Raw genomic sequence first — 72,089 nt, forward strand, 5'->3', positions numbered from 1 at the left:
TTAGCCATGGCGGAGGGAGGTATGTCCGCGGTCGTGGAGGTAGCTGAGACCAACGTCGCGGGAATATTATACTTGGAGGAAAAACTACGTGATTGTGAGATGAAGTCGGCGGACCTGGAGGACCGTGGCAGAAGATGTAATGTTAGGATATACGGGTTACCGGATGAAGCGGAGGAGGACGAACCGATAAAATACCTCGAGGAGATGATACCAAAATGGTTTCCGAAACTGGCTCGCCCCGAGATCGAAAGAGCCCATAGGATCTTCAGACCCGCTACCCAGTTGAAGGGCGAGCGTGCAAACCCTCGCACATTCATATTCTGCTGCCTGAGATTCCAGACGAGACAGCATATATTGAGAGGCCAGACTGAAACCTCCGGTGGTGAACGGCCGTACCTTGAGATTCGCCGCTGACTTTAGCGATTACACAGCTAAACGTCGCAGAGCATTCGCCGGTGCCATGGATCTAGCACGAGAGAGGGCGGTAGAGGTATATCTACTATTCCCAGCAACGCTGAAGGTGAAGACGGGACGGGGAGAGGTATCGTGCAACCGTCTGTTCAAGTCACCATCCAAGGCGGAGGACTTCATTCGAAAAGGCAACACAGTCACTCCGACTGAGAGGAACAGACCGGCCACGGTGGAGCATACACCGAGCGACGGGCAATGAGGGGCCGGCGCGGGTACCTGAGGCTGGCTTCACGCGTGGCCTGCTAACATGCTAGCTGTCCAAGCTAGCGGCACTGTAGGAGTGGAGCTGGTTCCACACGTGGGCTGCTAGCATACAAGCTAACCAAGCTAACGACTCCACTGCACGTGAGCTATTAGCACACCGGCTAGCTATCCAGGCCAGCACTATGGTAAACACGTTCGACCGTGGCTTTCTCAATCCTCAGGACGGTAATACTTGACATCTCTATATACGGTACTGTCTCAATCACGAACATGATTACTGACTATTTGAATGTAATTCAGACGTCCTGTACTCTTATCAGTTTTTCTTTATTCTTTATCTCTTGCCTTTTTTATCATCTAACACTCAAGCTATCCATTGAACGGCGCGAGGTTTGTTACGTATGTTTGTTGTCTTTATTCGGCTCTAACCGAGCGGGATGAAGATCACAATTTTCACTCAAACAGACTGAATGTGCTTATGATCCGTATATGGCACTTATATCTGTTCTACTCAAGAAAGATAAGGACCCCACCGAATGTGGCAGCTATAGACCCTTAAGTCTCCTCGGAGCCGATCTCAAGCTATATGCTAAGGTGCTGGCCATCCGACTTCAAAGGCATATGACATTTCTGGTTAACCCCGATCAGACCGGCTTTATAAGAGGCCGACTGGTCACGGATAATATCAGACGGTTACTGCACGTGATTGATGCCAGTAAGGATGTTGCAGCCCCTACGGCTGTCATGTCCTTAGACGCGATGAAGGCCTTTGACAGATTGGAGTGGTCGTATTTATGGGCAGTACTAGGAAGGATGGGATTGGGCGAGGGTTTCATTCACATGATCAAAGTCCTCTACACAGATCCCTCTGCCATGATCTTGACAGAGAAGCTTTGCTCACCACTATTCGCTGTTTCACGCTCTTCTAGACAGGGTTGTCCTCTTAGCCCAGGACTCTTTGCTCTTTCACTCGAACCTCTAGCTCAGTACATAAGACAATCCCGGGTTATATCCCCTGTGTCAATTAAGGCCACACATCACCATATCAGCTTATACGCGGATGATATACTCCTATTTATGCAGAACACAGCCGTCTCTATGCCCTATCTTCTCCAAGTAATAGATTACTTTTTGGCAGTCTATCTGGATTTAAGATCAACTGTCCAAAATCAGCTTTCCTTCCACTCAACGAGACTGCAAAGGCAACCATCCTTCCAGCAAACATACTCATGGTAGAGCACTTTAAATGCCTTGGGATTGAAATATTCCCAACTGTTAACCAGAGAGTAAAGTATAACTACTCCAGCTTGGGTGACAGGATTACGAAGGATTTTGACAGGTGGTCCAAATTAAAGAACTCACTACAGGCCCGCGCCTCAATAATTAAGATTAATGTTTTACCCAGAATACATTTTATCAGCTCCATGCTACCGTTGTCTCCCCCTGTTGGTTACTGGCAAAGACTGCACTCTGCTGCATATAAATTTGTCTGGAATAACAAATGCCCACGCTTAAAGAGATCCACTGCACAGAGGAGTAAACTAGACAGGGGTTTAGCATTTCCAGACAAGCGGCTGTGTCCTGGCGTCCATTGGAGGAGGAGATGGTGTCCCCACATAGACTTCAAGATGTCGTGTATACCAGTGGCGGCTCGCCACCGGGGGCGCTAGGGCGCCGACCCACCTGTTAAATCAGAGAAGAAGAAAAAAAAACTTTTTTGTTTTTTGTTTTATAGCCCTATAAATAATATAAACATGTTTAAAATGAATAATATTTACTCATTTTAAGTATGTTTGTGTTTCTAATGCACAATATAACGTTATTATATGTTATTATTCTTGAACAGGAAGTGACTAAACACTTTTTTTTTCTTTTATTATTTTTTTGTATTTCTCGGCCCGGGCTAGACGCGATAGCGCTCTGAGTGCGCGTCACGGTTTGATCGCTGTATCCGTCGCAGCCAATCAGTGCGTAACGCGCTGTGCGTTGAAATATGACTATTATGTTGGAATCCGGGCGCGATTTGAAGCGGTCTAGCCAGTAGCGTCAAGAATTTCTGTAGCCGCATTTCGCGGAGACGCTCTCTGATTGGCCGACGCCAGTATTTTTTTCCGTAGCAGAATTTCACAGAGACGATCTCTGATTGGCCGAATCCAATTTCTAATGTTCCAATTCTAGCTTATTCCTAGGTTGGTCCGTTGGTGGTAGAGATAGTTGTGTTGTTGTGAGATGCAGCTGTTTGTCTTAGAGCGTGCCGTGACTGCAAGTTCTTTAGACTGTTAAGCTTAGGCACTCTTTCAAAGTTGGTTAAGGTTAGAGTTTGTCTTAGAGCATGGCGATAGAACGCCAGGTAGTTTGCAGTCTGTTCGACGCGGAAATGGACAAAGGAATGAAGTACTTGTGTTGTGTGGTGCTAACTGCTAACAAACTAACACTTGGCTAACAAGCTATATGGCGGATGCAGTCTGGACACAGTGGACAGTGGGTCTGGAATACATCAACAGTGGATTATACACTTTATCAAGGCAAGCCCTCCTGCCCTGGACGTGTCAACTGAACAGTGAGTCTCTCTCTCTCTCTCTCTCTCTCTCTCTCTCTCTCTCTCTCTCTCTCTCTCTCTTTCTTTTGGATTGAAAATACGTGGATTATGGCTTGTTCAATATCGTCTATGTTTGAATGAATGAATGAATGAAAACTTTATTAACAGATTGCAGAATGGGTACAATACAGTACGGCTCAATACACACAATTGTTAATGCCAGTTGATAACCTGGGAGAAAATACAATATCTGCTATTTGAAGCAACAGCAGAAGCAAATACCAGTGTTGATCATTTGGACAAACCAAGTCTCCAAAGATAAGTGGTAGATTGCGAAGTAAACACCAAGATTGGATTGCATTTAACCCCAAGTCATTTGAGGTCTCTACTAACTTCAATGCAGGTGGCTTGTTGTTTTGTTCCAGGTAACCATAGTTAAAGCTCTTAATTCTCAAGTCTATTTCCTTTGATGTTGTGTAGTTTTTAATCAAGTGTAGTATTAGCAGTTTAATTTCATATTGTGCCACGCCCTCCAAGATATCATGCATAATATTGACAGAGAAATTGTCACATGTATTGAAGTACTGCAAGGAATTTAGAATGCAAGAACGTTTAACTCCCATCACATAGGGAAGACCAATAGTCGTCTCCATTTTTTGGCAGTGTTCTGCATGAAGTGCTCGAGTTCGCATAACTATCTTGGGTGAATCTTCTTTGAATTCTGTCTGAAAGTCCTCTTTCTCAGCAAGACAAAAGCGGCAACAATATCTGGCACTGAATGATTCTACGAAACCAAACAAACCGTGAATACCAAGGTTGTCACCTGTAACTTGGACAATAGTTCCATACACTGGCTGATCATACAATGGGACCTTAATTCCATCCTTCTCCAGTATTTTAATATCTTCCACAAGTGGAGCAAGTATTTTAGAAAAGCGATGTGTTTTAATGTCTTGGGCATGGAATAAAGCGACCAAATGAATATTAAGCAGAATTGAGTTGTACTTTGGAGAAAAATTACGCAAGGTGAAATAGATTGCTCCTAATTTATGTATTCCCTTTTTACTCCCCAACGGATTCGCGCATTCAAAATCATCATAGAAAAGCTGCACCTGAATTGCATGCTTCTGTTTTGAAAATAGAGGATGACTCTTGAAAAACTCTCCATCACACAAGTCATTAAGAAGATCTTCTCTTAAACTGGAATCACTCTGCATCATCTCTTCTATATTAGGGTGTTTGTAAATAAAGTCTAATGTTTTCAAAATTGGGATAAAAACACATTTATCAGTAACAACAGCCTGATCATAAGTTCCAGTAGTCCGATTGCGCAGGGTATCAAATCTTGTACCAAGGACATATTCAACTGGGTCTACCCTTCCCCACTTCTCTGTAAAATATTGCCTTCTCTTAGTTTCAGAATTTAAGATACAAAAAGGATTTTCAATTTCTTCAAAACACTGATCAATTTTACACTCAACCTCACTTTTGATGGTTCCTGTAAAGATAGACACTGCTTCACATATTGTTTTGCTTGATTATGGATATCATCAACAATCACTTCCATTGAAGTTACCAAAGAGTTGATTATTGTTTCACCTACACCTGCCACTTTAAGTTCAGCTACTGTTGCAGCACAGCTGTCTACAAGACTATTATTAAGAAGGACTGGAAGGACTGGGTCAGAAGGGGCACTGCCTGATGGAAAGTCATCAACATAACTTTCAGCTAAATGTTCAGCTGTAGAGCGGCCTTCACCAGGATCATCACATGGTTGATGACGTGCTTTAAGATGCTTTCGAAACCCAGAAAAAGTGCAAAAGACATGTAAACAACCAGGCTGACCACATTTAAGACGAAGTGTCCTTCCTGAACAAAGTCCGTGGATCATCCTCAAGTGCCTCATCAGTGAATTGGCATTTGCCTGAGAGTTTTTGCAAATGAAACACAACATCTTATCAAAAAACACTGGAGCATCAGAGGCCTCAAGATAAAATATCTTCTCAGTATCAAAAGTCTGTGCAGCATCAGAGGCCTCAAGATAAAATATCTTCTCAGTATCAAAAGTCTGTGCAGCATCAGAGGCCTCAAGATAAAATATTTTCTCAGTATCAAAAGTCTGTGCAGCATCAGAGGCCCCAAGATAAAATATCCTCTCAGTATAAAAAAGAAATCAGTGCAGCATCCGAGCCCTCATCTCTTTAACCCTGGGGTTGACATTAGTGGTAGCAGCATCGATCTTGTAAACGGCGGTTTGCAAGAAGTTGTACATATTGGCCAGATCCCGGTTGTATGAGGTACCAAAGACAAAATGAGCTTTGAAAAGCTCATCAAAAGAGGCAAGAGAGTCTGGTGACTTACAAGGGATTGCATGTTTGTCAATCACAATGAAGTACTTGTGAATCACACTCCTCTGGGTCCCCACAGCAAGCAGATAGGGTTGAAGGCTCTCCGTGATGCTGTCCAGATGCCCCTGGATACTGGTCCCAGTCTGTGACAAGAGAACTTCATTAGTCTTGCTATTAAAATTAGTCACGGTTTGCAAACAGTGGTCTTTGCATGATTTCAATCATGCAGGTCAATATTAGGGACAGAACTAGGGATGCACGATAATTATCAGGCCGATATCAGCAATTATGACGTCATCCCGACAAAAGTATTGATAGCTCTGATAATAAAAAAAAAATATATTTTTTTTTACTTTTTTCTTTTCATGTCAACGTTCACACGCACAATATATGCTTATTTAGGATTTGACTTGATTCAACAACAAAGCAGTCGGGGCAATGGCAAGCCAAAAACGGTCGAAAATGTGGTTATTTGAAGTTTGGATTTTTTTCTTCTCACAACTGAGGTAGGTAGATAACATTTTTAGAGACTAAAGTACCGAAAAAGGTACCGTTGGGTACCGGTATCGATTCACAGGTACCGGTACCGTATCGGTTCAAATGTGAACAGCATCCCTACTGACAAAGCACAATACCTGTTGGTTTTTAGTTGTTCAGGGAAACACATTGTTAATGACATTGACGGATTGTGAATTTTGTGATCGACTCAAATTATATTTATTTGGAAAAATATAGTCACTTTATTTGAAGAGTCAAAACTGTTCTCTTGGCTTTGTTTTGTTCATATAGTAACGCTCATGTCATGATAAATCTGGTTAGGTCAAAACTACAGGAATATACATAAAAAAAATAAATAATTATAATACAATAAATATATATATCGTTTATCGGTATCGACCTTGAGGAGCAGAAAGTTATCGGTATCGATATCGGGGTCAACAAATCAATATCGTGCACCCCTAGACAGAACAGTGATCCTTCTTATACTTTAATTTAACTGTAACTAGGGATGCTCGATATTGTTTTTTTTTTACCGATATACCGATATTGTCCAACTCTTAATTTCCAATACCGATATCAACCGATACCGATATATGCAGGGGTTTACCCCCCAAAAAACTGAATAATTTCAGGTAATTAACATTACATATGTCTTGTTGTGGAATTAACATAACATTATGCATACTTTTGACAATAAATAAAATCAGAATTTGTTCTTACTTGCCTGGGTAAATAAAGGTTGGTTATAAAAATGTAAAAGAAATAATAATTTTTTTTTACCGATATGCCAATATCGGCCGATAATATAGGCAACTGTAACCTTACCTTTATGAACTTCACAAGGTAGTCAATGGCTTGTCTGGCTGAGAGCTTTCCCGGTCTCTTGTTGCGGCCCTGAGGTGATGGTGGCATGAGGTGGACAAGCAGCAAGAGGGAGGACATCTCACTGTCCCATCCTGAAAATACAAAAAATTTAATAAAAAAAATCAGAAATACATTTGACTAAAAGCTGTGTTTCCATTTGTTTAAAAAACAATTCACCCTTCCATTATTATATTCCTTTAATTCAAGCATACCATTGTTCAGTTCTATTGTGTCTGTTGTGGATTCAGCATTCTGAAGCAGGTCTTGAAGGTCGCCGGTCTGGGTGAGGCCACGGCTTTGTTCAAGGACTTTCTGCCTGCAGAAAGTAGGCCACTTCTCCAGGAACTTTGCAGAGATGTCATCACCAAACATCAGACTGAAATCCTGCTCAATCTGCAGACAAGATGGAATAAAACATGGTTGAATTTTTTTTGTCATACATTGTTAAATAGTAGGGCTGACCCCTATTAATCGATTAGTCGACTAATCTGTCGAAAGGGGCCGTAGTCGACTGGCCAACCTCTTAGTCGAATATAATATTATAAAAAAAAAAAAAAAAAAAAAAAAATTATAATTTTTTTCAAAAGAAAAGAGGCATAGAAGCGTGGCTAACGCTAATGGCAGGCATACCAGAGGCTAACTGCCTACGAAAACAGGCACAGAGGCACTGAAAGAGGATTTCACCCGTCTAATGAACACACTATACTAGACAAATATCAAGATGTATCCATCAGTGGACCAATTGCATGCTTAAGCAGAGGACAAGAAGCCTTCAGTCGACTCCTTCAGACATTAAGCACCCCCCACAGCCCAAATGGAATGATAAAAAAAATATATATATACGTTTTTTTTTTTTCTTTTTTTTTTTGGCAATCCTAGTCGACCATCCAAATCCTTAGTCAGGGACAGCCCTATTAAATAGGTTCACCCTATGACCAGGGATGTGATCTAAATTGTTTAAAAAGGTCATTTTTAATTTCAGTTAGACTTTAATGCAAGCCACATACCATTCCTGTGATGTCTAGGAATCGTGGAAAGGTGGTGAATATTTCAGAGGACTTAATTGGGTCATGCACCATTTCTTGGCGATGGGTGAAGGTCTGTTTCATCTTCTCCTTGATGATTGCTTCATCAGTTGTATGCTTCATCAGTGCACTGGCCTCACGACACTGGGTGTCTGTGGTTAGCTGGTTTTCCTCACAGAAGGGGGCTCTGTTGCCAGAATTTGGACCACCTGTAACAGTGTAGAAACCACACATACTGCTGCAATACTTTCCAGTGATATGCATTTACTATAATGATCCATCTTCACAGTTGCTAGATAAACAGTGGACTGGGACAATCAAAATTACATACCGATCAGTGGCTGAACATTACGGCTCTTCTTTTGTCCCTCTGATGCTACTTTTTGAAGTGATTTCACCCTCCATGCCAGAAACCCACTCCCATCTACTGGATTGTAATACTGCTCCTAAAACACAAGAAGTAAAGAGAAAAAAAAAGTGTTATTTGGTTTAAATGGGCATGTGTAAATGTGTTTATTTCTCTCCTTAAAACTTAACACATGCCCTTCTCTGAAGAATTGCTAAAATCAAGGTCAACAGGTAGGACATCTGTGGTTCTGAAATTGTTGAGGTTAGGAGAAATGGTCAGCATACAGAAATGTTAACAAATATTTAGTTGAAATCGTACTCCGCACAGCCCTATTTTAAGCAATTCCAGAGAAGTGAGGAGTAAAGGGGTTGGTGTTTTATGTACCATGCATGTTATTGGATAATGTTATGCATAATGTTGTGTTAATTCCACGACAAGAGATATGTAGCCTAATGTTAATTACCTGAAATTATTCCTTTGGGGGGGGGGGGGGGGGGGGGGGGGAGAAACCCTGCATATATCGGTATCGGTTGATATCGGTATTGGAAATTAAAGAGTTGGACAATATCGGTATATCGGATATCGGTAAAAAAAAGCCAATATCGAACATCCCTAGAAACTATATAACAAGAATGAACTATAAACATAATAATTGTTAGACTAGAAGTCTTTATTTGTCAGGCAGTTTTAACACACACACGCAAGATGGGCGACCCACAGGAACACACACACACATGCACTGAGTCGCCGATGAAATGTCTCTCTGCACTTTTCCCTGATGTACTTACATATCCCAAATTGCCCTGGGGATCGGCCAGGTATGGGAATAAGGCAGTGATGCCCTTTGCGTAGTCTTCTTTAACACGCCTTGAAGGACTCGTCCTACAGTGCACACACACACAAGTATGAGATCCAAACAAAAGTATTGCTGTGCCAATGCCTTCTGCACAATCTATGTAAAGCGCTTTGGATAACCATTTATCATTTACCAATTCTGCAAAAAGGAGGATCTTAGTAAAAACCAAAAATTTGTATTGGGTGCGTAATGTTTAGATGACAACATACCCATGCTCTTTTGCCATGTGTGCAACCAATATCTTCACCATGTCGCGTCTTCTGGTATCCATTAGGGTTTTTGTCCGAGCATAATCGGCAATGATCCTCTCTCCTCCAGGTGTGTCCCTCAGAATCTTTTCAGTCATCTAAGCGGGAGTAAAAAGGGGGGGGACACACACACACATGGATAGACAGTCATATTTTTAAGCATTGTTCCCACAGGCCCCTAAATTTGGTGGCCAAGTATATTTAACCCTTTCACTGCCACACTACAGAAGGTTAACCCTTTACTATCACACTACTGACGGTTACCGTCGGTAGTGTGATAGTAAAGGGTTAACTTCTGTAGTGCGGCAGTGAAAGGGTTAACCTGCTGTTGTGCGGCAGTGAAAGGGTTAAGGTGACAAATGTAAACCATGACCCCCCACCCCCATTTTCTCCCCAATTGTACTTGGCCATCCCCATGCTACCCCTTTATCAGAGTCACCATCTCCATTTCAAACAGTCATATGCAAAGCTTACCAGAGTGAGACGAGTCAGGTCAGCACCGTTTCTTGGAGCAGGACTAAACTGCAAAATGATGGTGTCATCAGACTCCCCCTCATTGTCTGCACCAGAGCTGAGAACGGAGCTTTGGCTGGAGTTGCTTGCAGAGGTCCTCACTGAATCTAACAATCATGTAGACATATAAGTGTGATTAGCAAGAGAGGAATGTTTGTGACAAGTGTAATGTAAAAAGGCCACATTAGATTAGGAAGGATCCACACGTTACATTGGGCATATATACAAAGATCATTTCAAAGTACAAAAATATACAGTACCTGTGTGACATTTTAGGTTAGCCAGGACACGTGTAGCCTTTTTACAACGCATCCGCGTTTCCGGCGCTCTGATTGGCCAGGTCATGTGACATGTGCGCCCAATAGCGTGTTTGCCCATTTCCGCGTCGAACAGCCTGCAAACTACCTGGCGTTCTATCGCCATGCTCTAAGACAAACTCTAACCTTAACCAACTTCGAAGAGTGCCCTTAACCAGTGTAGAAACTTGCCGTCCCACGATTGCCGCTCATGTCACATGACCTGGCCAATTAGAGCGAAAAAACGGGAACCCGGAAACGCGGATGCGTTGTAAAAAGGCTTCAAGCATGTTAGCAACTCACCTTCAGGATTTGGGTCTTGGGGTGAACAAATCTCCAACACACCCAGGTCTGGTTTCTTTAGAAGAAACTGAAACGCCTCGTCGTCGACTTCAGTGTTTGAGTCATCATAGACCTTTAAGTCCAAGGTACTAGGAATTTCAAATTTCTTGGCAACTATAGACAAAACAAGATTGCACAAGCTTATTGATAAATCTGTTGTGCAATTTATTTAATTTGTATTAATTAAAATGTCATAAAAATGGGATATTAAAATAGCCACTGAAAATTTGATCATATGAGGAAGATTGACAGCCTTAATTGACATACTTAACACCGGTTCCTGACAGGCAGCGAGCGTGCGAACTGAAGACGAAATCGTGCGCGACACTGTCCTGATATGAGGCGGCGCGTGTCCGGGTGTGTCTGTGTGTGTGTTACCTGGAAGCACACGGGGCAAAGCAGCCTGCGATTCTTGACCAATAAAAAGTGTTTAGGGGCGGGACTCGGCCGCGTAATCGCTCAACTAGAGACACAGCGAGCGAATATTTGAGGGGGGAACGACATCGCCGCTCAGTTCGCTGTCGCTCGCGGCAGGTCAGGATAGTCTGATTGAAACGAATACATTTTAATCATTTTCGCAATCACGCTCGCTCGCGTCGCTGCCTGTCAGGAAGGGGTGTAAGACATTGATTGGTTCACTCTATCCTAAATAAAATGGATTGTGCTTTGTACTGTAGGCCTACAGCTTAAATTAACATGCAGGGAAAGCCTAAACTGATACCCAGTATGTTGTTGCATAGGGCAGTGGTTCTCAAACATTTCATGTCAAGGACCCCCCAAATTGACAATTAGCCCACAGACCCCCATTTGAAAAGATGTGCCATGGACCCCCATAAGACAATATTTGTACGGCTCTAGCAGTGATTCTCAACCATTTTAATTCCAAGGGCACCCATTTAATGGCATTTCTATCTTTGGGACCCCAATTTATATTGTAAAATCAATGTTAATTTAACTCTTGACGGTGTACAATGGACGTTGGGGTCCATTTGTACACCGTCAGAGTTACAGACCAATAAGGGTCCATTTGGTTCCTAACTATCAAGGCGGACGCCATTTTGAGAACCAACGGCACGCTGTGCAAAATGTTTCACTCACCACACTCCAAAAAAGTTGTGAAGGTCAATTGGCCCTCAAAACAGATGAATTTCTGCCGGTCAATGTGTTTAACACGTACAGCCTGCATCTGATGGCAAATAAATAATAACAGTTACTAAGATGATATAGGGCACAACAACTCATGCATTATGAGGAGTGTTACAATTAGAAAATATTACAAAAGCACCATCTACAGTAAATTTCGCTGAGTAAATTTTACTCAAACTGAGTACATTTTACTCAAACTGAGTAAAACTTTACTCACTTGGGCTCAAATTGACTCAGTTTGAGTAAAATGTACTATGTTATATTATACATGGAGGCAGAACACACATAACATTACGGTGATGGAGCGTCTTTCACAAATCTAGCATGTGCACCCGTTAACGAGCGACAGTGAAAACATGTTGATTAATGTGCACTGTCCCTGATAGCAATACTGTTGATAATTGAATACTCGTGTTGCACCGACGTACCTGTTCTTAAGTTATTGTCCATAAAACTGTAAAACGTTTATTTAATAGCGTGCCTGCTAACGTAGCAGCTAACATGCTAACATCATCCTGCATGATAGATGGCTCTGTGGCTATATAGCTGTAATGTTGCAAATTAGTTACACACATTGCTGTTTAATAAATTAACAAATAATAATAATAATCTTACCTGGTATTTGGCATCCAACTTGATCCAAGAGAAGGAAAATATCGCTGTATTGCGCTCTTGCTGCTACACCTGAGCTTGAAGCGACGACTTGCCGAGAGAGAAAGATGGCGTCGTCACCTTTGGAAATTATATTGATAGTAGGCGTGACCAATGCTGTATTACTCCAATAGAAACTCTTCTGGAACTTTACTCTCACTCTATTGGCCACAGGCAATGATTATGCCCCAAATGGAGTAAATATGACTACTTGAGAGGAAAATAATAACTCCGTAATAATTACTCTGGGAAAATGACTCCCCAGTTTTTCCTGTGTACCTTTATATTTGGTATACCTCCCAGCCCCTAATTCAAGTATTAATTTAACACACAACAGACACAAGACATACTGGAGACAAAACTCCCCCCACAAAAATTTGTTTGTTTTTAATGATTTTTAATACCTTGACTGCTGGCTGTAAAACAAATTACTATACTAAATACTAAAGACAGAAAGGATAGTAAAGAAAGAAGAAAACGTTCTCTGTATATTTATACTGTGTACCCATCTGTGTGAAATAGAAGAATGTGATAAATGATGTGCTAATGAAAACAGTTTTTATCATTAATGATAATGATTATGGAAACTCGCCAACTACCGCTTCTGTTTCTGTGGATGGTATCCAGAGGTCTGAACCAACCCACACAGCCAGAAGAAAGACTATGGAGGAGGGTTCTTTTTGGAGAGGGGTGGGCATCACTTATGCCTCCTCTGGGTGTTCAGGCAAATGTGTCGTTTTGATTCAACACAACTTTTAGCATCCCCAGACAACTTTCCCATACGTGCTCATTTTGGGAAGTGAGGCAGATTGGGGAGTGTGTGTGTGTGTGTGTTTTGGGGGGGGGGGGGTTCTAAGACAAAGACAGAAAGCTATCTATTTGAATGAATGGTTTTTACAGTAAAGAGACACAAAATGTCTTTGGTGTTTTCTCTTTTTCATGTGTGTGGTTTAGTGGTTGAACTCTTCAAACTGTGCTTACGCTGAGCAATTTCTTATAAGCACCTCAATAATTTGAGTTTAAATTCCCAGAAAATACAAAACCAGTATAAAAGAATTTAAACATGCATAAACTCACAGCTCTTCCAAAACAGATTCTGAAAGCTGAAAGTGGGCAGACGCAAGCGATGATGTGGAGTGAATGGTGCTAACCTCCAGCGGCAGCCTCTCGCTCTGTCACCCATCCACAGCTTTGAACCTGGGGTTCTGCGAGGGCAGTTCAGGCCAGACACGCTGGCGGGCAGGAAGTGGGAACAGGACCCATTGAATGGATGCGAGCTGGCATGCAGAGGGACACCGGTGTCCCTCTGGTGATCATCGACCGCTGCTTCACGGCTGTCGGTTGTAATCACAGAAGTTGAATGGATACATTGGGCCTGTCCTGTCTGGTTTATGGTGGTGCTCTATTTCAGTACTCTCCATGGCTGCAGTGGAATTTTGTTTATGTTGTACTGGAAATGAGCATGTCATAGAAATGACATGTGCAGGAAACTCAAAATGTTAGGGTTTATTTATGCTTGGTCGTTCTACTTAACAGACATGACAGAAGGAGTTGCTTGTCAGTGTCACTTCTCTTCAACTAGATGTATGGGGCGTCCCATGTTTTTTGTGCACTGCTGTCTTTTCTCTGTGTGTCTCCCTCTTGCTAGCACGTTCCCATATTCATTGTTGAAGAGATCTGTGTGGCTGGTGGGGAAAATGTGTCACTGATGATAGTATAAAAACTGAGTTATTTGGATTGATATGATGAGCTAGTGTAACGGGGAAGCCTGTGAGTCTATCCACAGTCACAGAAACAGGGGTGTTGACAAGTGACTGTGGCATTACGGGCTGGTAAGTTAAACTCACTTCCTCATAACAGGGTTAACAGACGCATCATAGGTACGGTAGTTAGGAGTGAATTTACTTCTTAGTGCAGCGGCCTGTGTCGTCGCCGCGGCGCGGGAGCCCCCTGTTCGACTCCCCCTCGGGACATTAACATTTAACATCAACACAACGCAGACCAATATGATCCGTCACACCAGCTGGACAGAGATTTCAGGAAACAAATGTGAAGTCAATTGATGGTATTTATTGCCAGGAACAAACGGAGAACGAGGAACAGTCCTGGAGACCACAGCTGTCCATGGGGGCTGCAAGGCTCTAGAATGACAAACACATCAAGGCTTAAATACTATGTGGGTTCCAAATTTAGCGAGCCACTGGTAATAATGATGATCAGACAGGCCTGGTCATATATGGTAGTCTAGTTTGCTCCTCTCACTGGCCTGTGGCCGGAGGCCGATATAGCCATGCATGCGCATTAGGTCCCACAGGTCATCAGGTCAAAGTATTCTGGGTGCCTGGCTGGCTTGGTCACTGATGCACAGTGGGGGAGATTATGCTCTCACCAGATGAGCTGGATCTAAGGATCTGTAATCCTTTTGTAGAAGGGTGGATTATCCCTGCTTGTGGGAGTAGTAGTACACAGACACTGGGTAGTAGGATACTATAGAATTGGACCTATATGTACCCCCGTCTTTGGCCCGGAACGTCGTTCTGGAGGGCTTGCAGCAGGAGTGGATGGGGCCCAGGATTTACTAACCTGGGGACTGGTACTCTGGTCTCCCTCGCCTTCCAAGGCGGTCAGCAGTAGCTCCCCACACACTCTCACTTCCCCCAGTACCTCCGACAGCCCTCCCACCCCCAGTGACTGTCAGTTCAATAGTATTATTGGGCTTCCCTTTAAGCAGTACCCTTCCTTGACCACCCGTATAGACCCTTCAAATGCTATTCTGTGAATGGGGTGTAAGGGTTAAATAATTATGCAGTCACAATATTTACCCAGGGGTTAGATTAGCAAATGGAAGAAACAGACACACACACAGTGCTCCCAATAAGGTCTACTTTGTATTGAAGCCTGGGCAGGTTATCAGTTACAGATAATACTTCAGATTTATTCATACATGGCACCGGGTGCTCTCACTGATAATGTAGGGGAAACTATTCCCACCATAGGCACCGCGTGCTCAATACATTAATAACACCCCGCTTGTACTAGGGGAGACCCAGGCATAAAGTAGAGAAACATTGGGAATTCAAATAACAAGAATAATATAATACCAAAAGAAGGTACCGTTTGTACTTAGCCAAGATGGCGGACCCACTCTTATCACCTCTCGTCCAGGTGACAAGATGGCGTCGGCAATCCCGCGAGCACAGCCAGCGGGCTGGGCGAACAGCATGGGCAGTGGTTAGCTGGAGGAGCGTGCTGTGATGGCGACCTCTGCTGGTGGGAAGAGGCGTCCTCTGTAACGTCTGGGGAACGTCCACTGCTGGCTGTTGCTTGCTGCTGTCGCGCGAACTGCTAATACTGTTGCTACCCTAAACACAGCTAAATTTCGGGTCTAGATGCACCCTCCTGCTATATCGGTTGTACTACTAAAGCAACGTGGCTGACTATACCACCGGTCTTCAGCGCCGCGCGCCCGGTAGTCTACTGGAGTCAGACGGAGCCGTTAGCAGCATGCTAATACACCGCACACTTACTACTATAACCCATTAACTATAGACGTTAGTCCCGTTAACTCTAGACGTTAGTCCTTCGTTCTGTATCGCTTACTCACACACTATCGCTGGTACTTCTAGGATAACCCGTCAACTAGCAAGTACTTCTTATCACCCGTTGCTCGTTCCAACGGGGCTCTCCTCATAACTTCTGCAACGGGGCTCTTCCAGAGCACACGCCCGCTGTGACTGCGACTGTTCACGGTCAAGTCCACTGCCGAAGAGAGCTTCCTGGTCCTCTCGCCCCCAGGTAACTTCCTCTTCCTCGTTGCTTTCCTCTCTCCTCCGCTCCACCTGCCACCACTGCCACTTCGCCCCCTGCTGGCAACCGCCACTGATCCCACTCTAGGACCACTCCAGAAAGGGAAAAGGTGCTTCAATGTTATTGTTAGTGATCCATACTGAAGCCGGAGAAGAGTAGCACCTCACCTCGTTATTAGACTGGGCGAGCTATCCAAAGGAACACTGTTTATCACACGTTATACACACACAGGGAAAGTAACAGTTAGTTAGCACTTCTGAATACTTAGTAGAATATTCAGGCTGCTACACTTTAGTGAAATATTAATGAATATACATTACACTGATTTGTGGACAAGGAGATGTGTGGATAGCTAGGCAACCTTGTAGTGATATTAGGCAAAGATATTGACAGACTTTCTAGTTGACTGAAAGGCTTGCTACATTAACATTTTGTCTTTTAGCTAACGCTTTTATCCAAAGTGACTTACAAGTTCTGTACGACAAGTCAGCAGGAAGAGTACAATCATTTTGAAGTGCTTTGAATGGCTAGTCATGCAACACACCACCCTCCGTCCCTCCCTGGACCACTTGCAGTTTGCATATCGGGCCAACCGGTCCACCGATGATGCAATATCCACTGCCCTCCACTCAGCTCTCACCCATCTGGACACTAAGGACTCATACACCAGGACGCTAGATTTTAGTTCAGCATTCAACACTATCATCCCCCAACAGGTGATAGTGAAATTGGACCTGCTGGGGCTGAGCACCAACTGAACCAACTGACCACGTGGTGCGGGAACAACAACCATCACAAATTAGGAACAGTAACAGTCCTAGTATACTTCCTTGTGGAACACCACAGCACACTGGGAGGGGGGAGGGGGATAGAGTACCGTTTACCTCCACCATCTGTTCTCTCCCCTCCAGGTAGGATTGCATCCAACTCACTGATAGACCATCAAAACCAATTGCTTTTAGCTTGTCAATCAGAATGGAGTGATTGACAGTGTTGAAGGCCTTTTGTAGGTCCAGCATGACCATGCCGCAGTATTTGCCCGCGTCCACCTCTTGTTTGATGTGGTTGTTCAAATAGAGAAGGCATGTGTCAGTGGAGTGGGATGTTCTGAAACCAGATTGGAATTCGTAGATTAGATTTTTTTCCGCAAGGTAGTTTTCGACCTGTTCGTATACTATTTTTTCCATGACTTTCGAGATGGAGGTACGAATAGAAACAGGGCGGTAGTTGCCTGGGTCCAATTTGCTTCGCTTTTTGTGCAGGGGGGTTACTCTCGCAATTTTGAAGTCTTTGGGTACGTGTCCCTGTTTTATGGAGAGGTCTATTATGTGTGTGATGACTGGGGTGATGGCGGCTGATGAGTCTCTGAGGAATTTGGAGGGGATATTGTCATGGCCAGTGGCCTTGTTAGGTTGGAGGGTGCTCAGTTTTTTGTGTACCTCAGCTGTTGTTACCGGAGCTCGGATACGAGTGGGTCTGAGATGACCAGAAGATGCAGAGCATAGCTTCAATGCATTTTGTGCATATGTCAGGTATGTTTTGGTTATATCTGTTTAAATCCACCGGTGTCACATTTGTCTGCATTACCCATTTATACTGAATTAGTTTGAGATGTACATTTAGAGTTAGTGTGTGCTTCTGCACATGCCACTTCCCATTCCTCTTCCGATAATTCAAGTTGTAAGTCTTCCCTTAATTAGAGCTTAATTAGAGCTTTCTGATGAGTGATCTACCAGTAGATTGTAGAATTCCGATATGATACCCTTTCTCACGCTATTCCTTAACATCCTTTTTTCCATCTGTGAGCGTTTTGGTCTATCTAGTTTGCCCTTTTGGCTGACTCTTACAAAGTTTCTAATTTGGAGGTATTTAAAGAAATGCTTACCGTCAAGGTCAAAGTTTGTTCTCAGCTCCTCAAAAGACATCATGGTATCAGAGTCTGGCAAATACATATTTTGGATTACTTTAAATCCCTTAGAGGCCCATAATTTAAATGATGCATCAGCTCTGCCTGGAGCAAAAAACTCATTACCCCACAGCGGACTAAACTGTGGCAGCGGATGTGGTTCTTCTAAATGTTTCTTTACATCATATCATATCTTTATCATATGTTTTACTATTGGGTTTCTAGTTTCTTTTATGGAGTTTTCTTACTGTATCTGAATACATATATTGGGGAACAGGTCATTTCAGACCTTGAGATTCCATCTCAGTCCATCCAATGAGGAACATTATCTGGTGAAAAATAAAACATAATAGACCTCAGTTGCGCAGCCCAGTAGTACCACATTAGGTTTGGCCATTTCACCGCCTCGATCATATGGTAAGTACAACAAAGTCAGATGAAGTATTGACCTCCTGTTATTCCATATAAATAAATAAAATGCTTTCCTTAATCTTGTGAACATGTCTATAGGTGGAGGCAGAGGAATGTTTTGGAATAGGTAGAGTAGCTGCGGCAGTATATTCATCTTTAGTATATTTATTCTCCCAACTATGGATATTGGCAGTGACATCCATCTCTCAATTGACTCATTAATTTGAAGCATCAGGGGTTCATAGTTAGCATCAGCCACATGCTCTAGCCTAGGCATGATCTGCACCCCTAGGTACGTAAATTGTTCCACAACTTTGAATTGGACTACCTCAGGGATAGGGTTCCTTCGCTCATATGCATTAAGTAGTAATATAGAAGATTTCGTTGTTCACTTTATAGCCTGAGGTATCGCAGAATACTTTTATTAACTGTAACAGGGCCGGGATTGATCTATTTAAATTTGACATGTATAAAATTATATCATCTGCATATAGGGAAATTCTATGTTCTGTCTGACCTACCACCACCCCACAATATTCCGGGTGTGTGCATATTTTTATTGCTAGAGGCTCTATCGCTAACGTAAACAATAAGGGAGATAACAGACATCCTTGTCTACAACCTTTACTGATCTTTATTGACCTTGAGATATTCCTATTTGTTAATATCTCTGCAGTAGAGGTCTTATATATTACTTGGACCCATTTTATAAAGTTGTTCCCACACCCGAAGCTTTCTAGGACTTTGAACCCATAGGGCCATTGGACCCTGTCGAAGGCCTTTCTGCATCTAGTGATAAAAGTGCAGTGTTTGGTGCTTCTTTATTAAAATGGATGACGTTCAGTACCCTTCTTACATTGTGAAAGCCTTGCCTATCCATTATAAATCCATTTTGATCTCGGTTGATAATATTTGGTAGTACTGTTTGTAGACGTCTTGCCAGTAATTTACATAATAATCTTTAAATCACAATTTAACAAACTTATGGGCCTCAATTTCTCACACTTATCGGGGGGCTTACCTGGTTTTGGTAGTAGAATAATTAAGGCACTATTCATAGAGGGCGGTAGATTGTAATTTTTAAACATTCTAAAAACATTTCCAAAATTGGTGTTAGCAATTTATCTTAAATTGCTTTTTTTAAGTCTATTGGAATGCCGTCTGGGCCTGCTCTTTTCCCTGATTGCATGTTGTCGATTGCATCGCCTATCTCTTCCATATTAATTTCCTGCTCTAGTTCCTCCTTATTTTTTTTGGGGATAGTTGGTAGAAGTTACATGCTTTTAACGTATTACTTTCATTTTTGGCATTGTATAGTTCTTCATAAAATCCTCTAAAGGCTTCATTAATATCCATGGGGTCTATAACAACCTGTCCTTTATAAGTAATGGTTGTGATTGACGTTTTAGATTCTAATTGCTTAAACTGCCATGCCAGCAATCTACCTGACTTATCACCTTGTTCATAGAGTGTTTATTTTAGTCTTAGTAGGCTACTGGAAGCCCTGATAACTTTTCTTATTCAGCTCTCGATATTAATAGCTCGCTTTCCAGTTGGGGGTTACTATTCTCGTTTATTTTTCTTGAAGAATCTTTATTTTATGTTCCAATTCTAATCTTTCTGCCCTTGCTTTTTTTTTTTTTTTAACCTGTATAACTAATGATATGTCCTCTGGGGAAAGCTTTGAATGCTTCCCACTTTGTACCTGCATTGTTTGTGTAGTATTAATTTCAAAGTAGTCATCTATCTGTTTCCCTATATATTCTACAAATTCTTTATCTTGTAACCATTTGTGTTGGAAATGCCATCTAAATGGGTCTTTTGTTAATTTATCGTCTTTATATACCAAACCGCATGGTGCATGATCCGAGATTGTAATGATACCATAGAAGCTGTTGTGGATTTTGGAACGCAACAAAAAGTAATACATTCTTGAAAATGTCTGGAACACCGTGGAGTAGCAGGAATAGGCTCTAGCATGTGGCTTCTGTTCTCTCCATATAACTAATAATCTCAATTCCTTAATGAAACGGAAGATAACTGTTCTACATTTATTATGCGTTTGATCCGCACCTGTGGATCTATCCACACTGGGGTCCAATGTGCAATTAAAATCCCCTGTTATAATGTATTGTCCTGCGAGTGTTGAGAGAAGGATGAATAAATCAGTGTAGAACTTTGAGTCATCTATGTTCGGGCCATATACATTTACAAGGTTTATATTTATAGTTAGCAGAGACCCCTGGACTATTAGATATCCATACCCATTCACCTGAAAGGGGACTGATTTGTGTATGAGAGTCATAACTCCTCTGGCCTGGGATGAACAAGATGCCGTGAATATACTACCTTGCCATCTCCTCCTTATTTTTTTATTGTCCTCTTCTAACTGGTGGGTTTCTTGTAGAAACACCATCTTTGCCTCCTCATCTGTATGACCATACGGTTATCCTATAACCATAGTTATATGAGTAATAGCGGCGCTCTGCGCTGCCTACTGGAACATATCCTATATCAGTCTAACTACTGAATACATTTCACCACATGTACATGTACACACCCATCTGCCTGGCCACACCCCATCCGCTCCTCTACATAAGCAGGGGTGTGGCCATACTAACAGCTCCTTCCCAAGTCTTTCACCACCGAAAGCGAAGACCACAGGGTCCTCAGGGAGTCCAGCGCAGAGCGCCGCTATTACTCATATAACTATGGTTATAGGATAACCGTATGTTATATATCGTATAGCTTACGCTCTGCGCTGCCTACTGGAACACAGGAGCTGAGCAGAGCGGAAGCTTGATAAATGTACCCGCTGAGGCATCCCACAACCATCAGAACCGGGGAGGACCCGAGCCACCGGACCCCCCTAGTGGAGGACGGGAGGGAATCGGATCCGACTGTGCGAAGAGGGTTTAGCAACTCAACGCACAGGGCAAGCAGACCGTGGGACTTACCTTCCCACAGAAGAACCCACGACTACACAGGCACGCAACCCACATGCCACTAGGGAACGAACGGGAAGAGAAAAAACCTGTTACAACCCCTAATATCACAGGGTCAAGGTAAAAAAAAAAAAAAAAAAAAAAAACCCGTGGCAAGGCCGTAGCAGCGGAGCGCGAAGGAGGACCCAGCCCCAGGAAGGGACTGGACCCCCCGGAAAAAGGGGGCCTGGCGAGGCCAACAACGCCGCAGCATCGAGACCCCACCAGGCGGTCACTAGTGACACCACCCCCCACATCGCCAGCGTATCGGACAGGGCCCATCCAAGAGCAGGCCCTTCCCCCCTACAGTACGCCGCCCTGAAGCACTCAAGAGGCTACACCCCCACAGCGGGACCAGGCAGCGCACCAGGGAGAGAACCCGCAAAGAGGTTGATCCCTCAATCCAGGTAACAGGTCAAAAGGACTCAACCTGAGCCTGGAGCACCGCGGACTAGACAGGCGCCAAAGGGGTCTGCTGAAAACAGCACCCCGGCGGAAGGGGCGTACGGTATGCTGTGCACCATGTCGCACTTTGTCGCAGCCTCCACAAAAAAAATCCACCCTCTAGAGGGGCTGAGGCAGAGAAGGCTGACACGATTGGCAGACATCATGAAAGGTGCGGGGGCACACTCGCAGGCAGACGGGGTCAAGCCCGGCCTAACCCGAGAGTCGACTCTGCTACCAACACACCTGGAAACCAACCACCACCTAACAGGAGGCGGTTGTTCCTATAACCCCCCTAAGAAAAAACTCCAAAACACAACTGCGGGTATACACCGGCTATACAGCAGTACAAGTGTTTCAGTTTTCAAGAAGGGGTTAACCCAGGCCAACAGGTCGACGAGAACAAGTCCGGACCTGGGCCCGGCAGACCGGGACGTACACAGGGATGCCAGAGGGGTACAAGAACCACCTCGATAGCCCCCTCCCAGCCCCGCCAAGCAGGAGAAGAGAGGGGCGAAAAAAATAATGGGGAAGGACCATTCTCCTTTAGCACAGCACAAGGTACAACACAATATGGACCAAGCAATAGTGAAGGATAACACGCAGTGACATAACCACGAACACCTCCATAACATCAAACCCTGCAACGCCCGGGCCAACCCAGAGTCCTTCCGGGTACCAGAACAGCAGATCTGCGCCCCGGCGGACAACGGGTTAACTGACCTGGTCCGGCGCGACCCCAAAAGCGTGAGACCCCTCTGCCAATGCTTTGATCTATTCCGTCATCTCCCCCAGAGATGAAACGAGAATTCATCGAGACTAACCTAGTACACTGGCGCTCGGAAGAGACAAAACTCCATCCTAGTTGCCCCATAAAAACGCTGTTTCAATGATGAGCAACCAAGGCGCGCAAGCCCATGCGTGGTTCCACACAGAAGCACCCAGGGCCAGCACTATGTACACGTCGAGACCCAAAACATATCAATGGTAATTCTAACAAGAACCCAGATAACGTTCCCTCCAAGCTACCTGGGAGAGCGGCAGGAAGCTGGCCAAGACACAGATATGGGTCCCATATGACGCGTCCGAGGGAAAACACCCCTGTCAACCCTGCCCTGTATAAAAGAGGAGACAGGGAACCCCCAGAGAGACTTCCCATGTGAGTAATAATCGGAAAGATATATGTAACATTGAGCTACGTGACCAAGCTCAAGACATATGCAACAGAGCGCAGAGCAGAACTTCTTTTTAAGTTCTCACGCACCGCATGACTCATCTTGACAATAACAGAGGTCCACAACATGGAGCCTGAAAAGAACTCACGGAAGTCTCACAACCAATAGAAACGCACCCAGTGACGTACTCTATGGCGGGGGGAATTCCGTGACCCACCTGCCCAAATATGGCGTGGGACCAGGGAACTCCCTCCCCCCCCCCCCCCTCCCCCTCCCTACCCTGTGACGTGCTGACCCTGCAGTGTGACAGGAAGCCCGAAGGACAGGAGGTCCAACCACCTGACCAATCAGAAAAAAGGGGAAGGGAGGGTTTATCAGTTCACCCCCTCATGACCCCTCACCCCTGATACGATGCAATGACAAAGCAGAGCCATGACACCAGTCATAGCGTGCTACATGAAGCGCATGCATACCTGTCAAGGTAACAGCTTCACATAGGCTCATGTGCGAACCTGTCACCTGAATTTTTACACCTTTACCCTAAAGGAAGAAGAAAACACAGACCAAGAGAGGGGCCAAGGGCCCTGGTACAAGAGCTTACACATGTAACTTCTGTAGGCCAACACCTAACCCAGTTGTGGATCTCAAACGTGATAATGAGACACACAACCCTCCATCACAACAAAAAAGGGCAAAAGTACACTCTCACTACTGTAAGAGGAACGCCGTTTTTCATGACGAGAGAAGACACACGTCCTTGATTAAGTACTGGTCACAGGCCTTGCTAAGTCCACATGACAGCGACCAAACAATTTTCAGAAAAAAATTGCCTCTCTAAGCAAGAGCACAACCCCAGCAGAAGCTGAGGGGTTACACCGTATCCCCAAAAACATAGTGAAACAACACACATCTTGTAAACAAAATCATGTTTGAGGGGAGGGGGGGGGGGGGCCCAGGGGACCACCTTACCCCTGATACGACGCCAATGTGTAGAGTAAGCTTTACATCATGCACGCCAGCACAGCCGAAGACCTTGTTTGAACAGGCACAACCCTGCTCATGTGTGAAAAAAACTTGCCACTTGTTATTGTCATCACAAGAGAGGGACTCATCCCTCGATCACATGCCACTATGCACAGCATTGTAGGGTAACCCAGCCAGTTGTGGGCTCAGCCACGTTGTCTAACGTTACATGAACACACACAACTTTTCATCATACAACAAAAACCCAGTTCATTTTTACTCACGTAAAAAACAATGCTGTTTCTAGGTAGAGAGAAAAGCACAAGCTTTGGCCAACGCTACCCAAGCTATACAAGCGACCAAGACAATTCAGGAAAAAAAAGGAAGGAAGGAAGAGTGGGGTAATGTCCAATGGACATCTTACCTGCACCAAGGAACGCAGGGCGAAAGGCCGCAACACAGGCTGGTCTCCACGTTGACGAAAGGCCTCTCGCTGGTGGGGCAAAAAGAAGCTATGGCCGGAGCCTCGCTCCGGCGAGACGCCCCCCTCCTGCAGCCGGTCATGGTGCAGGCCCGACTACATCTTCTGTCAAAGATGATGTCGTAGTCAGAGTGCCAGGGCCTGCTATTCTCACGGCTACGCCAATGGTTGTAGCACAAGCTAACAGCTAACTCTAGGCTAACTGATAGCATCAAGCTAACGTTCCCAGCCGAGCGAAAACGGGCAGCTAACGTCGTAGCTAAACAGCTAACCGGCTAACAGTTAGCACAACCCGGCTAAGAAGCAAGCTAAGCGGCTACCACTGAAAAACTGTACAACGTGAGAGAAGCAATACAGGCCAACACTTCAGACAGCCGCTGTCTTTCCCTCTTCTCATCCGAAGAGAAAAGGGAAAAAGAAGGCAATACACGTCCCACTACAGAACGGTGTTTACCATAGCGGTGCCGGCAACAAGTCCCTCACGGATTATAGCCGACTTGAGCATGGAGATATTCTCATAATGAAACACCAAGCTCACCTCACTCGCACCGGGGCTTTTAATTGTTTTGAAAAAACGGGGCCAGCGCGGCGACAGTGGGTATCCGTTTGTCCAGAGACCCGGGGAATTGAACCGCAGATTCGGAATCACGGTCCCAGGAAAACAAAGCTCTCGATGAGGAGCTCATGTTAACATAGGCATCAAACCAGAACCCCCTCTACGCCGCCAAGTGGCAGCGAAAAAGGATACCAGCCTGGAGCCGGACCTTCGTAAGCTGTGTAGCCGTTCCCCCCACAACCAACACACCTGGCGCCCGCGTTGCAAAAACCATCACCCGCCCCAGAGAGGCTGCCAGCCCTCACACGGCAGAGCGCCTCCCAAGCAAAGTGTCCAACTGCAGAGTCGGAGGTAATGTCGGCAGGGATTGCTCAGCGACGCGAGTGCCTAATACGAAGCTCCGGTGGAAGTCAGAATGATCATCATCTTCTAGACATTATCGTTGTATTTCCTCGAAAAATTGTGAGAGAGAAAACAAAGATATAATGTCAACGCAGCTCCTTCTCTTCAACTATTTTGGCACTAACTCAAGTGGTGTATACAGACACTTGACGGTGGTGAAAATAAGGAAGGAGCTGTTAGTATGGCCACACCCCTGCTTATGTAGAGGAGCGGATGGGGGTGTGGCCAGGCGGATGGGTGTGTACATGTACACGTGGTGAAATTTATTCAGTAGTTAGACTGATAATAGGATATGTTCCAGTAGGCAGCACAGAGCGTAAGCTATACAATATATAACTGCTTAACCTTTCTAAGCTGCTGTAGACATCTGCAGTTCCAAGACACAAGATTAAGTTGTACTCTTTGAGACATTCATGTCAACCGAAATTAGATTACCCTGTAAACATAAATTGAACTTTTCGAGAGGCATAACAAAAGTGGGTGTCTGAACACACAACCAGCACATCAAACATAAGCACATCAAACATAAACCCTTCCCCTTTTCTGGGAACCCCCCTCCCCCAACAAGCTTAGACCACCTCTTGCAGGAGTTTGTAGTAGCCAGCAGCAGAGCGATGTCACACACGTCTTCCTATGTGGCCGCCATAACCGGAACAAGAAAATTCACTTTTAGTGCTAATGAAATAGAGTAACATAGGTCTGAACTTGAGTTGTAGAAAAACTTGGTACTCACGTTTTTTTGTAGTAGTTAGTAGTCCAGAAGTAGGTTTTCCAAAATAATTTGTATGGCTGAAGAGACACCCTGGGTCCATAGCTGAAGTCTTTTGTCTTTTGTAATTTCATAAAAATCCGTTCATAAATGAGTGATTAGAAGCGGTTTTGGTAAAAGGTGAGAGAGCTCAGAAAACTATTTTATCATAGACTTCAATGCATTTGACAGAGAATTCTCTTCCTGTTTTGGCTCGTGACTTTTCACCTAGATCCCTGATTCGCTCATTCCCACGTGGGGTACCATTGGAAAGCCCTACTCATTGGTTACAACCAGTGGTGCAGTGGCAAATTGACAGTAGGTCAAACGCTCCACGCATGTGCACGCGCGTGCGCGCGCATGCACAGTTTTTTTTGGCACAGATTTTAAATTTTTTTTTCCTTGAAATAGAGAAGCTGAAAAAGGTAGCAGCGTATGAAACTTTTGTATCACAAACAGTACTGTATTTGCAAATCTGGTATATGTCATAAATGTATAGATGTAGCAGTACTGTCTATCTGTATGTCGTGTATGTCATATATGTTATGATGAATTGAAAATGGGGGACCCTGATGTAAACAAGACGAAAGTCTTTCTCTGGTCTGCATCCCCTTAACAATTGTATGTATTTAGCTGTACTGTACCCATTGTGCAATCTGTTAATAAAGTTTTCAATCAATCAATCAATCAATCAATCAATTCAGCCATTGGGTGGGACGGTCATGTGACCCAAATCAGCCAATGGAAGCGAGGGTCCTTAAAGTGTGGGTCCTTAAAGTGTTGCGGTCCTGAGAGTGTTGGGGCTCTCGTCCTGCAGCTGGATACTATTGCCTCACAGCGCGGCCGTCAGCGCGCGGCCCAGAGAGCGCCGCTGGCTCTGCGGCTCTGCAGCTGCATGCTTCTCCGGGAGTCCGGTTGGATAATGCCATGTAAAAAGTCGCATGCCTGACATATCGGCATGTAACTCGAGAACCGAGACACGGATTTTGGCGATCCAGATGGCATTCGAACGGCAACGAATAGCGCTTTATTCAGTAATTTATATGTTCGGCGAAAAATGCAGCCCCGAGCCTTCAGATGCTCGCAAAGGGCCGTGAAACTGAAACTGAAACTGAAAAACAGTGAAACCCCGGACATTTCGATGAATTATTAAACCCCCCCCCCGGAAGCCCCGGACAGGGCGTGAAAAGAGGACATGTCCGGGCAAAAGAGGACGTTTGGTCAGCCTACTCTACCTGTGCTTTTGTTATGTAAAAACGGTGGCCGCGGGCCGAGCCGATACTTAGTTACAACGAATGGGAACAGCGGATTTTTGTGTGCGTGACTGCGCATACACGCGGGAACATATCCGTGCGCGATTGCGCGTAATTCAGCCTCAGTGACCGAGGTAAAACGCCGTTATACCCAGTGGCGTCGCGTGGGTAAAATAACAGGGGAAGCCAAAAAAAAATTATTAAAAAAAAAATTATTAAATATTTTTATTAACATTTTTTTTTTTTTTTTTTTTTTTTTTATGTCAAGCAGTCAGCATGTACACTACAGTATGGCTCGGCGGCCAGTCAAACTTTCTTTTTATTTATTTAACAGATTGCAGAATGGGTACAATACAGTACGGCTCAATACACACAATTGTATAAGGGGATGCAGACCAGAGAAAGACGTTTGTCTTGTTTACATCAGGGTCATTAATACTGCTGGAGCATTGGTTCATTTTTGGTCCGATTTTTCCTTGCACGATTTTGCGCGCCACGTGGGAGCAAATTCGAGACACATATTCGGTTGCAAAAAGGTGTCCCACGGTCTCCTCTATGGCCGTGAATATTTTCACGCGAATCGGAATCACGGCGCGCCCGTGGGACACTTTTCCGTTTCGGCGAGTTTATTCCACGCTTTCTGTTTTCCTTTTCTAAGCATTTTCGGGGCTACATGTGAATGAGTAAAAGTTGCGGGACGCCCAGATGTTTCCACGATAGAAAGCTCGCGTGGATCCCATAATAGGCTCACTTAATACAGCGTTTTTAAAATCACGCAACATTTTTAGGGTCGCGAGCCGACCTTTTCCCCTCGTTTTCGATGATGGAAGTGATTTAGGAAAAGCTTCGGCACGCCGAGAGGTCCATGTGGATTTAATCTCGCGAGGATCGGGGCAATATTCGGCCCGTGGGAACAGTTACGGGTTAATACAATGTTCAGAGTGCAGAGGGGAAAATATGCTGAGTGTCTTCCTCCCAGCCCCGTTTTAAACTTTTAGGGTGTGGCAGTCAGCTCGAATCTGATTGGCTAGGATCGGATTTGGACTCTATAATGCTGGAAGCCTGGAGAAAGAGACCTACCCCCTGCCTCTCTCCTATACTAGCTGCAGTGAGCACAGTGAGTCTGACAGTGTGTTAGAGGGAGTGAGAAGGAGAAGAGGGAGACATTTAAAAAAAAAATATATATATATAACACAGATGCACAGATGAAAAAGAATGTAAACTATATTAAAAAAAAATTATATATATATATATATTTTTTTTTCATATTTCATATTTGATATTAATTCATATTTTAATATTAGGGAGGCATGGCTTCCGTTGGCTTCCATAAGGATTCGCCACTGGTTATACCGCGTTATACCAGCACTGCAACACTGGTTACAACCCTGTCCAAGAGTCATGAGTGGTATTTGAAAAAATTTAAAGTCTGCCGTGTACTTCGGCGCACGCCTCACATATCGGCATGTAACTCGAGCACCGCTGAACGGATTCTGTCACCTGAAATGGCTATCGACAGGCACCAGATAGGGCTTTAATTTTATATATATATTGTATTAAAAAATATGCACACCTGAGCCGCTAGAGGTCGCCAGTGGGCAAATCGTTCTCAAGAGGGCCCACATGTGGGCCGTTGCAGACTAAAGACACAGGGTGAAATTCCGTCTGGGCCAGTATTTGTATTTTATTTGTATATAATCAGGGTTGTCTTATATTCGGACCAATATGGTAGTCAAATTCTCTGCACAAACATCTCTGATGTGGTCTACAATATGATGATTGTTGTGGTGCCAGTAAACAAGCCGCATGAAGTGTACAGTACTCTCAGTGGTGATAACGTGTTTTGGCTTGGTCTTCAGGATATAGCCTGCTTTAGTATATGTCTTGCCTTTAACCCACATGGGGATGGTACAGTGGATGATTGATAGTGGTGGTGAGGCAAATACTTCCATGCACGTGCACACACATACGTCTTATCGTTCCCATGAATGATAGTGCTGGCCTAGCAGTTCAGCAGGTAGGTCTCCATCATATTGGACTGTAATAAGATTGACATTCAGACCATGACCCTTTTCAAGTGCTGCTTTATTGATCCCCTTGGGGAAGTTCAGGTGTCATAGCAGCGTGGGGGAGGGGAGGTACAGGCAGGAAAAAGACAATAATAGAAATAATCATAATAATAGAATAGAGCATCATCTTTGGATTTAATTTCTTTCCCAACCCTCCCCTCCATATTGCTCCCTTGATCTGTTTTGTGCATTGCATCTCAAAGTTAGATCATTATCATCCGTCGTCATTCCTATTCTAATCCCGTTCCCAACAAAGAACAACATTGTTTTGATACAGAACTTGACGACCCCCTGCAAAGCTTACATCAACACCCTGCTGAGCACAACAGAATTACTGTGTGACACTCCCTGCACACACAATCTGGTCTCGTTCAACTCCCTGTTGTGCACAGCGCGCGTGTGTGGGTTTTTATGTTTATATCTGTGTGTGTGTTTTTGTTTGTGTGTGTGTGTGTGTGTGTGTGTGTGTGTGTGTGTGTGTGTGTGTGTGTGTGTGTGTGTGTGTGTGTGTGTGTGTGTGTGTGTGTGTGTGTGTGTGTGTGTGTGTGTGCACCTCCCGGTTGCCGTTTCACACCTTTCACTTTCTCATGTAACTTTCCACAAGAATGCCCATTGTTCGTCTAACTGCAACAACAGCATTTGTTTTCCTACTTGCCTTTTCCTGTCAGACATCCACTGAATATCACACAGACTTCCATGTGTCAAGGGGGACCCCGTATGTTAGGGTTTGAACCGACCTCAAACGCAACGGCACAGACAGGAAGTTCAGAGTTAGCCAAATACTAGGGCGTATTTATTTACAGAGTCACAAAAGGGGTAAAGTAACACTTATGAAACAACAAGGGAGACTGCCATCGGCAGAGTTCTCTGCGGCTCTGCAGATCCTCCTGGTGATAGCGGTGGGGAATCGGTATTTGACGTTGTAGCGGCTCTGCAGATACTCCCAGCTTTAACTCGAGGTGGAAAACGGAGAGAGAGAGAGATATCAATAACAGTCCAACGAAACACAGAGGCAGTGTGGTTCCCTCCTCCCTTAGCTGTGTCCAGAACCAATGAACAGTAACAATCTTCAGTGTTCTCCACAACACACAAGTTAGCTGAGTTTAGTGCAAACAGAAATGATATCTTCAGTGTCTCTTCAAAACACACACTTCAACTGAGTCCAGTGCAAGCAAAAATGATAATCTTCGGTGTTCGTCACACACACAGACAGAATAATCCAGAGGGGTTTGGTTCCAACTCACCCAAGCGCAAACGCGTAAAGCGGGTAAACGAGGCGCAGCTCCAAACGGGGAACAAGGTTCTCATCAGCGGATCTCCACAGAAAGTCCTGGAGGGAAAGAAGACGAGGCACAGCAACGGGGAAAAAGCAGGCAAAAGCACTTGTATTCCAAAACGACCCGACATCGATTGAAGGGAAGTCCCAGTATAAAAAGCCTCTGGGGCGCTAATCAAAAACTATGACAGGTGCACGCTGGAATTGATACTTGCTCCAAAAGCGTGTGGCGGGGAATGCACCAATCAACACAGCACCTTAAAGGAGCGGAGCGTGTAGCGGGGAATGCATCAATCAACACAGTACCTTAAAGGAGCGGAGCGTGTGGCGGGGAATGAACCAATCCTCACAGTACCCCCCCCTCCACGGGAGCCACCCGGCGACCCACTCGGCCCCGGCCTGCCCGGATGGGACCGAAGGAAGCCGGCGATCAGGGGCACTGGAGAGGGGGACAGAGACAGAGGCCCGGAGAGGGGGACCGGAGACGGGGACAGAGGATTGGTGAGGGAGGCTGGAGACGGAGACAGAGGCCCGGAGAGGGGGCTAGAGACAGGAACACAAGGGGAACCCCGGGGTGAAGGACTGGACGCCGCCTGAAGAAACTGGGCATGACAGGAGGGGCTCCACCCCCTGATGGTGCCGGAGGACCAGGCGATGTGGGGCTCATGCAGCGTGAGCCAGGGCCGACCCAGGACTACCGGGACAAGAGGGGATCTGGTGATGAAAAACTGGAGTCTCTCAACGTGGTTACCAGCCACGGTGAGGAGGACAGGACAGGTGCGTTGAGTGATGTCAGCCAGGCGGCAATGATCCAGCGCGAAGACCTCCAAGGGCCTCTCGAGGTCCTCAAGTGGAATGTTGGCCCGGGTGGCAAACTCAACATCCAGGAAACTCCCATCAGCACCAGAGTCAATGAGTGCACCCACCGTCGCCCATTGGTCCGCCCAGGCTAGGGTGACGTTCGTCAGACGGTTAGATGGTGCACGGGTGGGGGAACAGGAAAAACGGCTCACCAGGATCTCCCGGGGTCCCGGCGAGCCTGGTCTTCTTGGCCAGGTAGGGCAATTGGAGACACAGTGTCCATCCCGGCTGCAGTAGAGGCAAAGGCCGGACCTGAGCCTGGACTCCCATTCGGCCGGGCTAAGGCGGGTGCGTCCCAGCTGCATGAGTTCCTCCTTAGTCACAGCTCGGGAGGGAAAAAACCCACCAGTCACGGAGGGGGCAGGACGGTCAGCACTGTAGAGGCGGCTGCCGGGAAGGGGAGCCCCTGAGCGGAGGTCGATGGCACAGTCGTAAGGCCGGTGAGGCGGAAGGGCCTGAGCCCGGGACTTACTGAAAACCTCCTCGAGGTCGTGGTACTCGGGGGGTCCCAGTCGTGTTCGCTCACGCCTTCTCTCCCGGAGGCGTCCGTCGATGCGGATAGCGAGGCTGATCAGGCCCTCGAGAGAATCGGGCTCCTCTTGGGTCGCGAGCTGGTCCTTTACTGCGTCGTTGAGCCCCCTCAGGAAGGTGAGACGAAGTGCTTGATCGTTCCAACCGCTCTCCGTTGCGGCCAGTCTGAACTACAGCGCGTAGTCTCTGACACTGCCACTGTCCTGCCGGAAGGTGCCCAACCGAGCTCCTGGGTCCTGGCCACGAGCTGGGTGGTGGAAAACCCTTCGGAGCTCTGCCACGAAGTCTTGCATGATGAATGTGGCACAATCCTCGAAGTTACCATTGAACAACCATGGTTCGGAGAGACGGGGCTCCCGAGGTGCGGGATCGGGAGGCGCGGGGCCTGCCACGGCTGCGGGTGATGCTCCGGCCGAGGCTCCCTGGGCTGTCTGCAGGCTAGCCAGAGAGCCAAGGGACTCCTGAATAGGCAGGACCTGGTCTCGGAGCTCCTGTACAGCAGCCGCAGCCACACCTAGCTGTAGGCTGTGGTCGTTGGTTAATTCAATCTGGACCGCCAACGCTGTTCTGACCCTGTCTGTGTCGGCTGAGGTCGTCATGGTCGGGTCGTAATGTTAGGGTTTGAACCGACCTCAAACGCAACGGCACAGACAGGAAGTTCAGAGTTAGCCAAATACTAGGGCGTATTTATTTACAGAGTCACAAAAGGGGTAAAGTAACACTTATGAAACAACAAGGAAGACTGCCATCGGCAGAGTTCTCTGCGGCTCTGCAGATCCTCCTGGTGATAGCGGTGGGGAATCGGTATTTGACATTGTAGCGGCTCTGCAGATACTCCCAGCTTTAACTCGAGGTGGAAAACGGAGAGAGAGAGAGATATCAATAACAGTCCAACGAAACACAGAGGCAGTGTGGTTCCCTCCTCCCTTAGCTGTGTCCAGAACCAATGAACAGTAACAATCTTCAGTGTTCTCCACAACACACAAGTTAGCTGAGTTTAGTGCAAACAGAAATGATATCTTCAGTGTCTCTTCAAAACACACACTTCAACTGAGTCCAGTGCAAGCAAAAATGATAATCTTCTGTGTTTGTCACACACACAGACAGAATAATCCAGAGGGGTTTGGTTCCAACTCACCCAAGCGCAAACGCGTAAAGCGGGTAAACGAGGCGCAGCTCCAAACGGGGAACAAGGTTCTCATCAGCGGATCTCCACAGAAAGTCCTGGAGGGAAAGATGACGAGGCACAGCAACGGGGAAAAAGCAGGCAAAAGCACTTGTATTCCAAAACGACCCGACATCGATTGAAGGGAAGTCCCAGTATAAAAAGCCTCTGGGGCGCTAATCAAAAACTATGACAGGTGCGCACTGGAATTGATACTTGCTCCAAAAGCGTGTGGCGGGGAATGCACCAATCAACACAGCACCTTAAAGGAGCGGAGCGTGTGGCGGGGAATGCATCAATCAACACAGTACCTTAAAGGAGCGGAGCGCGTGGCGGGGAATGAACCAATCCTCACACCGTAGGGCCTACTGCCTGACACTGTGCTGCCTCACAAGACCTACTGCCTGACACCGTGCTGCCTCACAGGGGCGTTGCTTTATACGTCGGGTTGTGGTGATGGAATATAAGATTTCCACCCTTCGCATTCACAACTCTTTTCACAAGGAGATATAACAGTGTAGCCCCTTAATTCCTATTTAGGACTCTGCAGTCAAGTGCATGTCATCTCTGAAACTACTAATACTATGCTCCTCTGCGTTGTTGTTCTGATATCACAGAAAAGGTGTGATGTGTAAACAATTTGAGTCCACCAAGAGCGAGCGTTATACTGACAAGGAGATTTATTGGCTGACCACAAAATGGAACCCAATTCACTCTCAAACAGTTCTATACTCTATAAATGTAGGCAGATCCAGTCTTCACGTGTGCACTGGTGTCCATCTTCCTTAAATTGTTGGTTACAAAGATTCTTTCACAAGCAAAGTCCAAATCCTATATTCTAACGTTCCTTTGTAATGCAGTAGAATGTCTCTATTTCGCCTTCATCATTGAGTCTTGTAGGAGGTTGTCTCGTCTTCTCGACGTTGATTCTTCTTCGTTTCTTCTTCTGACCTGTGTCCCGAGGCCCTCCCTATTTATAACAGGGCCCTGGTCCCGGTATGACCTCACAGGAAGTGACATCACAACAGGGTTTCCCCCAATCCCCAGCCTGCTATTTTGAATTTGAAATAGGGGCATGGCTAACGCCCAATTGTTCCCCAGCGTAAAGGAAAACTCCAACATTTTGGGAAATTAGCTTATTTGTCATCTACCCTGGAGTTAGACAAGAAGATACATACTTTTTTCTTCTCTGTGCGTGCATTAGGCTTAGGGAACAGCCGCTCCGTTAGCGTAGCTTAGCTTCATCACTGGAATTGGGTCAGACTTGTACCCTGACATTCCCTACAGTGCCCTACAGTCACGAAATACACTCCAAATACAACTACAAAACGTTTCTGTAAACATGTTGTGACCTGTGTATTTACCACGTGGAGAAATAAAAAATAATTGAATTCGACAATTACGTTTTCTAAGCAAATATACTCTGAACTATTTATTGCCGAACCACTCCTCTCGGGGCGCAGTCAGTGAACTTCAACTTCTGGTATGCTTTTATTTTTATATCCAGGTTGTTTTGAACTTTGGGATCCAATAGTAGAAGCCAAGGTCGGTTGAATATGCATATACAATATATGATAACAGGTTGGGTCGGGTATGGCTTGCACTTTATGGCTATATGGTTATATGGCTTGCACTTTAGCCATAACCCTCTTTTCCTTTTTTTTTCTTATTGTCGCTGTTTTTATGTCATCTGTATGCGCGATTTAAATGTGATCCGATTCTACCTTGGACTAACTGCTGATATGCCTTAATTTTGTTTTGAATTTTCCGTGATCCATTTGTGCTATAATGTTGCAACATTAATATGCAGACTCCAAGGTAGATGGTTACAGGGTTGATGTTGAGTAATTATATAATAATGGCTAATTTTTCCATTATAGCTGTCATGTTAGGGCCAAGGCTCACGTTGGCTCTCGACCGAATATACATAAAATATGTGATAACAGGCTGGCTTAGGTTTAGCTCTGCTTGCACTTTAGCCATAACCCTCTTTTTCCTTTTCCTATTATTGTCGCTGTTTTAATGGCATTTGAATGAGCAATTTAACTGTGATTCGATCCTACCTTAGACTAACTGCAGATATGCTTTGATTTTGTTTTGAATTTTCCCTTATCCATTTATACTATAACGTTGCAACATTAATATGCAGACTACGAGGTAGATGGTCACAGGGTTGATGTTGAGTAATTATATAATAATGGCTAATTTTTCCATTATAGCTGTCATGTTAGGGCCAAGGTTCACGTTGGCTCTTGAACGAATATACATAAATATGTGATAACAGGCTGGGTCAGGTTTAACTTTGCTTGCACTTTAGCCATAACTCCTCAGCCGATGATAAGACGAAAGGAGTAGTCATAGTTACAAGACGTAACCTTGATATCAAAGTCTTGGATGTATGGTCGGACACGGAGGGAAGGATTACTATAGCAAAAGTTGAATTCTTGCATAGGAAGATGGCTATAATAGCATTGTATGCTCCTAACACATTTGATTCAGCGTTCTATAATACAATCACAAAGAATATGTTGGAACTTAATGGATACGCTCTCATTGTGGGTGGCGATTTTAATGCGTGCTGGGATGCGGAGATGGATAGGTCCGGGCCCTCTGAAACGAGCGACCAAAAACGGGCCTCTAAGGCCCTTAGGATGTGGGCCAAGGACACGGGGCTCACAGACCTTTGGCGCTTATCCAACCCCACCCTCAAAGATTACTCTCACCTGTCAGCCAGACACAAAAGCTTCTCTCGAATTGACTATGCATTCGCGTCCCCTAATATGTTTGATAGTTTCGATGTCTCATTGGTTCCCTTGGCTCTCTCAGACCACAAGGGGATTTTCCTTACGGCAACCTTTGGCAGGCTCTCCGCAAGAGCTCCCAGGTGGCGTTTTAATTCGACCTTGCTAAAGAACGATGACTTCTGTTCTGAGTTCAGGAGTAAACTAGCTGAATTTTTGCAGATCAACGTTGGCACAGTAGAAGACCCTAGGGTCCTGTGGAACGCATTGAAAGGATTTGTCAGGGGTCATGTCACACTATTTGCCTCCAATTTGCAAAAATCCCGGTCAAAAAAGGACTGGAATCATTATATGCGGACCTATACGCATCCTTGCAAACTAACTATAATGAACGACTAAACACACAACGTAAGATAGTCAAAAAAGAAATAAACTCCATACTTAAACAACAGTCTGAGTTCTTGATACATAGGACAAGACAAAATTACTATTTTCACGGCTCCAGACCTAGCCATCTATTGGCAATGAAAATACGCTCAAATGATCATTTCTCGGATATCCCCTCGATTAGGACGAGCCAGGGTGCAGTCACTACTGATTCGAAAAAGATCAATGACACTTTTAAAGAGTTTTACTCACAGTTATATAGCTCAGAGGGTAATCTTGATGACTCTAAATTTGAATCGTTCATTGGCGGGCTTGAGATACCCCACATTTCTGAGGAAGAGGCCAAGGAACTGGGGAGACCGATTACTCTCGTGGAATTGAGGGAGACGATTGTTGAAATGCAGAGGGGTAAGTCACCAGGCTGGGATGGTATTCCACCCGAAGTGTATTTAGCTTTCTGGGACCAACTGGGTCCATTGATGCTCGATATGATCAATTACGCTATCGAACAAGGGGAGTTCTCAAGAGATGTCAATATGGCGTTGATTTCTTTACTTCTCAAGAAGGACAAAGATCCCAATGATTGTGGTAGCTATAGACCCTTGAGTCTTCTCGGGGCCGATTTAAAAGTGTTTGCCAAAGGTGCTGGCCCGTCGCCTGCAGAGATTTATGTCGGTATTGGAACACTGCGATCAAACTGGTTTTATCCCGGGGCGTCTGGCTGCAGATAATCTTAGGAGGCTGTTGCATGTAATCGATAACAGTAAGGACAATACAACTCCATCCACAATTCTGTCTTTGGATGCCATGAAGGCGTTTGACAGACTTGAGTGGTCATACCTGTGGAAGGTACTTGAGGTCATGGGTCTTGGGAAGAGTTTTATTCATATGATTAAAGTCCTGTATGCCTCGCGGTCTGCGATGATACTGACAGGCAAAAACTGTTCCACACTCTTTCCAGTCTCCAGATCTTCTAGACAGGGTTGTCCTCTGAGCCCAGGACTGTTCGCGCTTTCCCTCGAACCTTTGGCCCAATTTATTAGGCAATCGGAGGACATCGTCCCCATAATGGTCAATAATACTCCACACAAAATTGCTCTCTATGCGGATGACCTACTGATTTTCATGGACGACCCCTCCCGGTCGGCCACAAAATTATTGAGGATAATCGACGACTTTGGTAAATTGTCAGGCTTTAAGATTAACTGGAACAAATCAGCCTGCCTACCTCTTAATGAACTGGCCAAGGCGGTATGACTACCAGCTGATATCCCCATAGTAGAACATTTTAAATACTTGGGCATAGAGATATTCCCCACGCTGAACCAAACTACTAAGTACAACTTCACGGGTACTTATGATAAAATACGCCAGGATCTAGACAGGTGGTCGTCCCTTCCTAACTCCTTACAAGCCCGGGCTTCCATAATCAAAATGAACATCCTGCCTAGGATAAATTTTATTAGCTCAATGCTCCCCCTGCCCCCTCCAATAGACCACTGGCGCAAGGTACAATCGATGGTGTCTAAGTTTATCTGGAATAACAAACGCCCGAGAATCAAAAGGGCTACTACTCAACGTAGAAAACAAGATGGGGGCCTCGCAATCCCTGATTTTAAGCTTTATTTCTGGTCCTTTTCACTGAGACCTCTGATGTGCTGGCTAGACCCTGTAGAGGCTGTATCGTGGCGCTCCTTAGAAGCGGCGGCGGTGTCTCCGCTAAGATTGCAGGATGTAGTGTACTCCACTGTCTCTATTTCGAAATGCCGGCTGAGGTATGGACCGATCATAACTCACGTGATCCAAACGTGGCGTAATGTACAGAGGTCGTGTGGGGTTAAATGCCCATAGCACCTGGACTCTCCAATTTTTAATAACCAGCAATTACTTGTTGGACACAAGCCGGTTAATATTCCTCAATGGCAAAGGAGGGGAGTGCATACTCTGGAGGATATTTATGATAAGAACGGCCTCCGTGCGTTTCAGGACTTAAGAGAATTTTATGATCTTCCCGGCGAGTCCTTCTTTCTTTACCTTCAACTAAGGTCAGCACTGAGGGCGCATGGCGTACCGTGGGCTCAGGCCTTGCACCCACACCCCTTCCTCAGGCTCATAGTGGACAGGACGACATCCAGAGGGTTTGTCTCCGACTTTTATACGCTCTTAATTCAATCCACGTATAAAAATGTATCATTGGATACAATCTGGCGTGTGGATATCCCGGAGTTGGACCCCGAGTTTGACTGGGATGATGTTTGGGCAAATGTGGCATTATCTTCCCGCAACCCCAATCACCAGCAAATTAATTTTAATTATATTCATAGGACCTATCTTACACCTAGGAAGCTATATGCTATGGGACTGATAACCGACTCTCGGTGCACTTTGTGCTCTCAAAAGGCCACTGGCACTTATATGCATATGTATTGGGATTGCCCACCAGTGGCCCGCTTCTGGAGGTCAATAACGGACAAACTTTCAGATCTGTGTGGCTTAACTATCCCATTCACAGCTGTTACGCTACTCCTGAACGATATAACGACACTACCCGCGTCCGTACAACTGAAAAGGGTTGTCCTAGCGGGCGTCACAGCAGCGAAGAAGCTAATAGCAATGAGATGGAAGGAGCCTGAGAAGCTTACAATGATTAACTGGTCCCTAACTCTATTGGATGTGATTTATCTTGAGATATCCACGGCCCGGGTGATCGGGGTAGGGCAGGCTGGAATTGACCTGTGGTTCGCAGCAGCTGAGAAGGTAAAGACTGCAGTGTGCGGCTGAGCGGGGTTGGGGCGCTTGATCGGGGGGGTCCGGCGGTCTCTGGGGAGGGGGAGGAGGAAATGTCTTGTCTGTCTTGGTTTTTGTCTTGTCCTTCTTAACTTTGACTGGGGGGATTTTAGGGGGGGTAGGTATTTAGCTATTCTGCGCTATATGTCAATTCACATGCCATCTCCCCAAGGGACTAATATTGGCAGACTGATTGACCTGTCAACCAACTTGGAGGAAGAATTTCTTTCTTCTTACACTTTACCTTCTGCGAGTTTGGCAGTCTTGAACATGTGTAAGGGACCTAGGCTATCTACAGTAAATCTGCGGCAACACTCTCATAAACAATCTTTTAAGTCACTCCACTTTGTAAAGGTGGGGAAAGGTTGCCATGTTTTGAAGACCCTTTTTGTTATTGAAGTAGCCATCTATATTTGATAGGTTGGACGCTGTTTCTTTTTCTTTTTGTCTTTATAATTTTTTATTATTCTGTATTATTATTGTTTGTTATTCTCCTGTGAAGTTATGTTTTTTGTTACTGTGGTTATTGTGTTGTCCTGTTTCATGTAATTAATAATAAAAAAATTTGATAAAAAAAAAAGATATTCTGGAAAGAAGTGACCCAGCAATTATCAAATCTCTTAACTCTGAATATACCTGTACACCCCTCTGTATTACTGCTGAATGATGTTTTTGGGTATGCAGTACATCCACAGCTAAAGAGATTGGTTTTATCTGGTATTACAGTGGCTAAAAAACTGATAGCATCACGATGGATTCAACCGGAAAAATATCTCGATGTGATTTATCTAGAAATATCTACAGCAAGAATTTTGGGTCTCAATGAATCCAAATTGACAATGTGGTTAGAAGTGGTGGAGAAAATAAAAGCTAGCATATAATGGTAGTGTCTGGTTAAGAGCGAATGAGAATGGATGGATTATCCATTGGGGGGTCCAAGTCAAGTCAAGTCAAGTCAAGAGTTTTAATTGTCACGGCATACAAGTATACAATGAAATGCGGGTGGTCTTGCCCGCAACGATGTGCAATACAGTGGTACAACATATAATAGAATCCAAGAAAAAAAAAAGAAAAAAAAAAGAAAAAAAAAAAACATTGTGCAATAAAGAGGTAACAGGTAACATGGTGTGACATCTCGGTATCTGTACATAGTTATTTACAGAGCATATAGGACATGCTAGGTAGCTTTGGTAGTGCAATACACTGTTCCTGTTATACTAATTTAAAGTGGCCTTTCCTTTTGGCCATAAGTGTGCGTGTGTGCGGCATGAGTGTGTGCCCGCTCATGTTAAAGTGTTAAGTGGCTGCTAGTGTGTGAGCGTGCACAGCGTGCGTGTCGTGTGTGTGCTCATGTGTGCTTATGTGTGGATAGTTCAGTGTTCTGTGGTACTCAATGTTCATTGTTCAAGACTCTGATGGCCTGGGGGAAGAAGCTGAGCCTAAGCCTAAGGATGGGGGGTGCGAGCAAGAGCATATGTGTGTAGGGGAATAGATAGCAGGTATTAGGGGCATATCTTGTATAAGACATTTATTTAAACGGTGATTTAATTTGATGTGCACTGTTAACAATGCTTGTATATCTAATCGTGTGTTGTCATGTTTGTTTATGTGTTTGTTTAAAAAATAATAAAAAAATAAAATACAAAAGAAATCCTCTTACCTTGACGATTAAAAGCCTCCCCAATTTAGAAAACAGTATTCCCATGGCTGGTCTTGATATGCTGCTAGCTAACGGAGCTAACCAACAAACACAGAGCTGGGCGGACACTAAAGCAAATAACAAGGGTAATGACTTCCGGTCGGGGGGGTTTCAAAATAAAAGAGCGACGTCTATAGCAGCGGAAATACGCTTATTTTGTACATTATCTAACGTCAGGTTAGTTGTAACGTTAGTTAGGTTTGTGTTAACGTTAGATAATGTACAAAATAAACGTATTTCCGCTGCTATAGACGTCGCTCTTTTATTTTGAACCCCCCCCCCCCCCCCCCCCCCCCCCGACCGGAAGTCATTACCCTTGTTATTTGCTTTAGTGTCCGCCCGGCTCTGTGTTTGTTGGTTAGCTCCGTTAGCTAGCAGCATATCAAGACCAGCCATGGGAATACTGTTTTCTAAATTGGGGAGGATTTTAAGTCATGGTATCCATAAACTTCAATCGGTTCGGATCCTTTGAATAAAATGAGAATGTAAACAAACACGGCAGAGGAAGTTGGCTTCTCACACCTCTGTGGTAACCGGCACTGTCCTATTGTTTCCTGATAAACAGCTGCCAGGCCTCTGTTTGTATGTAAATGTTCTTTATCAGCTGGCGACATTCCAGTTTTCAGTCACACTCAAAGATCTCACTTAGGCCCAGTCCACACGATCACGGGTATTAATGACACCGTTTAAAAAAAAAAAAGTATTCAAATTTATTTTACTCTGTCCACACGACTGGTTTAAACCCAGCACAGAGTGAAGTCATATATGTGTAACAGATGGTATCGTGAAGCGCAGTCAAGAAGGGCTGGGGTGAGTAGCGGTGCTATGGGTTAAACTCACTCTCACATCCTCAAAGACAGATAGACACGTTGCGAAGTAGTGAATTCACCTCTTGGTATAGCGGTCTGTGTTGTTGCCTGCGACGTGGGAGACCAGGGTTCGACTCCCACTCAGGGCATCAAAGTTTGAGGTGACGTTGTCACAACCGTTACATATGCATGTAGTACAATGCCAAAGCAGTAGGTGGCGATGTTGTTCAGACATGAAGGCCATTTCAACCAACCAGAAGAGTTTAAGGTTAATACCGGAAATATACACGCAGCCCTGGAACACAAACATTCCTCCTTGCTCACAGCCATTTAGCCAACGTAGCATTTATTTTTCAGCAAGAAAACAAAGTGCAATAAAAGTGCAATAAACAAAAACGGATACATTCACTGTGTGTTCTGCCTCTCCTTTGTTGAGGAAACAAAACCAACACCAACACAATTTACCACCAAGAGCGGATAGTTTAGTTTCACAAAAATATCTCCGGTGTTGTTAGCTACATGCTAATGTGAATGGCATTCTCCATGTATATAGTTAGCATCGAGGCTATTAACGTTAACGCTAGTAGAATGAATGGATGCAAACCTTATTTAACACATTGCAGAATGGGTACAATACAATATGGCTCAATACAAACAATTGTTAAGGGGATGCAGTCTGGACTGGGTTCCTTATAACAATAACTTGACAACACATGAGTTTAGTTTAGCCGCAGCTACAGGTTTACGGCACGGTGGTGTAGTGGTTAACACTGTTGCCTCACAGCAAGAAGGTCCAGGGTTCGATTCCCGCATGGGGACCAGGTTTCCATGATGCCAGGTACCCAGGTGGGGTATCTCCCAGGCCTTTCTGTGTGGAGTTTGCATGTTCTCCCCGTGCTCGCAAGGGTTTCCCCCCCAATAAGATAAACCCAATGGAAAAACATGCACAACAACAGATCGCTAACGCTGTGGCGTCCTTGACGAAGACGGGCAGAAGCACTTGGATTGGTCCCCGGGCGCGGCCCTCACCGACGCCTGTCTGCTCCCGGCTGCCCTTGGGGGGAAGGACGACGGGATGGGTTAAGCGCAGAGACGAATCGCATCGGCAATCCTACAAAAAACAATGCATGTGTGTGTTCCGGTGTGTGTGTGTGTGTGTGCTAACCGTGTGTGCTAACCGCTAACATTGAGGATAATTGCATGCCAATTAAAGACCTCTGAACAGGTCCTGCATTATATTATTATTATTTACTCAGCATCAGGTCAGGAATGCGACAACAGACATCATCAGTCGATCACAATACTCTTCAACACAGACGATACGTTTAGAACAAAAGTTTGTTACAATCATTTTCATATAACGCTACTTGGGACAGCTCTGCTGTAAACACTGGAAATAACCTTGGTTTCTATGCCCACACGCAACCACTGCAACCGGGATGTGCCCAAAACTTCACCCTGGACTCTGGTTTTCAAAGACCGCGGTTGCAGTGTAGAAAAACCCCGTTGTGTGTGGGCGAACAGTGCAACTGCGCACATACAATCACGGTTACATTAAACCCAGCGCTCGTGTAGACAGCCCCTTAGGCTGCGGTTACATTAGGGCCAAAACTATTCGTTTCAGTTTCGTTTTTCAGAGCGCTACGTAATGGCAGGCAAGTTAGACGTCGTTTTGTCTCCTGAGCACCGAGTGGTGTATATATGTAGCAGGGTGGATTATCCCTTCTTCGTGGGAACTGTGGTGCACGGTCACTAGGTAGCGAGACACAGTAGCACTCTGGCCAGCTGCACCTCCGTCTTTGGGGTCCGGAGCGTCAACTGGAGGCTGGCAGTGGGAGTGTATGAGGCCCAGGATTTACAAACCTGGTCCGGTACTCTGGTCTTCCTCCCTCTCTCTTGGGCAGTCAGCAGTACTCCCCAACACACCCTCACCCTCCACTGTTGTCTCCTTAGCCCCCCCACACCTAATGACTGGATGGTAAAGAAATAACTTGGTTCCCCCCGCAAGCAGTACCCTCCCTCAGTAACACCAGAAACCTTACAGTCGGAAATGGAAGGTTGAATAGGAAGGGGTTAATAATGGATATATTACCCGCATCAAAGGGTTAGGGTTAGGGTTAGGCTCAATAAAAGACACACACACAGTGCTCCCGTTCTGGATGAGTGTTATTGTAACGTGTCCTAGTTACAACAATGCTACGTCTGGTGATTATTGCACCATGGGTATCAACACACAATGATTACACTGGCATAAATCAATTATATAATTACACCCAGGCACCAAGTGCTCTCACGGTACCGAGACTAAGTGCTGCCCACGTCTGGGCTGAACACAGTATCTACCTTCTCTAAGGGATTACATATACTGCTCCAGGTCGGTAATATGGGGAAGGAAGGGGGAACATAGGGGAGGAAAATAGAAGGATTCACTGAACGGGAAATATTATGAAACACACACCTTATCACACTCAAAGAAAAGGAATGAAACAAAAGAGTGAGCCCACAAAATACCAGTAAAGTCCTATCTTAATGCCGGCATATATTGTTCGGGGTACCCCTATGGAATGGTAGTAGCAACGTTACTTTCGCCCGCAGGCTGCACCACACTGTGTATTGTATAAGGAATCGGGAGCATCAATGCTCATTTGTACTCATCCGAAATGGCCGCCTCACCACTCCACTGTCAAACGCTCTCGGCGAGGATGTTAGCAGGCGGAGCTGGGCAGAGAGGCAGCGCCGGCTGAGAGCGTGTGCTGAGCGATGACGACCCCTGCTGGATGGGAGGAACTCCCGTAAGCCGCAGGCAGCCTGGTGCAGGTCTGAGTGAAGTCTGCCGGAGCAGGCTGAATGCAGGCAGCCGGGTGCAGGTCTGGTCGAAGTCAGCCGGAGCAGAATGGTTGTTGGCCCACGCTCGTCCTGGTGCGCGCACTCTATACCGCACACTGTAACTACTATAACTCGGTGGTTAAAGACTTGGATACTTGGTTAACCGCACGTTACTTATACCGCACACAGTAACTATCATAACCCGATTGCTAGTGCCTGGCTCTGCACTAATTGTTCATATACTATCGCTGGTACTGCTAGGATATCGTGTCCACTAGCCAGTACTTGTTATCACCCGTTGCTATCTCACGGGGCCCTCTGGCATAACGTCAGCAACAGGGCTCTCCAGAGCCCCCGTTAGCTGCGACTACTTGTTGTCCAAGTTCACTGCCGAAGAGGACGGCTTCCGCTTGCCTCCTCCATATATCACCTCCCAACTCTCTCCGCCACTCTCTGCCTGCTACCGCCCCCTGCTGGTCCCGCCTGCCAGTCACAAGGGGAGACGCATTGTAGAATATGATCCGGTACTGTCATTTATAATCCATATTCCAGTGCTCTTATGAAGGGGACGCTTGTGTCATTGTTCGTGTGAGTATCAATGAAACTAGTTAGAATGTCTTTGTGTACAAAAGGGATATAAAACACCAGTCAGCAGTCCTGAATAATATACAATATTTTTCAGACTGCTACATTTCCCCCCACTTTGAACTTGCTAAGTCCTCTGCAAGTTAACAACAACAACAACAACAACCAGCGCATGCATGAAAACGGTCCTGAGACCAACAGTTTCACACATCGATCGACACTCGTACCTTATGCTAACAGTTTCACACACTCCTTCATGAGCTGGACACACTGTTCAACAAACACACTCTTGAGCACGTAGCCCTGGCGGTACCGAATGGGTAGCCGACCTCTGGTGCTCCTGTGGGGCCGGGCTGGTTCCACTCTGGGGGGTTCTACTTCCCCCACCTCCGACTCCGCGTCGGATTCTTCTGTGTCTGTAGGTGGGTCATGGACCACGGCCTCGCCCTCCGGGGCCATCGGTGGACCGCCCGCGGCCTCCTCTTCGACTCCGTCTCCGCCTTCCTCCCCCTCTTCTCCCGATGGGGTCGACTCCGCGTCTGACCCAGCGTTCGCTGCCTCTTCCGGGACGTCCCGCACGGGCCTGGGGTGGTTACACACCCTAGGATGCGGTTCTCGGCAGCACCCGAAAGCATCTCCACTGTCTGATTCGGACGAGCTCCGCCGCGCCACAGGGGTCTGTCGAGGGGCCCTCACCCTTGCTTCTGGGTCGGAGGCTGGAAACGGACAGGTCTTGAGCTGGTCTCGATGCACGGTCCTCTCGGGGCCCCCTGCTTCGGGCCTGACTGTGAACACGGGTGTCCCTTCGTGGCTCTGCTTCACTACCACGTATGACGTAGGCTCCCACTTGTCTTGTATCTTGTTACGGCCCCGGGTCCGGTGGTCGCGTATCAGGACTCGGTCCCCTGCCCGCAGGAGTGCACCTCTGCTCTTCCTGTCGTAAATCCTCTTGCGTCGATGAGACGCCTGCTTCGCCGTGGCCTCGGCGGCCTCTGCAGCGGCCTTTAATCGCTCGTGATGACCCTGTACCCACTCGTCTAGGTCCCCCGCTCCCTCCTGGATGACGTCTCGTCCCCCCAGGACATCTCGGGGCATTCGGGCATCTCTCCCGAAGAGCAGGTAGAAGGGGGAGTACCCTGTGGAGGAGTGCACATGGCAGTTGTACGTGAGTACCAACTCGGGTAGGTGCTCTTTCCAGTCTCGCTTCTTCTCTGCGGGCAGACTCCGCAGCATGTCGTGCATTGTCCGGTTGAACCTCTCACATTGCCCATTCCCCTGAGGATGGTAAGGCGTGGTGCGGCTCTTGGAGATTCCGTACAGTCGGCAGAGTTCCTTGATGACGCTCGACTCGAAATTACGCCCTTGGTCGGCATGGAGTCGGGCAGGGCAACCGTAATACACGAACCAATGCTTGATGATGGCGGCGGCGGTGGTCTTCGCCGTCTGATCTTTGGTCGGTATGGCAATAGTGAATCTGGTGAACATGTCGGTCAGTACCAGTACGTTCTCATAGCCACCCACTGACCTTTCCAACACGGTAAAGTCCATAGCAAGGACCTCCATGGGGGCTGTCACGTTGGTGCAGGTCATCAGGGCCTGGGCTTTAGGAAACACGTCCCGGGCTAATGCGCATCGCTTGCATTGCTGCACCCATTTCTTCACCTCTTCTGCCATCCCGGTCCAGTAATAACTTCGCCTCATCAGGTCCACTGTCCCTTGCCCTCCGTAGTGTCCTCCATCTTCGTGTTGGGTCTCGTAGATCCACCGTCGCAGGGCCGTGGGCACCACCAGCTGCAGAACCTCCTCCCTGTCCCGGGGGTCACTGACTCGTCGAAACAGTACTTGTTGGTGCAGACGGAACCGCACCCACTGCCCGTATAACTTGCGGAGTCTCGGATCTCCCTCTTTTAACTGTACGTTGGTGGGGGGGACTCCCCGGGTCACTGCCCGCCACACCGGACCCAACTCGGGATCGTCCGCCTGTAGCTGCCGCATTTACGCCCAGTCATACCCGCTGTTCCCTTTCTGTGTTGCTATCCGACAAGCACTGGCGCTCGGTACCTCCCATGTCTCGGTCGGTCTCTCGGGGCCTACCGGGGGTCGTACCTTTTCCGCTGGGACCAGGACGTAGCCATCGCGGGCGACTGAGGCGGGGGCGCACAAGGAGGCGGTCCGTTCCGGTAGACCCTGACGGGTGTGAGTGCCGGTCGCGGGTATTGTTAGGAAGACTTTTTCGGTGTCTTCTACCTCAGGTTCGGTCCGCATCGGCATGCGAGACAGGGCGTCTGCGTTCTGGTTGAGTCGACCAGGCTTGTACTGGACCACGAAGTCGTACTCTGCGAGCTGAGCGTTCCAGCGCTGCTCCACTGCTCCCAGGTTGGCCGTACCTAGGTGTTTCAGTGGCTTATGGTCGGTGATCACGGTGAACTGGGTGTACATCAAGAGGTCTCGGAACTTCTCAGTGACTGCCCACTTCAGGGCGAGGAGTTCCAGCTTGAACGTGCTATAATTCTGGTCATTCCTTTCGGACCCCCGCAGACCTCGGCTCGCAAAGGCGATGACTCGCTCCATGCCCTCTTGCTTCTGGCTTAGTACTGCTCCCAGTCCCAAATAGCTCCCATCTGTGGTCACTATGAAGGGGAGTTGGAGGTCGGGGTAGGCCAGCACCGGAGGCGTCAAGAGGCACTCCCGCAGATGATCGAAGGCCGTCTGACACTGCAGAGTCCACTTGAAGGCCTCGGGCCGGCCTTTAGCGAACCCCTTCTTTTCTTTTCCCATCAGGGCATGCAGGGGCTGGGCCACTTGGGCGAAGCGGGGCACGAACCGCCGATAATAGGACAGGAACCCGATAACCTGCCTCACCTCCTTCGCTGAGCGTGGCGCTGGCCAGTCCTCCAACGCCTTCACCTTGTCGGTGTCGACCTGTATGCCGGCTGCGGAGACGATGTGCCCCAGGAATTTGACCTCGGTCTTCAGAAGGAAGCACTTTCGGGGCTTGAGTTTGAGCCCATGTTCCCGCAGTCGTCCAAACACCAGGTCTAACTTCTGGCAATGGCTCTCGAAGTCACGGGCGAACACCAAGACGTCGTCCAAGTAGACAAGTAGGACGTCGAAGGCCAGGTCTCCCAGCACGGCGGTCATCAACCGCTGGAAGGTTGCGGGTGCGTTACACAAGCCGAAGGGCATATGCGGGTCCACTGATAGAGGCCGAAGGGCGTCGTGACGGCTGTTTTCTCTTGATCCTCTTCTTTCACCGCCACTTGGAAGTAGCCAGCGGTGAGGTCGAGTGAGGAGAAGATCTTGGCCTGCCCCAAGGCGTCTAGGGACTCCTCAATACGAGGTAGGGGGTACGCATCTCGGTGCGTCATGTTATTGAGGCGGCGGTAGTCACAGCAGAACCGCACGGAGCCGTCACGGCCGGTGACGCCCACGGACTGCAGCTCTCTACTAGCACCCCCTGGTCCACCAGGTCTTGTACGTGCCGCTTCACCTCCTGAAACACGTGAGGCGGTATTCGGCGATGCCGTTGCTTGACCGGGGATGCGTTACCGGTGGGGACGTAGTGAGTGACCGTGGTCGTGTAACCGTAGTCTCCGTCGTCCACAGAGAACACCGCCTTGTGTTTCTCCAGCACTTGATTTAGTCGGCTCACTTGGGCCGGCGTGAGATCTTGCAGATTCGCCTGCACAGGCACGGCCAGTCCTCGGACTCTTCCGTACAGCTCTACCTCGGGCGGGCTGTCTCGAGCCTCAATCGCCGTCACTCGGACGCCTCCGTCTACTTCCTCCACGGTCACCCTCTCCTTAGGCCGCACTTGACGGGGGCAGTGGAGCTCCGCCAGCCTGGACCTGGGTCTGAGCACCATCTCAACGTCAGTCGGGTTCAACACCCGCACCGGCACTCTTCCCTGTCGGGCGTAGGTCACCACGTTCGCCACCAGCATTCCGGGGGGCAGGTTAGCACTTGGCGTGTTCTCTAGCATCACGGGGCGTCGCATCCCCACCGTCGTCTCGCAGCGGCCTGAGACGATCACTTCGCTGTGTGGGGGAATAACCACCGGCTCTCGGCCGGCCACTTTGACGTATCCCATTCTTCCCGGGGCGGTACACTCTCTGGCTTCTTGGGCCATGGCGGTGACTATACGGCGGATGGCGATGCTCTTAGCGTCGACCCGTCTTCGGCTCGCCAGGCGCATCCCCTTGATTCCTCTGAACAGGCCGTCTACCCCGCCGAGCACGTTCATGCCCAGAAGTCCCTGGACGGCGTCTCCTGGTGCCACTCGGGCGGGGTCGTCCTTTAGGATGAATATGCATTTCCCCACAAACGTCATCTCTAGGCACTTCACTTCGGCGTATAGACACCCCACCACTGGGATCTCCAACCCGTTGGCGGCGATGAGGGTGATACAGTTGGAGGGGGTCAACCTCGACCGCGGGAAGTGTCTTCTGAAGTGACTCTCGTTCATGGTTGTGACTTCGGCGCCTGTATCGAAGAGGCAGCGGATCTCGACCCCGTCGATCTGAACGTCTAGGGTGAGGCACTCCCCGTGCACGTCCTGCATCCCAATGCCTTCTGTAGCCGAGTCGGTGACTCCGGCTGCGACGGCGTCCACTGCTCTTCGTGACCCGGGCCGGTATCCTGTCGGGCCCGGAGCTTCGGGGCCGGGGTTAGTGGCTAGGCACTGCTGATGTGGCCCGGCTGATTGCAGGCGTAACAGATCAGCCTGCCCTCTTCATCTCGGCGGGGTGGTTCCCGTGTGGCGGCGGTCGCGTCGTCTCGCCGTCGTCGCCCAGTGGCACCTCTCCGGGGCGCGTCACGTTCCTGTTGGAAGGCTAGGAATAGTTGCTCTTGGCGCGCACCTAGCTGTTCCTGTCCTGCCTTGAGCTGCTGAATAGCTTCCTGCAGCGCGTCGATGTTCGGTGGGGCCTCTCGTCTCTCCGCGGCCGCGGCGTGTACTAAACCCCGGGAGGAGCTCTTGTCGGAGGGGAGGACCAGCTTGTCCTCCGACCAATCGATCGCCGCCTTCAGGACTTGAGGAAACGGTCGCGTCCCGTCCTCGCTCATGTACTTCCGCATTTCTCTCCTCAGGGCCTCGTCTCTGAGGCCTACCACAAACCGCTCTGGTAGCAGGGCAGCGGCGTCGGCAACCTGCGTAGGTGCCCGACGTCGTAGGCGAAAATGGACGGAAATGGAAGGTTGAATAGGAAGGGGTTAATAATGGATATATTACCCACATCAAAGGGTTAGGGTTAGGGTTAGGCTCAATAAAAGACACACACACAGTGCTCCCGTTCTGGATGAGTGTTATTGTAACGTGTCCTAGTTACAACAATGCTACGTCTGGTGATTATTGCACCATGGGTATCAACACACAATGATTACACTGGCATAAATCAATTATATAATTACACCCAGGCACCAAGTGCTCTCACGGTACCCAGACTAAGTGCTGCCCACGTCTGGGCTGAACACAGTATCTACCTTCTCTAAGGGATTACATATACTGCTCCAGGTCGGTAATATGGGGAAGGAAGGGGGAACATAACCCGATTGCTAGTGCCTGGCTCTGCACTAATTGTTCATATACTATCGCTGGTACTGCTAGGATATCGTGTCCACTAGCCAGTACTTGTTATCACCCGTTGCTATCTCACGGGGCCCTCTGGCATAACGTCAGCAACAGGGCTCTCCAGAGCCCCCGTTAGCTGCGACTACTCGTTGTCCAAGTTCACTGCCGAAGAGGACGGCTTCCGCTTGCCTCCTCCATATATCACCTCCCAACTCTCTCCGCCACTCTCTGCCTGCTACCGCCCCCTGCTGGTCCCGCCTGCCAGTCACAAGGGGAGACGCATTGTAGAATATGATCCGGTACTGTCATTTATAATCCATATTCCAGTGCTCTTATGAAGGGGACGCTTGTGTCATTGTTCGTGTGAGTATCAATGAAACTAGTTAGAATGTCTTTGTGTACAAAAGGGATATAAAACACCAGTCAGCAGTCCTGAATAATATACAATATTTTTCAGACTGCTACATATACATGTAGTACAATGCCAAAGCAGTAGGTGGCGATGTAGTTCAAACATGAAGGCCATTTTCAACCAATCAGAAAGGTTGAACGTGCCACTACACTTCCTGCTAAAAAACAACAGTCCACCATCTTTAAATACCTCGCGTGAGCCACGTAAAATTTATTTTGTAAGCAAGAAACAAAGTGCAATAAAAGTGCAATAAACAAAAACGGATACATTCACTGTGTGTTCTGCCTCTCATTTGTTGATGAAACAAAACCAACATCAACACAATTTACCACCAAGAGCGGATAGTTTAGTCTCACAAAAAGATCTCCGATGTTGTTAGCTACATGCTAATGTGAATGGCATTCTCCATGTATATAGTTAGCATCGAGGCTATTAACGTAGTAACGTTAACGCTAGTAGAAATGGATGAAAACTTTATTTAACAGATTGCAGAATGGGTACAATACAATACGGCTCAATACACACAATTGTTAAGGGTATGCAGACTGTTGTAGTTTGGACTGGGCACCTTATAACAATAACTTGACACACATGAGCTTAGTTGGTAGCCGCAGCTACTTGGGACAGCTCTGCTGTAAACACTGGAAATAACCGTGCGTGTTACACATGAATAAGCAATCTGAGGAGGACGCAGCTGATAGCTGTATAGCCTCCCCATATGGCCGGTTGGTGTCGGGAGACAGCAAATTATATTAATTATAGCGCGATATTGCAAGTGATTCCCAGAAATTGTTCTGATGTTTGGACTAATGGACGGATTATTTGGTGTCGGTCTCTACTGCGCATGGGCATTGGGCATGAACGGCTCCGTATCTGATCTGCGCAAATTACATGGCACTGTTGTCGCGAGTTTTCAAAACGAAAACACCCTTTCAGCGTTGCCGCTAGGAAAACGCGTTTTCCTGCCAAAACTGCGTTTCCTTTTAACTTGGACATGCAAACGTAATCATTCGAAAATACAACGTTTCTGTTTTTTCCCAGTGTAACCATGGCCTTAGTGTCAAGGAGTAGGCTGATTATTGAATAGCTTGGTTATATAATGAGTTATTAATATGAAAGATATACACTTTATTAAAAACTGGTATTATTAAACAGTTTTTATTATACCACATGCACATTAACGCATAGACACACATGAAGAGACACACACATATAGTACACACAAACACTGAGGCCACAGCTGTAGGAATGGGTGTCTCAACGCCTCAGCAATTCATCCAGTGACCCAACCTAAGCTTAATTTGGTTGAAAGTCACTTTATATAAGGTGTGTGTGTGTGTGTGCGTGTGTGTGTGTGTGTGTGTGTGTGTGTGTGTGTGTGTGTGTGTGTGTGTGTGTGTGTGTGTGTGTGTGTGTGTGTGTGTGTGTGTGTGTGTGTGTGTGTGTGTGTGTGTGTGTGTGTGTGTGTGTGTGTGCAGATGCACGTATGCAGACCTATATTTTGCCTATCTGCTTTCTTGCATTCTTTCATTTGTGTGTGTGTGCTCATCTTAGAGGCAGGCTGTGGTTTTCATTACAGCCTGGAGGAAGTTGGATCATCTCACTGCTGGGTTACAGGACTCCTGGGGTGAACAGGCTAGTGGGGAGAGGGTACTGCTGTGTTTGCAGTTACTGGTAGTCACACAATATAGAGAGGATGTTGTTCTATACACTGTAAAGGTGTCTCTGTGTACTGTTGTGCCATTTCTATTATATATAATAATGCAGGACCTCTTTAGAGGTCTTTATTCGGCATGCAACAAACTGGACATGCAATGGGAGAGACACACACACACACTGGAATACACACACACACATGCATTGTCTTTTTCTCAGTCGCCGATGCGATTGAGCTCTGCGCTTAACCCATCCCATCGTCCTTCCCACCAAGGGCAGCCGGGAGCAGACATGGGGTCGACGAGGGGCCGCGCCCGGGGACCAATCCAAGTGCTCCTGCCCGTCTTCGTCAAGGACGCGACAGCGTCAGCGATCTGTTGGTTGTGCATGTTTTTCCTTTGGGTTTCTCTTATCGGGGGGGGGGGGGGCCCTTGCAAGCACGGGGAGAACATGCAAACTCCACACAGAAAGGCCTGGGAGATACGGTATACCCCACCTGGGTACCTGGCAACGCGGAAACCTGGTCCCCAAGCTGGAATCGAACCCTGGACCTTCTTGCCGATATTATCTAGTATGTATCATTTCCCATAAAACATTTAAAAATAAATACAGATATATGTTTATATCTAATTTGATATATACATTTATATCTGTGCAAGAATCTTTTTTTAATTACATTTTTTTATAAATACTTTTTCAACTATTCTTGTGCAGATCTGAGTTTGCTAATGCTTTCTTCATTCACTCTGTTATTTATTTTAACTCCAGGAGACCAAGGACCTGAAACTCTAGCACCTCTGTTAAGTCTGATACCAGATAAGCAGTGTTTTTTTTCTCTATTACATACAACTATTTACTATATAATTTCATATTATCTTATGTAAGTTATACACAAAAACCCATATATATGTATGTTCTTTTATTTATAACACATATCTTATATATATAAAACATTATACCTTGTTTTCTATTTTATTCAACCTGACTCTTGCACATATTCTTGGGGTATCTTCCTTCCTTCCCAGCCTTCTCAGAGAGCAGTCACATTTTCTTTCCCTCTCCCAGGTCCCTCAAGGCCATCCCCACCGCTGCCTAATGCCTCCCTGAGGCCCATCGCTGCTATGCTCTGTGCTTCGTGCTGGTTGCCGGACTATACTAAAATTGGAGGTTCTCCCTTCCCTTGGAATGTTTAAATGTATGATTTCAGACCATTGTGTGACTACCTGTAACTGTTTTAGTTGATATTTTAAAATTATTTTTAAACGTTTTTTAATTTGTTTTACTCTGGTGTTTAAATTTCTGTGAATATTGTTTTTATTATGTACTGTACAATCGTCGTTTCTGTAAATGAGGGAAACCTCAGATGCTTACGATTTTAAATAAAGGTTGAAATTAAAAATACTCAAATCAACTCGAAATGGATCTAATCAGTGGATTGCATATTTCCGTCAAGAAGCAGAATAAGGCTAACCCTCTCTGCCTCTTGGGACAGCTCAATCGGGCTACCAACTTGAAGACGTGGTCATCTTTGGATTATCAAAGCTTTTGGACTGCAATAAGAAGATTTTGGATCTGTTTACCGCGCACAGGACCTACCAAAATGAACTGACTAAGACACTTGGACACTTGGACTAATGCATTCAGTCATTTGGACGGAGTTGTTAAAACTCACTCCACTCAAATCAATAGAGTTATATTTCACTCTACTCAAATCAAATTTAAAGTCACGTGGCTGGGAGAAATGTTGCCAGTCAGTCAGCCAAAACAAATTCTGGACCAAGGTCGAACCAGGGAGCTGCTGGAGTCGAAGGCCCTCTGGGAGATAAGAGTGGCATGCGGCCCCCCCCCCCACCCCCAATCCCATACCGAATCCCCCCTCCCGCGTGTACGCCCGGCGCCTATCCCACATGTTGGTGACGGCAGCCGATTAGTACGCGTGCTTGAGGGGGGGAGCCAAAGAAGACTGTCTCATCACCAAGTCCTATCCCTCAGCTGACAGCATTGTAGTCAGAGTCATAATCCCCACCCCTTCCGGTGCTGCAACGGTGGTTCTGGACAATCTCTCCTCCCTCCCTCCCGCCTGGCGCAATGACACCCCGGTGTTGCTGCAGCCGACAATCGCATACGGTGTCTCAGACATACTGTAGTCGACATGTGTCAACAAATGTACATGCCTGTTTGAATTTATGTTGTGCCGTTGTTACTGTAACATTTTTATGATTGTGATATGATGATTGTTTAATGAGACGATGAGCTGTATGTGTATGTCACTTGAATTTCCCTGTGAGGGATCAATACAAGTTATCCTTATCCTTATCCTTATCTGGCATCTTTAATTTGAATGCCCCTTGGTTGTTTCTGTCTGTGAACATAAACTATTTAAATGTATATTGCAGATGTTTTTTTGTGAATACACACACATGTGTGCGTCATTGGCAGCTTGCTGTATCATCTTCTGTGCATCAGTCTCATGGGACTATTCAGCCAACACTCTATTATGTTGACTGCAGGCTTATGTAATGCTCACCACCATTTAATATAATATAAAATCATATAAAATATTCCTTTATTGATCCCCCTGGGGAAATTCGGGATGGGTTGTGTCCAATTAGAAAAGAGTATCAGTTTGCCATAATGCAACATAATGCATATACTGATGATTCATGTGATGTGTGGTTATTGTCATGTTTATTCATGAATTTGTATTATGTATATTTTATGTCGTTTTAGCGGTGCTGTAGCCTACTTATTTGGATGAAAGGGGTTTGGCGTCATGATTAAAGTCACTGGAATGTTTTTTATTCATTTGTTTTCAGCTTCAACTCAATGTGAAGTTCTTCACAAAATCAGAGCATTGGCCCTTCCCTGGGACTTGTAATGATGCAGACAGGATATTTAAGTGGGTGGAATTGAAGCTGAAAGATCAAGCTGACTCTGCTTGATTTGAAATGAGGACATGCTTATGTAACCACATGCTTATACCACATCCCCAATAACGCTGCCTGTCCAAAAACTCAAAGGAATTTTTTTATTAATAGTTTCAAGTTCAAGTTTCAAGTTTGTTTATTAGTTGTCACAATAAAATACATGTACTTTACGGTGAAATGCTTGGTTCTGTATGATCACCTGAGAGTGTGCTTCATACAGTAAAACAAGTAAGTAAGAAAGTAAGTAAAAAGTAAGTAAAGAGGAATATATTTTGTATTTATTTAGGCCAGACCCGAGATATCTCGGGTTAACTCGCCGACGCTTGAGCGCCAAACCCGAGAAAAGTCGGGTTTTCATCGTTATTTCTTTTATTCGATATTCATTATCCATCCAGGGAGCCTGGTGTTATCATAGGGAATGAGTGAGATCCCAAAAGTGCAATACCGGCCGCATCCTACCAGGTTGCGGTATCGAGCACCCTTTGAAACTCTGTGTCTTGGGCTGTGCGTCAATTATATAGGTCCGAGCTGACTTTTCCATGTCGGGCAAGGGGAGCGGTTATCCCGATCGGCTTGAGGAGCGTCAAATGCTCCAGATGGATGATGTATGGCGGATTATGTTGGCGACACGATCGACACCAATACTGGGACTCGCGATCAGATAATTGGAGTATTCTTTTTGGGGCACATCCTGATATCAATCTTGCGATGATCAAAGCATGCCTTCCTTGCGATCCGAGCGTATGTGTGTAACGCTAGTCCATAACGTATTCCTTTGGTGACGATCAAAGCATAATTTTTTTTATTTTAGCGTGTATAGGGAGTGGGACGGAACGCCAATGCATTTAGTATAATACACGTTGGGGGCTATTACCAGCCTCCCATGAATTACCCTAAAACCATGCTTATTTTCACCACGGTATAAAACCGGAATGTATGGATGAAAAAATTATTTCTTTTTCACATATTGAACGATAGATACTCAATGTCAAATGGGCAATAGTATTGTATCCATAGCTATAATATATAATATAGTTATAGCCAGTCGCGGACTGGGACCATAATTCCTACCAGGAATTTGACTCAGGCAGGCCAGGCTGTATACACACTAGTATAAATGCGACCTTCAGCACCATGGACAGCGACGCTGTCACAAAACGGACCATACAAGTTGTATACACTACACCAAAGTGTAGAATAACTACTTTCCAAATAATGGATTGTCCAAATGTCGGGTTATAATACGAAAGTGTCCTTTATAGAAGTTTCTCTACTTCACTGGCGCTCTCTGTGATCTAGTCGATTCATTATAGTATCACTCACCCTTGCGCTGCTGTCAGTTCAACATATTGATGCGTTCCTTACATCTCCACGGCTTCAATATCAGCATCCAAATCATAGCTGTTCTATTTCACGGTCAGGTTCCAACAAACTGTCTTCTTTAACTCCCAGCAGTACATCCAATAAAGTGATCAAGTGATCAACATCCGGAGTGTCCACGTCAATTTCAATGTCCATCTGATTCAAAACTTGTGTAATAACACGGAAGAGCCCTTCGGAGCTAAACCAATCAGAGAGGGTCTTCGCTGTACGCGAACTAGCCAATCAGAGAGCGTCTTCGCAAACTGCAGCTACGGAAAAAAATCACGCATTCCTGCCTGCTTGCCTGAACTTATATGCGCAAATAGAAACATGTATACCGACCTGGCCTGCTTTGGAGTTCAGTGGCCTGACACAAACAAATAACAAATAAAATAAAATAAAAGCATTTGCCAGTCTGCCAGGGCAGCCAAGCCATGCCAGTCTGCCAGGCCACCGGTGGTCCCGATGGTCAGTCCGCTAGTGGTTATAGCCCTGCAAACACCGCCACGTATTCCTATAGTTTAAAGCGTTGGCCTTTCAACCACACAGTACACAGCGCCCTCTGGAGCTGAATGAGTTAATAATTATTATTATTATTTTGTTTACTTACTTACTTACTTTCTTTTTACTGTATGTAGCACACAGGGGCTCATACAGAAACAAGCATTTCATCATAAAGTATTCTGTATTTTGTTGTGACAATTAATAAACAAACTTAAACTTGAAACTTGAAACCTACACTGTAAGAAAAAAAGCTGCAAGAAAACGGTAAATGTCTGGCATCAATGGTTCCCAAATACTTTCTGTCAAATTACAGTCAAATCAAATACATTTACAGATTACAACCTTTATGTAATGGTTAATATTTTGATGAAAGGTAATTTACTGTATTTTTACAGTAAAAAAAACAAAGGTAATCTGTAAAATAATACAGTGAATTTCCTGTGAATTTTTATTAAAAAATTTTTACAGTGTATGTCACCCAGCTTTATTCCCCAACCCTTGGTTTTCAAGAGAGCTTTCCATGGCTCTTCATGTTAGAGATGAAGCTCAGTCGAAAGCCAGATCTACTATGATCCCACAGACTTCATTAGTATGATCAGAAAAGCTAAAACTGTTAATTATTTATCCTCTATTGCGAGCTCCCATGGAGATGCAACCTGTCAAGACCAGATCGAGTAAGCCAAATGCAGACACAGACAAGCAGAAGTAGGGGAAGATTCATGAGTGAGCTGTAGCGCAGAGAGTAGAGGGGCAGAGGGCGAGGAGATGTCTCAGGCAGGTGGTGGTGGTGGCAAGCCCAGAGGGAACAGGCAGGCAGGTGGGCTGACAGGCTGGGCTGAGTGACAGCGGCAGGAGAGCATGTACCCTTAGGGCAGAGGAAGAAATAATGAGTGAACACAAAACATTACTAATACCAAGGAGATACTAATATAGAATGTCACTAGGATTCACGAGAAACTGAAGCCTTGTCATATACTACTGGGAAGCTTAGACAACGAGCTGGCGATGAATGGATGAGAGAGCAGAGTAGATACGGTAGGTGATGGACTGATGGAAGGCAGGTGAATGATATGAGCTGAAGATAATGGAAGCAGGAAAATGCCCATATTAGGATTCCCCTGAAGCTGCCCGATATGTGCAAAGTTTTAGACAATCACTTCATATCCTCTGGCCATTTATTTAATAGACTGCCTGCTGATATATATATACAGTTTCAGTAAACTATACTATAGTTATGTAGCAGGGAAATCATCTAATTACCATGCTAACAACTCATTTTCATTTAATTTAGTTACAGTGAAGTTTATAATGCACTTATAGGCTTAAACACAAATACGTCAAAGGGTGAGGATGATCTTGATCCTCGCCTCCTGCGTCTTAGTGGTAATTTAATTGCTGCACCGCTTGCTCACAATTTCGGTCTAATATTTATCTCTGGTAAAATCCTAAATGTGTGGAAAGCTGCTGAAGTTGTTCCATTACATAAATGTGGTGTTTCTACTGACTAGATATAATAGATAATAATTATCATCCAATATCAAAATGATGCAGCTTAGCCGAAATCCTAGAATCATTAGTTCATTTTATGGGCCTTCCTGTATGTTATTTTCAAGGTCTTGCAATACTCATGATATTAGTATTCATACACTTCAGGTTTTAATTATACAACATACATTTCTCACTCACCATTGTATTTTACATGAAAAAGTGGGTTGGCCTTCTTTAACTTAACTAAGAGAAGGGATATACATTGCATTTTATGTAGCCTATCTATACGGTTCTGCTCTGAACTGTACTTGTTTGTTCAATGTGTTTTTATGTCTATTGTACACAGGTCTCTCTTGAAAAAGAGATCTTGGTCTCAATGTAATTGACCTGTAAGAATAAAATAATAAATACTTAATTTGCCTTATATACAATATTATTATTACTGTACTATAATAACTTGTGTGTGTATGTGTGTTCCATGTATTTGTCTTATCCCTTCCAACCTAGCTATTACTACTGCTTAGAAGTCAGTCCTTTGCACAGGGAAGGGGTTCAGGGGAAGATTGAGGGCTTTGCTCTGGTATAAGTGAACATAAACATGCACACTTTATCCTTGACATTATCACTTCATCATCATTGCCCTATAATCATCCATCCTATAGGATCCCCTTCATGATGCGTGCTTATGTAATGCACTTTACTGCTTCCTGTCCTGCTACAGTATAGGCTCTCTTTCATGTCTCAGTTATAAGGTGAGAGGTTGGAAACCTTTGACCTAAACATATCAGATCAGCCCACCATCCCATAAGTCATTAATACGCTTCAGACCCTTTTAACTTTCTCTCTCACATACACTCACACTCACACAAACACACACACCCATACACACACACACACACACACACACACACACGCACGCACGCACGCACACACACACGCGCGCGCATGTACGCATTCACTGAATATTGATTGAAACCTTTATTTGTTCTCAAAATGGACATTGCGGTTTTACCCTCATTTGCAATGCTCTCGAGATTACAAGTTCAAACAGTTCAGAATACATATAAAAGGGGTAAAATACATTTGCATAAATAGGACAAAAACACAGGTGAAAAGAGAAGAAAAAACTAAGAAGGAGATCAAATTAAAAAGTTACATACTGAGAGTTGTGATCATGTTCTTAAAATTGTCCATAGGATTTTTTAATTTTTAATTTGTTTGTTTTCGTAATGTAAAAATAAGCCATAATCAGGGCTGAGAATAAGAAGCTTGGTATTGTTATTATCATTATAGTCGTTGGGTCTTATTCCCAAACGAATTTACGACCAAAAATTTCCTCTTAGGCAGATTTCTGCCCATTAGCATTTGATGTCGGAAAAATAAATAATATGGATTAATCTGATCACAGGGCAGCTGCTTAACCATATCTGAACGAGCTATTTTGGACAAATGTATAATTACTTTAATTACTCAGATATTCAAAGTAAACACAATTATGCAATTATTGTGAAATGATTGAAAATAATAATTATTTAATGCCTTCTGTGGAATTTGTATTTCTTATTTGTTACACATCTGTTTTAATGATTAATTATATACATTTGAAAGAATGCAGGTCAACATGCAATATATCTCATTGATTGGTATACAATGGGACAGACCTTTGTTTGATTGATTGATTGAAAACTGTACATTGGAATATTGACAAAACCATTTACTGTACATTGGAGGGGGTTGATATAGCTATAAACCTGCATTCCTTCTTAATCAATTAAACTTATATTGAAATACACTATATAGCCTTCCTATACACCAACACTGAAATGACAGTGGATAAATAAATAAATAAGAACTAAAGCTAATCGCATGGAAATAGACTGCATTAATATTCCATAACAAGTCTTGTGTGCACCAGTATGGCCTACGTGTCTAATGAACAGTATAGGCTTAATATATTCTAGTTACTTGTTTCATTAGGATTTAGTAGATACTATATATGCTCTGCCTCTGCCCTACATACAGTATAAGTACAGACTGTACCTATACTGTACGTAGGGCAGAGCCTATAGTATCTACTAAATCCTAATGCAACAAGTCATTCATGGAATAATAACCCTATACTGCGTTCATTCATTACGCCGTAGGAATTAATGGAATAATAAGCCTATACTGCATTCATTCATTATCACGTAGGCCACAGTATACTGCGTGTGCGCGCGCACGCGCGCGCGTGTGTGCGCGCGTGCGCTGCGGCAGGTGTACCACGAGCTGTACTATATATGATGACAATATATATCATTCCTATATAGGTGGCCGGACTATACTCAAATCAACTCTAAATGGATCTAATCAGTGGATTGCATATTTTCTTCAAGAAGCAGAATAAGGCTAACCCTCTCTGCCTATTGGGACATCATAATTGGGCTACAAACTTGAAGACGTGGTATTATTTGGATTATCGAAGCTTTTGGACTGCAATAAGAAGATTTTGGATCTGTTTACCGCGCACAGGATCTACCAAAATGAACTGATAAGACACTTGGACACTTGGACTAATAATGCATTCAGTCATTTGGACGGAGTTGTTAAAACTCACTCCACTCAAATCAATAGAGTTATATTCCACTCTATTCAAATCAAATTTAAAGGGACGTGGCTGGGATAAATTGTGCCAGTCAGTCAGCCAAAACAAATTCTTGGACCAAGGTCGAACCGAGAGCTCTGGAGTCGAAGGCTCTCTGGGAGATAAGAGTGGCGAGCGGCGTCCCACAACCCCAATCCCTAGTCCCCCCCCCCCCCCCCCCCTTCCTCTGCATTGGCGCTGCACTGTCGGCTGCCTCGTGTGAGGGAGACCTCCCCCACCCAGGACTTGGCTTGTGCACTCCCCCCCACCTCCCCCCCCCCTCCCACTCCCCCCCCCCCCCCCCCCCCCCCCCCCCTACAGCCCTGTAACAACCCCAACCCACTCCCCCCTCCTTCCGTAAATGGCGCTGCCTATGACGGCTGCCAGTCTGTTTGCGGTGGTGAATATGCATATGTTTGTCTCAAGGCTCTGTACCATTATTACTATCTAAAATGTAATAATTGTGGAATATTACTGTAATGAGCTGTATGTGTATGATCCAAGCGTCCTATGATCCTCATAGGAGCATAACAGAAAAAAGCATTCCATGTGAAGGTATTCTGTATCTTTGCATGTCAACTAATAAAGAAACTTGAACTTGAAACTTGAATACATTAATCTAATCTCATTTCGATGGGTCGCGCAAGACTCGCAAGGCACTTCCGCATCCATTTCAAGTTCAAGTTCAAGTTCAAGTTTCTTTATTAGTTGTCATACAGAAGTACATAATACTTTTATACAAAATGCTCCTTTCTGTGTCGCTCCAGAGACTGTGCTAGGCAAAGATAGATAATAAAATAAGTATAGCAAGTATAAAATAGAAGTCAAGTACGTAGACAAAAATGTTCAGTATATATATACATACAATGCTCTATGTAGAGTAGAAGTAACTTTCCACACAGCTGCGTCATTACTTTGCCTTATAAGGAGCTCTGGAGGCGTTGTTTTGTATGCAAATGACCTGAACGGGAACGCGCTTTTGAGTTTTAGACATAATGCCATTCTCCAAGCAGATATCAGATCATATCACAGGTGCGACCGTTTCAGCCCCTTAAGACATATTACCAGCACGTTCGGGACTCAGAGTGAACTTGTCATTGATTCTGTCTCAGTCGGTTCCAAGATAAGTCTTCCAAGAGAACTCTTTGAAAATGTTTGGAGAATGAGACCCATTGTATGTATGGAGGGTATGGCTATAATTATGAGTTAGAATGTATTTATTGTTATTATCATTATAGTCATTTTATTTTACATTTGGGGATGGTAGAGGTATAAGGGTTAGGGTACAGGGACCAATTAATGTACTGTATGTGGATGTTTTTTGTGGACCCCAGGAAAATAGTCGCTATTTTGGGAGCAACTAATGGGGATCTGAATAAACAAACAATACTAACCACAAAGTTCTATTGCAACATAACCCCTAATGCTTATGTGTCTAATATCACAGAAGTGGGCCACAGAGATGAGCCTGAACTTCCATCCGAAGAGCAGACGACAAAGACGACCAGGGGTTTTGGATTATATTTGGATGGACTGGACGGCAGAGAGCTGCACTGTTCCGCTTCATTGTAAATTGAATGTGGCATCGCAGTATGGCAATAAAATTTGTATTACAGGACGCTGTTGCATATAATACATCTGCTTATCTATACTTGTCTGCGAAGAGTCCAAACAACAACAACTGCCATTAGGGCGAAGTGAGGTCCCACCATCAACTTTTTTTTTTTTATATCTACTCAATCTAAATGTATATATTCATTTAATTTTCTATCGCCACACATTTTGGGACAAATGCATGCTAGAGGTGTGACATCCTCATATGCTAGTCTACTTATACACACATCCCTCACACTCTTATACTCCCCTGCCAATTTAATAAATGATTAGAGGACTGACGCACAGCAATTGGCATAAGTCAGCACTTTAGTTTCTCTTTTCATTTCTGCAGCACTGCCACCAGCTTCCATCTGCTTCGTCACATCCTGTCTGGACCAGTGGCGTTGTTGGCCCTGGGCTTCCGGGGCTTTATCCCCGGATGTTTTTCTCCTAGCCCCGGAGCTTTAAAAAAAATAAAAAATAAAAAGAAATTATAATAATAATAATAATAATAATAATAATAATAATAATAATAATAATAATAATAATAATAATAATAATAATAATAATAATAATAATAATAATAATAATAATAATAATAATAATAATAATAATAATAATAATAATAATAATAATAATAATAATAATAATAATAATAATAATAATAATAATAATAATACTAATAATAATAATAATAATAATAATAATAATAATAATAATAATAATAATAATAATAATAATAATAATAATAATAATAATAATAATAATAATAATAATAATAATAATAATAATAATTGTTAAAAAAATAAATAATTTTTTTAGATGGCAGCATCCCCATTGTCTGTGCTGATTGTTTGTTAGTGTTTGGTATTTTTTGTTGGTTTTTAGTACTTTTAAACATCCATTTTTAGTAAGTAGTAGTTTTCATTTGATCCTATAATTTTTGTATTCACCGATTTGTGGACTTTCTTTTTTGTGTCCTGAAAGGCACCTTATAAATAAAATGTATTATTATTATTATTATTATTATTATTATTATTATTATTATTATTATTATTATTATTATTATTATTATTATTATTATTATTATTATTATTATTATTATTATTAGTATTATTATTAGTATTATTATTATTATTATTATTATTATTATTATTATTATTATTATTATTATTATTATTATTATTATTATTATTATTATTATTATTATTATTATTATTATTATTATTATTATTATTATTATTATTATTATTATTATTATTATTATTATTATTATTATTATTATTATTATTATTATTATTATTATTATTATTATTATTATTATTATTATTATTATTATTATTATTATTATTATTATTATTATTATTATTATTATTATTATTATTATTATTATTATTATTATTATTATTATTATTATTATTATTATTATTATTATTATTATTATTATCATCCAGGAGGGAAAAGACACTTTGGATAGTAGGGACTGCATCTCTGCCTGTCCTGGTCAGGAAACACTTTGCAACTGTGATCTCCTCTGGCAGTAGTTGGATATTGTAATGTGAGGCGAGGGGTTGCAGCAATTCCACTGAGAGAAACTGGTCTGAGGCTGGATAACATGCCTGTATGCCTCTCATAAGTTGTTCTCCAACTCATGAGAACCTGTCTCAAGCTCTTGCAGCATTCTGTCGAGGACTGGATAGAACAGTCTCTGTCTCAGCTGATCTCCTGAGCTGAGGTCTGAGCTTGTGCCACAACAAGATGACTCAACTACATACTCGTCCATCCTTTTCTGCTTCCTCCTTTGGCTGGTAGTATGTTCCTCAATCCCAAGGCCATTACATATGGCCTTTGTCCTGTCATACATGTCCACTGCCATCTCTGAGGTGCGATAACCTTTGAGTGTGTCCTGCACTGTGCTTTTAAATAGTACAGATAGGTATTGAAGATGTGCACTTTAACGCAGCAGCACCTGGAGCCATCCATACCCATGTCCAGTGTCGATGCTCATGATACTGTGATAAACTATAATAAGCTTTAATCAAACCCTGGTTCATTTCCTCGGATAGTCCGGTTGGTTTGGGGTGGTGTGAAAGCTCATTCACTCTTGCAAGTGAACCCACTGCAGTTCATTTGAGATGTGAATGCAAAGCGGACCAAAGGCAGGACAAATTTTTCGATTGCTTAAGCACAATTTTGAAAACAGGGCCCAGTGTTTCAAAACACTACACACAATTAGCACAACCACACACACAATTATCATAAAACCTCAGATCCTTTGCTAAAATTAAACACTCTTGTCAAAACTATACTCTAATTTATAAAAACTACATTTTGTTACCATATGAAACACACGTTTCATATGACTTAATTCTGTTTGAACCAGTTACACACTGCTGTGCTTAACCTAAAACACATTTAGCAATTCTACTTCTCAGTGATTGATGAAAATATAATTTATTTATCTCCATATACCCAAATCAATGATGTCGACTGGTGAAAAAAATATATTTTCTCTCCATATACCCAAATCAATGATGCAGACTGATGAAAATATAAATGTTCTCCCCATATAACAAAATCAGTCAACATTTCAACATGGAGAATCACAACAAAACATGTCCCAGTTTTCATGCTAATACAGTGTGCAAAACACTGTAAGCTCAGCAAATATCAGACAAACATAAAATACTGTATCCAGTACAGGTTCAAATCTCTTTGCCTAGCTGGATCTGGCAAGATCATTTTTTGTTGTGATTCTCCATGTTGACATGTTGACTGATTTGGGTATATGGAGAGAAAATGTATATTTTCATCAGTCTCCATCATTGGTTGTCTTGTGTAGTGTTTGGTGAATGTATTGTGTACAGTACTTCACTCTCCTTCCATTTTGGTTGAAGACAGGTGAACTCACCTGCTGCATTTTTATAGTGCTTAAACCTGATTGGTGTATCTACAATTAAGCAATGGTGTGTTTGTGCATCTGATGGCTGTGTTTAACCAATTGGCTCATATGTGTGGTCATTTGACATTATGTGTCTAATGTAATGTGTCACGATGGGGTTAGGTAGAATGCAATAATACAGAAAGGGAAGGAATGGAGGAGGCAGAGGCGAGGAGTGAAGCTTGGAGAATGATGTTTACTGTAGAATCCAGTGCAATACAAGGAAAAATACAGAAACTAAATAACAAACTTCACAATACAAAACAACAAACACTAAGACTTACTAGAGGGAGAACGGTGCGACACGACGTGGAGGAACAGGGGGTAACTGGAGGAATGTCGCCACAACGAAAGGGAGACAGACAGACACCTAAATACCCTGACTAATTACCAATTAAGAACACCTGGCCAACACAGAATCACAAACAACACCTAGACAATAAGCAAAGCACAACTAAACACAACTAAACACAAAAGCAACTCCTAACAACCCAAAACCGTGTATGACATCACACCAGGGAAGGGAAAGACAATGACAGTACACACCATGACATCACATTAATCAAACTATTAATTATAGTTAACACAGTAGTCAGGATGTCCAGTGTACTGGAGCGCACCGATTTTTTGTCACCACTAGAGGGTGGTAGGGCGCCAATGTCAGGCCGAGGGCCAATGTCAGATCGAGGGCATTGCCCAAAGTTAGGTGGAGGGTACTGCCCAGTGTTACCATCCTGCCCAGTCCAGACAGGACCGGGCCTAGGATCCTGACAGTACCCCCCCCTCAACGGGTGGCTTCCAGACACCCGAAAACAACGTCCATAAGCAGGTGAGGGAGGAAGCCGGAACCCCGGAGAGGACCCAGGGAGAGGACCCGAAGACGAGGGACCAGGAGGCCGAGCGAAAACCCCAGGAGGGGCATAGCAGCCAGGGGGGTAGAAAACGGGCGCAGATGCCCGGAGAGGGGGGGTGGGGACGGGAGCAGAGGCCCGGGGAGGAGGACTGGACCTGGGAACAGAGGTCCGACGAGGGGGGGTGGGGATGGGCACTGAGACCCGGGGAGGGGGGCAGAACCTGAGAACCGAGGCCCGGCGAGGGGGAGTGGGGACGGGCACCGAGGCCCGACGAGGGGGGGTGGGTACAGGTGTAGAAGCCCGGGAAGGGGAGCTGGACCCTGGAGCAGGATCCCGGGCGAGAGACCCTCCAGCCGCCGGACTCGGGGCCGGTTCAGGAGAGCCGGACCGGAGGTGCGGCGGCGACGACCCCTGGAGCAGGATCCCACGCAGACCACGGCGAAGACCACGGCGAAGACCCCGGCGAGGACCCCGGCGAGGACCAGGACGCTGATCACGGCGCAGAGCTGGACCAGACGGGGAGCCAGGATCCGTCGAAGAGCCGGGAGCCGGCACGGCAGCCGGACCAGGTGTAGGGGCCGGGCATGGCGTGGAGACCGGATCGGTCTCGGCGGCGAGGCGTGGTGTAGGATCCAGAGATGAGGAGCCAGGATCCGTCGAGGAGACGGGAGCCGGCACGGCAGCCGGACCAGGTGGAGAGGCCGGGCAGGGCGTGGAGACCGGATCGGTCTCGGCGGCGAGGCGTGGTGTAGGATCCGGGGATGAGGAGCCTAGGTTGGCAGTGGGCGTCTGGTTAGCTACTGTAGCGGGGCTAACAGGCGGAGCTAGGTTAGCTGGGAGTGGCTGGTTAGCTATTGACACGAAGCTAACGGGCGGAGCTAGGTTAGCTGGGAGTGGCTGGTTAGCTATTGACACGAAGCTAACGGGCGGAGCTAGGTTAGCTGGGAGTGGCTGGTTAGCTATTGACACGAAGCTAACGGGCGGATCTAGGTTAGCTGGGAGTGGCTGGTTAGCTATTGACACAAAGCTAACCGGCGGAGCTATGTTAGCTGGGGATGCCTGGCTAGCTTGGGACATCTGGTCCGTCTCCGGTACTAGGCTCACCCTGAACCTGGAGCCTAGTCTGGCAGTGGAGACTGTGCTAGCTGGAGACATCTGGTCTGTCTCAGATACTAGGCTCACCCTGAACCTGGAGCCTAGTCTGGCAGTGGAGACTGTGCTAGCTTGAAACGGCCGGTTAGCTATTGAAACGAAGCTAACGGGCGGAGCTAGGTTAGCTGGGAGTGGCTGGTTAGCTCTTGACACTAAGCTAACCGGCGGAGCTATGTTAGCTGTGGACGTCTGGTTAGCTGTATGAGCGGAGCTAACGGGTAGAGCTGTACCAACTGGGGACGTCTGGCCATCTATAGTGGCGGAGCTAACAGGCGGAGCTGTGCTAACTGGAGACGACCGGTTAGCTATTGGCACGAAGCTAACCGGCGGAGCTAGGTTAGCTGGGAGTGGCTGGTTAGCTCTTGACACTAAGCTAACCGGCGGAGCTATGTTAGCTGTGGACGTCTGGTTAGCTGTATGAGCGGAGCTAACGGGTAGAGCTGTACCAACTGGGGACGTCTGGCCATCTATAGTGGCGGAGCTAACAGGCGGAGCTGTGCTAACTGGAGACGACCGGTTAGCTATTGGCACGAAGCTAACCGGCGGAGCTAGGTTAGCTGTGGACGTCCGACCGGCGATGGACATCCGAGCAATCTCAGCGGCTGTGGGAGGATCTAGGCTGACCGTAAGCCTGAGAACAGTCGGCAGACTAGCTACCCCAGCCTTCGGCTTATGCTTCTCCATGAGGACAGCAACATGTTCAGCCATCTCCCACATCGCCGTCTGCAGTGTCGGATTCTCAGTGGCGACCTGGTCGATCTTCCGGAGTAGGAACCCCCATTTGGCCAGTGAGTAACTCTTCATGTCACCGGCCATCAGGGCCAGGACAACGGTGATGGTATCGCTCGCCCTTCCTGCTGCATTCGTTAATGTTGGTGGCGACATTCTGTCACGATGGGGTTAGGTAGAATGCAATAATACAGAAAGGGAAGGAATGGAGGAGGCAGAGGCGAGGAGTGAAGCTTGGAGAATGATGTTTACTGTAGAATCCAGTGCAATACAAGGAAAAATACAGAAACTAAATAACAAACTTCACAATACAAAACAACAAACACTAAGACTTACTAGAGGGAGAACGGTGCGACACGACGTGGAGGAACAGGGGGTAACTGGAGGAATGTCGCCACAACGAAAGGGAGACAGACAGACACCTAAATACCCCGACTAATTACCAATTAAGAACACCTGGCCAACACAGAATCACAAACAACACCTAGACAATAAGCAAAGCACAACTAAACACAACTAAACACAAAAGCAACTCCTAACAACCCAAAACCGTGTATGACATCACACCAGGGAAGGGAAAGACAATGACAGTACACACCATGACATCACATTAATCAAACTATTAATTATAGTTAACACAGTAGTCAGGATGTCCAGTGTACTGGAGCGCACCGATTGTTTGTCACCACTAGAGGGTGGTAGGGCGCCAATGTCAGGCCGAGGGCCAATGTCAGATCGAGGGCATTGCCCAAAGTTAGGTGGAGGGTACTGCCCAGTGTTACCATCCTGCCCAGTCCAGACAGGACCGGGTCTAGGATCCTGACAGTAATGCAAGTGTGTTTAGTGTTTTGCAAATCACTGTGTGTATTGTTTTGCAAAAAGTGTGAGGCTGACATTGTGCTTATACGGGTGCAAACCTGGGCCTATGTTTTGCTCCTTGAGTGTAAGGTTTTGATTTGAGTGTTTATGCAATCGAAGAAAACTGTAAAGACTAGAGATTAACTGTTTATTTCTTTTGTACATAGGCTGTGCATATGTTTGTTTGTTTGTTTATTTGCTTATGTGTATGATTCTTAACTGTGTTTTTATTTAGTTATTGGTGTATATGTGTATATATATATATATATATATATATATATATATATATATATATATATATATATATATATATATATATATATATATATATATATGTATGTATATGTGTATATATGTATATTTGTACTCCTGTTGGAGTACAAATGGCTAAATAGACTAGGCAGAATTTCAGAAAATGTGCTTGTATAGGCATTTTGTGGTTATTTTTGGTACACAACATTTCTAGGGGTATTAAGGGGTGCTGAATACAAATCTGCTGTATACCAAGCTCAAAAATGTCAAATAAGGCCTCAAAATTGATAAATCCAACAGCACCAGGCCCTCTCTCCACAAAAAAAGTGCTAAACCCACAGTTTTTATTTTATTGACATGAAACTTTGCACAGAACATCTGCACCTATGGAGGAAGAAAGTAGGAATATAGCTGGGGTGCAACCATGAGTAACAGGGTGTTTTTGACTGTCTAACTGTAATCTTTGTATAGGTGAGTGTTTGCAGGAATACTACAGCAATTTGGTAATAACTGTACAGTGTTGGACACCAACATTAGAATCCGCCAAGTCTTAGCTCTCTTCAGGTACCAAGTTTATGCAAGTAGCTCTTATAAATCTGGATATAGGCTATAAGCATTTTAATGTAAGCATGCTGTTTTAGGCGAATTTTCTAAAAATAAATGGTGGGGCTTAATGAGTTAAGTGTGACTACACAAGGTACAAACCTGAATAAAATGTGCTTTTGTAAGTTTTCTTACATACATCAACAAGGATGTAGTCACACCGGAGATTCAAGAATCCATACTTGGCGCAGAACACCTTGGACAGGCACAATTGAACATGGTTGTGGACAAACGTTTGTGTGAACCTCCAGATAGTGACCAGCACCTGAACCTGAAATCACCCATTCGAAAGAACAAAGCCAAGACATTTGCCTCTTTGTATGAAGTTGTGCAACTTTCCAAGAACAAGCAAAACACCATAAAAGTGGACAGGCAGATTCTACAAAGGCTCATCACAGCTTACAGAGCAGGTCGTAAGGTAGACCTTGACAATATCCTCCAGCATGAGCTCATGCCCATCCCGCCATCTCTGGCCACAACTAACGGGAGTCTACATTCCACCAACAAGTCTGTGTTCGCAAATATACTGACGAAACAAGTTAAAACCCCTGCAGATCTTACCCTTCAGGGACCCAGCTGCCTGGTCATTGATGGCCAAGCTCTGGTAATGGCACTCGGAAAGCCACCTGACACTACAACATTTGGTGACTATGCCAACAAGTTCACTGACACCGTGTTGAAGATGGGAGCAAAATACCAGAGGGTAGATGTCGTCTTTGACAGATACCATGACCAATCCATGAAAACAGGCACAAGGGTGAAACGCAAACAGTGCCACAGACCAGTACATCGTGAAATCAAAGTCTGTTCCAGTTCCTGCCGATTGGTCGAGCTTCATGGCCCTTGAAGACAACAAATCAGATATCGCTCAACTACTCTCAAACCACCTGATAGAACACAGCCCGGATGATGAACCTGTAGTTGTAGTATCAGGGAGGTTTACTGAAGCGACAACTGTCAAGTCAACAGATCCAGATCTTGAAGTCTCCTCTCTGAGTGCTGACCATGAGGAAGCTGATACACGTCTGATTTTCTCATCCAGGGCCCCGTTCCTTGTACCTGGATAACTGAGTTAGCCGGATAACTTTAACTGGATAACTGAGTTAGCCGGACTTTCCGGTTCCCCGTACGTGGATTTTCCAAATCACCATGACAACAGATCCAAAAGTTTGAGCCTGGTCGAAAGCAGAGTTTAAGTTCAAGTTAGCCTGAACCATCGCCACGCCCCCGCAAAGAAGTGACAGCCCGTTTCCTGAAACTATTCCCACAGTCTACGATCTGCATTATACCATTCTGAATTACGTTTTTGTGCTCCATTCTTCCAGAGGGGGATTTTGAAATGTA

Source organism: Notolepis coatsorum, assembly GCF_963971535.1.
Source record: "Notolepis coatsorum genome assembly, chromosome: 16".
NCBI classification, from domain to species: Eukaryota; Metazoa; Chordata; class Actinopteri; order Aulopiformes; family Paralepididae; genus Notolepis; species Notolepis coatsorum.